This window comes from Benincasa hispida, chromosome 6 (genome assembly GCF_009727055.1).
Source record: "Benincasa hispida cultivar B227 chromosome 6, ASM972705v1, whole genome shotgun sequence".
NCBI lineage: Eukaryota > Viridiplantae > Streptophyta > Magnoliopsida > Cucurbitales > Cucurbitaceae > Benincasa > Benincasa hispida.
Window position 1 is genome coordinate 38,075,015 of NC_052354.1, and position 72,089 is coordinate 38,147,103.

Genomic DNA, 72,089 nt, shown 5'->3' on the forward strand with positions numbered 1-72,089 from the left:
AAAAATTAAATGCCAAATCTCATAAAACCATATTAGTTCACCATTTTCATATATCTCATGAAAAAAACATCCAACACACCAAAATTAAACCAAATTGAATACTTAAAAGATGTTCTGATACCAATTGAAGGAATATATCAGCATACAGCAGAAGCAACAAGGATTAATAAGCATTCTAATTCATTACTTTTTGCTATAAATAAAGCATGTTTATACAATAATAAGAGGGTTTCGTGTCATACCTCTGTAGAACCTTTTGAATCATGAATTCAGCTGCAAATCTTCTTCAATTTTTCATGGGAACCACCTCAAGATATTCCCTACTATTCTCTTGGAGCTTTAGATTGAGTTGTGGGACTCAAAATAAGTATAAAGAAAATTTGGAAAAGAACACCACTGATGCAATTTGAAGAACACTTCTTCAACCTACTTCAGCAAATTCTAATAGTTTGCATGCCCGATTTCTACTTCCATCTTCTCTATTTATTACAGGACATTCATGCAAAGAAGAAGGCTGCATGAGATGCAGCTCATACTTGGTGAATTAAAGCAAGAGCAAGTGGGTTTTTAGTGAGCTGCTTGGTGGAGAAATCCCATATTTCTCTTTTCTTGTGTTTTTCCAATTTTGATAAAATGATTTCTAAAACCAATTTTATTTTTGAAAACTGAAAACATTTATTAATTTTACAAAGTTAATTTCATTATTTAATTTTATAATAAAATTAATAATTAATAATTAATTAAACAATTTAATTAATTCTAATTAATTTAATATTAAATATTAAATTTATTTTACACAAATTTCACCTTTATGAATCCCTATTGATGAATTTAATATTTAAATCATATTTAATCATTAATTCTCCAATTCCATTTAATTCTAATTTGAACGTTTCAAATTAACTTATCACGCTACTCTAAAGTTAATCCATTTACGAGCTAGTAGGGGGACCTCGCGGATCTACAAATCATGGGCTCTAACGATCCTAGATTAATTGGCTAAACTCTTACACCAAATTAATCCCCATTCCTTAACTAATGGATCACTCCACTAAAGCCTATAGTTGCGCTCCCCTCACTGTAGATATATTTGTCCACGTGATTTAACCATAGTTAGTAAGTCGACCCTTCACAGGTTGTTCTTAATAACGACTGGGTCAAATGTCTGTTTTACCCCCGAGATTACATCTTATTCCTTAAGTTCCTACTGATCCTCTAATGAACAATTGGTTTGTGATCCAGTCACTAAACCAGATCCCTCTCAGCCCAGTGAGAGGTTGGGGCCCCTTGTTCAAGACCTAGATTCAATACTTAAAAGAATAACTTTTCTTCTATCCCTAAATCGGGTAGGCGAGAATTTCGTCTTACACCATATGTCCCCAGTTATCTACCTGGTCTTACCCCTGAAATGGGAGGCTTATTGAGCTGGCACTATTGAGCCAACCCTCACCTATGTAAATCTAAGGATAATCTCGAATAAATAGAAGTTCATAGTTAGCTCTGGATTAAGATGAGTTACCTAGGTCATCTAAGTGAAATAGTCAATCTTATACAGTAAACAGTGTTATAAAGTAAGAGTGAATTATTTCTTGGTCTGATCTCATGCAAACTCATTGCATAGGATGCCCCCATTCCTCATGTTAATACATGAACGAATCTGGATCACTTCGTTTGTAGTATCTTTACAACAACTTGTAACAGCTACAGAGTAGGCCGCATCTAATAGTATTACTAGAATAAGGTACCCAACCTTAATCATGTACTATAGACCGTTTTGGCTATTTACTCGAACTTGATCCATCTCTATGTCTCTACATAAAGTTCAAGTATTCATATAATAGTCACAGATCTTGGTTTATTGGATTTAAGCTTTTACGTATGCAATTTATAAAATCAATAATAAGTTTATTGACTATAGAATATGTTTATCTTTTACAAACTGTGAGTTTTAGGACATAAAACCCAACAAAAGAGTTATACCCATGTGGAGGGAGATTGTTGGGGTTGATGCCCTAAATCTCGTAGGTTCCTGTAGTTTCTAAACCTTGTACGAACAAATATTTTCAGTGATTAATAATGTATGATATTTTATTCTATCTTTGAAATATATGATATTTTAGTTACATTAACCACAAACTGATGAACTAAGATCCATAGTTATCATTGTAACTTAAACATGTATGTGGAGACATAGAAGTAGATCATGTTTAAATGATAATCTAAATGGTCTGTAGTATATGGATAAGGCTGGGTACCTTATTCTGGTGACACTATGAGTATGGCCCGCTTTGTAGGTGTTATAAGTGTTGTAAAGTGCTACAAATGATTTGATCCTGATCATTCATGTATTAGACATGTGAGCAGAGATATTCTACACAAAGGAGTTTGTATAAGACTGGACCACAAAATGTTTAGTCTTGTTATATAACGTCGTTCATAATTGAGACTTTCATTTCACTAGGATAACCATAAGTAACATGACCTTAATCCTGAGTGAGTTGTGAACTCCTGCATATGAGAGCGGTCCTTTGGTTTGCATGGGTGAGAGTGGCCAGATCGCCGACTCAACAAGCCTACCATTTTGGGGATTCGTCTGATTAGGAAGCTAGGAACTCAGCTACACAAAAAAGAATTCACTCCTTCCCCGAAGTAGGGGTAAGTAAATAAATTTCTCCCTTAAGGACTGATTTCGGGTCTTGTACAATGTGGCATCACACCCTCTCTTGGCCCAAGAGGGGTCTAGTCATAGTGAGACTATTATCTATTGTTCATTAGAAGGATCGGTGGTACTTAAGAAGTTAGATGTAACTATAAGGGCAAAACGGTAATTTGGTCCAACTGTACTTACGAGCAATTTGTGAAGGTTCATCATACTATTGATTGGTTATATCTAATGGACACAGAAATATATCTGTAATACGAAGAGTGCAACTGTCGGTCTTTTTGGAGTGTCTGGTTAACGAATGGTAGATAATGTGATTAAAGAGTTTAATCAGTTATTCACGTACCAACGAAGTTTCAAGCTACAAGTCCATGAGGTCCCCTTGGTAGCTCAATGGATTTAAGTTGAGAATCAGTTTTTGGGTTAATTTGAAATGTTCAAATTAATAAGAGCGAATTTGATTATATATGATATAATTCAATTAATTCAATTATATATGATATAATTGATATAATGTATTTGATACATTATTGTTTGATTGGATGAACTAATATTTGAATATGATTCAAATATATTTTCTATGAATAAGTTTCATAGTTATTAAATTTAATATAAATATGATTATATTAAATGCCATCAAATAGAGAAAAAGAACTATGGTTTATATATTGTATATGATGCAATATTAAAACTATAGATTATAAATATAGTATGATAAGCTAGTTATCATATTTATTTATAATTTATTAGTTATTGATAATTAACCCTTTTTCTCTCTAACCACCCCTTAGTGGGAAAGTTATATATTTTTTGTGGCACAAACGGATAAATAAAATTTGATTCTAGAATTCCAAAGATAGATGAACAATACACGATCGAGTAACTACACGATTGGAGTTGAGACCCTATGCGATAGTCTCATTTTCTCTAAACGACAAAGTGTTTTTACTATATGATAGCCTTGTGCCTACTCGATCATCTTCCTCCTCTAAACTCCAAACTTCCCTTTCTTGGCCAAAATTAGCCAGAGCCCACAAGTTCTAGATTCTCACACCGAGCATATCAAGGTCACCAAGTGGTAGTGTCCCTATTGGTTCGAGGATCGAGTTTTTGCTTGTTGCTTGTTCGAAGGAGTTCGTCGACGTGTTCGTGAATGAGTTCATTCGAGGGATTAACTTGAAGAACGGTTCTTCAAAGATATAATCTCTAAACTTTGTTTTTAATCCAAAAGCATGCTGTAATTTAGTTTCTGATGCATAATATGTTCTGTATCACTGTAAATGTATGCGTCAATAACAATGGAATTTGAACGATCTGCTTCCGCTCAAAGGTTCTCTGTAAATAAAGTTCCTTCATGTGGATGATATTCTACTCATTGGGAATGATATAGGTTTTCTAACCAAAATTAAGGAATGGTTAGTTGTTTAGTTCCAAATGAAATATTTTGGTGAAGCTCGGTATGTTTTAGGGATCATAAGGGATCATAAGAACAAAATGCTAGCTTGTCTCAGGCATCGTATATTAACAAAATTATTGTCAAGTATTTAATGCAGAATTCAAAGAAAGGTTTACTACCTTTTAGGTATAGAATTGTTCTTTCTAAGGAATAGTGTCCTAAGACACCTCAAGAGGTTGAGGAGATGAGATAGATTCCTTATGCATATGCAATAGGTAGCCTTATGTATGTCATGCTGTGTACTAGGCTCGATATCTGCCATGCAGTAGGAGTGATCAATAAATATCAGTCCAATATAGGATTTGATTATTGGGCAGTGGTCAAAGCCATTCTCAAGTATCTTAGGAGAACGAGAAATTATATGCTTCTGTATGGTGTTAAGGATTTGATTCTTACAGGATACACTAACTCTAATATTCAGACTGATAAGGATTCCAGGAAATTTATATCAGGATCAATGTTCAATCCAAATGGAGAAGCTATAGTATGGTGGAGCATCAAGCAAGGATGCATTGCAAATTCCACAATGGAGGCAGAATATGTAGTTGCTTGTGAAGCTACTAAGGAAGTTGTGTGACTCAAAAACTTTCTGGCAGATTTGGAAGTTGTTCCAAGCATGACTTTGCCCGTGACCCTTTATTGTGATAACAGTGGTGTAGTGGCAAACTCCAAGGAGTCTTGTAATGACAAACATGGAAGCATATAGATCACAAGTATCATCTCATTAGGGAGATTGTGCAATGAGGAGATGTGATTGTCACACGGATTGCCTTGGAGCACAACGTTGCTGATCTATTTACAAAGGCTCTCACGACTAAAGTTTTTTAGGGTCACCTGGAGAGCATGGGTCTACGAGATATGAGTCACTTAATCTAGGGAAAGTGGGAGATATTGTTGGGTATATTTTTATGCCCTAGTTTATTGTATTATATTTGATACTATACATCCCATTTTTGGTTTTTGATACTTTATACTTCACTAATTCATTGTATTGTATTTGATATGGTACATCCCACTCATTTTAGGACAAGTGGGAGACTGTTGGAGTTAGTGTTCTGAATCGAGTGTATCTTTTAGTTTGTAAAGAAAAATTATATATCTAATAAAATAAGAGGTATTTTATTAATGTTTAGACTGCATTAATTCAATCCAATAAACTAAGATCCAAGGTTATCTTATGAAACTTAAAAATGTATGTAGAGACATACAGGTGGCCTGTTTAAGTAATAACCTAAAGGTCTGTAGTAGATGAATAAGGTTGGGTACCTTATCCTAGTGACACTATGAATACAGCCTGTTTTGTAGATGTTCAATTATTATAAAGTGCTACAAATTATCTTATTCTGATCGTTCATGTGGAAACATGCGAGCGAGGGTATTCTATACAAAGAGTTTGTTTAAGACTGGACCACTAAATGAATAGTAATTCTATACACTATTGCTAGTAGATACTTACATTTTACTAAGATGACCATAAGTGACTTGACCTTAATCCTGAGTGAGTTGTGAATTCTTGTCTACGAGGGAAATCCTTTGATTTGTATGGGTGAAAGTGATCTTATTAGGGGACTCAACAAATCTACCAATTTGAGGACTTGTCCGAGTAGGAAATTGGGAACACAATTACAGAAAATGGAATTCACTCCTTTCCTGACCTTAGGAAAAGTAGATAAATTATTCCCTTAATAGTGTCTTGAACATTGAGGCTTCAACCTCTACTGGTCCGAGAGGTGTTTGTTTATAGTTGGACTATAAATTGTTAGTTCATTAGAGAGATCAATAGTATTTAAAGAGTTGAATGTAACTACAGGGGTAAAATGGTATTTTGGCCTAGCTATAGTTATGAGCAATTTGTGAAAGGTTGACTCGTTGTTGATTGGTTATATCCATGAACACAGAAATAAATCTACAGTGTGAAGAGTGCAGCTATCAGTCTTTAGTGGAGTGACTGGTAATTAATGAAAATTGGTTAATTTAACTAAAGAGTTTAATTAATTAATCTTATATCATTGGAGCTTCTAATTTATAGGTTTATAAGGTCCCCTTGTTAGCTCACTAAAGGATATATAAGAGGAATGGTTTGAATTATTCAAATCAATTGCATATTAATGAGATTGATATAATATAGTTAATTATAGATGTGATCTAAAATTAAGAGAGAAATTTTAATAATGTTCAAATATTAAAGATGTATACATATAGATTTGGATAATTATATGTTAATTAATTCTATATTAAATATGATTTAATATAGTTGTTTAATTGATTAATTAATGGTTAATTAATTAACTAATTAATTTTTGAGAAGTGGAGATAGATGAACATGTGATGTTTATTTATTAATTGATTAATTGTATATTTTAAATTGGATTTAATATATATGGTTGTTTAATTATTGAACTAATTAATAAATAAAAGTTATTAAATTAGAACTAGAGTAGAAATAGAAAAGACTAGGAGAAATGGGACTAGTCATTTGTCTTATACAAACTCCTTTGCATATAACACCCCAGCTCACATGTCCCTACATGAATGATCAAGATCAAATCATTTATAGCATTTTACAACAATTGTAACATCTATAAAGCGGGTCGTATTCGTAGTGTCACCAGGATAAGGTGTTCAACCTTATCCATCTGCTACAGACCATTTAGATTATCACTTAAACATGATCCACCTGTATATCTCTACATACATATTTAAGCTACAGATGATAGCCTTGAATGTTAGTTTATTGGTTTGGAGGTTTAATACTACTAAATATCAAATAAAACATCTCATATTTTATTAAATAAATAAAATGTTTGTACAATACAATTACAAACTACAGGACCCTACGAGATTTAGGGCATTACCCCAACACAAATAAATCTATGTGTAGTAGTTGTAGGGGTCTAGTGGTAGAGTTCACATTGTTAGATTTGAAAGATTTAGTTTGCTTTTCCATTTGACAAGCATCACAAATTTTATCTTTTTCAAATTTAAATTTAGGAAGATGTCTAACCAAAGAATTCTTGGAAATATTTGAAATTAAGTGCATGCTAGCATGTCCTAGTCTTCTATGTCACAACCAAGAATCATTATGCAATATGGAAAGATATTTATCAATAATAGGAAAATCACTCAAATCAAGGGTATACACATTTTCATCCATATTTCCAACAAACATGACTTTTCTATCACAAACATTTTCAATGATGCAATTCTTTTTATCAAACACAATTCTAAATCCTTTATCACACAATTGACCAATACTAAGTAAATCATGCCTTAAACCATCAACTAAAGGCACATTTTCAATCAAAATAGAAGATTCATTACATATATTACCCTTGTCAATAATTTTACCTTTCTTGTTGTCACCAAAAGTTACCATACCTCCATCTTTTTTGAAGAAATAAATAAACTTTGATCGGTCTCCAGTCATGTGCCTTGAACAACCACTATCCAAGTGACACTTATTTTTCTTGGAGACTTACAAATAAACCTACAAACAAAAAACTCAAATTTGATTCTTTGGTACCGACACTTGTTTGGGTTCAATTATGTTAGCATTTACAAACTTAGGAATTCATTTTATTTTTGCATTAGCATTAAAAGTATTGGAATTAGACAAGTAACAAGAATAAGTTGTATGTCCAAACTTGCCACATGAGAAACAAACAACATTATACAAGGATTTATCTTTAACAACAAATTTATGCACTTTACTCTTCTTAGAGAAATTCTTTCTTGGAGCACTGTAAAACTTTGCTCTTTGAGAAAAGTTTCTTCTTGAAGCAGTGTGACCATACTTCAATTTAAAGCACTTAGGTCTAATATGACCTTTAACACCACAATTATGACATATACGTACAAAACTAGATTTAGCATTATTAGACACCATATTAGGCATATTAGGCACAATAGAAAATTCTTCAACAAATATAGTTTTAGAACTTGGAGGAGTAGAACATTCATCAATACAGCTTAAACCTCTCTTATCACCAAAAGACTTGCCTACTTCAATTATTTTGTCCAATCTTTGAGCACCTATTATCAACTTTTTAATAGACTCCTTAGCTTTATCAAGTTCTTGCGAAACATTTAATTTTTTTTCTTTGAGTGATTTAATCAAATTATCATTTTCACAACCATCATGCTCAAGAAATCTAACTTTATCAAGCAATGTATTTTTCTCATCACAATTACAAACATACTTATCACAAGAGACATTTATTCCATCAATTTGCACAACATGCTTATTCTTTTTAAAGCAAGTAATTTCATCATGTAAAGACTTATTTTCACTAATCAAAGTGTTTTATTTCTTTTTAAGCACAACATACTTAGAACTAAGTTTTTCTAAATCATTTTGCATATTTTCAAAAGCTTCAAACAATTCATCATAAGAAGGGGGTTCTAGAGTTATCTCACCGTCAAGTTCATCATCTTTTTCACTATGAACCATAAGACCAAGGCGTGCCACTTCTTCACCATCACTTCCACTTTGACTTTCACTACTATCATCCCAGGTAGCCTTCATTGCCTTCTTCTTGGATTTCTTAGATGATTTGGGGAGTAGACAATTTGTTCTTATATGACCCAACTTTTTATACTCATAACAAATCACTTCATCCTTTTTGTTCTTCTCACATTTTGACTCTCTTTGGGTTGATAGGTGTTTCTTGAATTACTTATTCCTCTTGATGAATTTTTTGTACTTACGTGAAAAATAGACAATAATGCTTCATCAAGGATATCCTCATCTTCGAAGTCAATTTCCAAGGAGATGGTATTTAATGCAATACTCTTTTTCTTTTTGGACTCATCCTCCAAGTGCTCTTTTATAATGGTCTCATGGGTCATGAGTGAAGCAATGAGTTCCTCCAATGGAAGTTTGGTGAGATCTTTTGCTTCTTGGATTGTCGTCACCTTTTCTTCCCAAGTCTTAGGTAGAGACCTAAGAATTTTTCTAATATTTTTTTGATGTTGTATAGACTTTATCAAGTCCTTTCAAAGCATTGATAATGTTAGTAAATCTAGTAAACATATCCGTTTTAGACTTATTAGCATCCATCTTAAATCATTCATAATTATGAACAAGCATGCTAATTTTAAACTCTTTAACTTGATTTGTTTCTTCATGAGTAATTTCAAGAGTATTCCAAATTTCTTGAGCAGAAGAATACATGGATATTCTATTAAATTCATCTTTGCTCAGAGCACCATACAAACAATTAATAGCTTTAGCATTAAAAGAACACTTTTTCATTTCATTTTCATCATACTCTTCTTCTATAGGCTTATTAGCATTATCAACCTTTTTCATGGGTACATAAGGACCTTTAGCAACAATAACCACAAATTATAGTCACTAGATTCTAAATAAATTTTCATTCTAGCTTTCCAATGTGCATAATTTGAATCATCAAAATAAGGAGGTCTAGAAATAGATTGGTCTTCAACAATTCCATTTGCTACTAGGTTTTTCATAATGCTCTAACAATAAAGTTTATTAAGAAAATTGAATTTCAAGAGAGCAACCTTGCTCTGATACCAATTGTTAGACTGATATGACAAATCTATAGGGGGTGAATATGTGTTTAATTAAACATCTTCTTAATGTATGCTCAATTTGATCTAATTAGATAATTTTTAAATTAAATTCAAAACCCTATTGATACTAAATAACAATATTGATTAAAAAAATATGTAATAATCTATTCAATCAATATCAACCAACAAGAGCAAGCAATTAAAATTAAATGCAATAATATCTATGAAAGGGTTAGGAAGAAGACACCGTGATTTTTATAGTGGTTTGGTCAAATATGACCTACCTCCACTTTCCCAAACGCCTTTTGGGACTTCCATTAAAAAATCTTCTTTGACTCTTTCTACGGATGATAGTCGAACTACTACCTTGCTCTTTTTACAAGAGCAAATTCGATCATTTCCACGGATTAGGATCCAACCGTTCCAATATTTTTTTAAAGCTTTAACTCACACAATAAAACTCTCCAAAAAGAGTGGGTTACAAGCTAGAGCTTACACACTTTAATCTTCACAATACAATAAAAATTTCTCTCAAGAATAAGATTAAAATAAAGAAAATTAGAAACTTGTAAAGGGAGTAACAATGGTGGCTTTTTCGTTAATTTTGAGGATTGTAAAAATATGAATAAATTGAAATAATTTTAGAGAAGATGAAGTATAAAAATAGAGGGAAGTGGGGTAAAAAGTAGATTTTACTTTGAGTCATTGGATTGTTAAAAAAGTTAAATTGAATGATTGAAATTTAAACTCAATTAGTCGTTAGACATAAAAAAATATATAATATAATAATATAGGGGCAATTGCAACTTTAATAAAAATAAATTTGAAAACTGGACGCGTGTCCCTAAGTTTTGCTTTTTTGCAAACATGTCAAAAAAACTTCCGCCTGAAAATTTGATTGCTATCTTATTTCTATGTGATTATTATGTGATTGTTATGTGATTGTCACACTTATAGTTACAAAAAAGTTGAAGTCATGACTTTGGTTTCTTGAAATATATTTGTCATACAATGCAATTTTTCTATAATAATATATATCTTTTAAAATCATTTCTTTTAAAATATAATAAAAATCAAGAGTCCACCATTTTGTCAAAAACTAGCCGTTAGACACAAACATGAAATAATGTTAAATTCATTTAAAAAAATCATTTTCCTTTTTTTAAATTTAACAAATTCTTTTTTTTTTTTTTTACAAAATTAATTTCTTTTAATTCTCTTTTCTTTATATAAAAAGGGAATTGGAGTGTATGGCGGAATTTGAGGTTTCATTCTGAAAAATGCAAAACGCCAGTAATAAGAATTATGGCAACTCATGTTGATGAAACTACAAATACTTGGTAATTGTTGATATTTGTCAAAGACAACTGTCATCCTTTTGCCCATGTAGTTAACATAATCTCTATATTTTATTATTATTTTAGATTCTATTTAACCACCTTTCGAATTTATCTCACATTAATAAAATATCCAGATTTTTTTTATCAAATTTATATTTGCAATATCCATATATTATTAAAACTTTTATTATCCATATATTTTATGCAAATCTCTATATTGTTTTTCATAATTATATACATACATTTTTTGAATTAGCTGTATATTTCTCACATTTTTAATAAATTAGTTGTATATGCTATTATTTATATTATTTTAACGTTTTGGAAAAAGAAATCTCACTTCCTGAAAAATGGTCATGCATTGTTGGCAAAAGAATCAGTATTGTTACTTCATACATTGTCATAACTTTTGTTATTTACACAAAGGTTTCATCAATTTAGGTTTTCTTGTAGTTTCTTTAACAAGCTATTGTTTTTGCTATAACTTTACAATTAGGATTTGATTTAAAATAAACCAATCTCTTCCTCATTTTTCTCTCTTTTGAAATTTAAATTTATTTTTAATATAGAAATTAGATTTTGATAACTACTTCATGAATTAATTTAAAATAAACCAATCTCTTCCTCATTTTTCTCCCCTAATTGATTCAAATTAGCCATTTTTTTATTTGATTTAACACTTTTCGAAAATATTCAGAATTAATCAATATTTAATTTGTTCCCCTTAACTACTCAAGATAGTCAGTTAATTCCTAATCACCATTTAGATTTTAATTTATAATACATCTTTAGATTTTATATTATTTTATTCATTTTTTATTATTCTAAATTCGGATTAATTTTTTTTATTTTAATTAGGATTTTATAGAATATTTTATACATATTATCATCTAATAAACTATATATTTCATTTAAATTAGATCATTTTTTGTATTTTTAATTGCTTTTTATTCATTGTCATCTTATTATATTATTATATCATTAATTTGTCTTTTTGACAAACAAATAAGTATTCACTTTTGCAATCTTGTTGTTTTTGCTATGCCTCTACAACGACTTTTTCATAGGTTTTTGTGGTTGATGAAGTTATAAATACATTGTAATTGTTGAAGCTTATGAAAATTGAATTATGAATACAGTGTAATTAACGAACTCCCTTTATATTTGAATTTATATTTTATTATCAGATTAGATTTTATCTAACTACGATTTTTTTAATCAGAATAAACAAAAACTTACCCTTTTTTCTCTCTAATTTATATTTGAATTTATTTTTTATTATCAAATTTGATTTTATCTAACTAACTTTTGATTTGTTTATATGTTTGTTACAAATTCAATTGTATCTAAATATTATTTTATTATTTTATACATATTGTTATCAAATTATTTTGATTTTTTTTATATATATATTTTCGATGTTTTAAATTTTCATATACATGTAAAAATGGCGTGTTGAACTTAAAAAGAAACATATAAATGGGAATTAAATTTTAAATGTTTGAAACATGTGGATGTGTATATATATATTTTTTAGTTTATTATTATTATTAATATTAATATTAATAATATTATTATTAGTATTCTTATTCTTATTCTTATTCTTATTATTATTATTATCATCATTATTATTATTTATTAAAAGAAGATAACAAAAAACTCTAAATCTCATCTTCTTCCTCTTCTCTATTTAGCCACCCCCAACGTCTCATTTTCTCCTTTGCAATCTCATGTCTTCGATTGTTGGTTATACAACTCTTTCTTGAATTCCATCATCTTGGCTAGCTTTTAACGACCACCCTCACCAGGTTGTTGACATTTTTTCACTTGCACACATGTTTTCGGTTTTTGTTTCTACTTTGAACATCATTTTCAAGAATAACGTTTTGGGATTGATAGTGTTTAAAGTGAAGTTAGCTTTCAAGATCCAACGAGCAAAATGGAGATGATGAGACTCCCTACAACTGGTTTGGTGTCAAACGCAATCATGCTTACAATGGTCAAATTGTCATGAAGTTGCAATTCCTTCCCATATTCATTTGCCAACAACAACTTTCCTAGTAAAAAATCAACTTTGCTCTTTCTCACCTTGGAAGAAGTCCATTGTTGTATACATCCATTGACCCCCCATCGACGGCTCGTCATCTTCCCTTGCATAAAGGACCATATTGAGTGATTTTTAATTTTGCTTCTGGAATGTTTAGATACTATGTATTTGTGGTTCAAGAATGTCTAGGTAGAGTGTATTTGTGGTATTCGTGTTGTTTTTGAAGCAGTGTACCTCTGCATTTTCTTTTGTACTTAATTTTGTTGTTTTAGGATAGTTTTTTCATTTACTAATTAGTATTTTTTTATTATATAGATTTGTTTTGCTATTTTTATAATTTTGAAACTTTTTTGCCATTTTTCCAAACGAAACTTTAAAATTTGTTGTTTCTCTTGTCAGCCCAAAACTAAAATCCACCGATTGCAATCTTAAGCCTCGTGTGTCACCCACCCTATAGTTCTAAGTGGGACTCTCTAACTTATCCAATTTGGTGATTAATTTGCCATGTCACCATCTCAAGTATTTTTTTTTTTGTTATGCTTGTTTTTGCTATATCATTTTCATCCGAACTCCGATTTGGGTGATTCAAGATGCGTAAAAATTGTTGTTCCGAGCTCTATGCTATGAACTATTCAAAATGATAAAATGATTAATAAACAAAATCAGGTTTGTTATCATCAAAATATTAATTAATTAATCAATTAAAATTAATTAATTTGAAACTAAGATTTAAAAATTCAATATTTTAATCAACTGAATTATGTAAAAATTAAGAATTAATTTGCTAGCTAATGTGGTTGACGGCAAATTATAATATCTACGGTCTCACTATTTGAATTATAATATATATATATATATATGAAGAAAACATAAGTTCGAACTAAAACAATTTGTACCTCCAACAAAAATTATTACTATAATCAAACATTCCAAATATATACTATTATAATAATATAATTCAAAGATGATAATAACCCATTCAGCATGGTGACCCTAAGGTTATTTATTGTTGTCATTTTCTAGATTTTATTCCTTTGAAGAAGCAAAGCAAGTGCGAGGAAGAAATTTATGTTTGCCTTTCTTTTTCATTTAATTAAATTTGATGTTATTTATAAGTTTGACTAAATTTTCTTAAACCACCCATTTAAGGGGTTGTGTCAAGCTCTTTCACATATTACACTTGACTTGACTCTAACCCTCATTTATTTTCTCTATGACGTAGAATGATTTTTTATTTTTGAAAATTAAGTATATCTCCTTTCCAATTTTTATAATGATTTGCATCTTTCTTAAGTGCAATGGTTGAATGCTTAACCAAATTTGAAAAACAAAACTAAATTTTTAAAAGCTACTCTTTTTAATTTTCAAATTTTGGCTTTAGTTTTTTAAACCATTGGTAAAAATAACAAATGAAGAAATTTGAAAGTGAAAGTAGTGTTTATAAGCTTAAGTTTCAAAAATAAAAACAAAAAACCAAATGATTACCAAACGGGGTCCAAATAGTTACCAAACAAGACCTAAACCTTTGAAAATTCAAAAGTAATTTTGAAATAAAGTACAAAGTTTAAAAGTGTTTTCTATCAAATTTAGCAACATCTGTAAGTTTGACAACATAAGAGTGAATCATTTTTAGTACACATAAGAAGGTGAACCGATGCCATCATATCATGAAAAATTGAAGAAATATAGAAAAAAAATCCCTAATTGAACACTAAATTAGTAATATGAAATTTTAACTTATTAAAAATTTGTATAGGCTTATGTTTTAATAAATTGGGCTTTTTTTTTTTAACCATTTCGTTTTTTATTTTTAGTTTTTGAAAATTAAACATATTTTCTATCAATTCTTACCATGATTTTTTCATCTTTTTTAATAAAAAAATTGAATTCTTAGTCAAATTTTAAAATTAAAACAAAATCTTAAAAACTATTTTTTTTTAGTTTTTAAAATTTAGCTTGATATTTGAAAATATTGGTCAAAGAAATAGGTAACAAAGCAAGAAATTTAGATTTAAAATAAGTGGTTATAAGCTTAATTTTTAAAAACTAAAAACAAAAAACTAGATCTCATTTGGTAACTATTTAGTTTTTTGTTTTCGTTTTCAAAAATTAAGCCTATAAACACTAGTTCAACCTCCAAATTTCTTTCTATGTTATTTACTTTTCATCAATAGTTTAAAAAACCAAGTCAAATTTTGAAAACGAAAAAAAGTAGACCTTATTTGTTAACCATTTCGTCTTTTGTTTTTTGTTTTTCAAAATTAAACCTATTTCCTCCCATTTTCTTATCATGACTTGCATCTTTCTCAAACATAGGAATAGAATTCTTAGCCAAATTCTAAAAACAAAAAATACTTTTTAAAATATATTTTTTTAGTTTTCAAATTTTAGTTTGGTTTAAAAAGTGTAGGTCGAAAGTAGATAATAAAGCAAGAACTTTAGAGGTGCAAGAGGTGTTTATAGGCTTAATTTTCAAAAATCAAAAACCAAAAACCAAATGGTTACCAAACGAGGCCGTAGCTTTTCAAAAGTTGTTTTTATTTTTGGAATTTGGTTAAGAATTCAACAATTGTACTTAAAAAAAATGTAAATCATTTTAAAATTGAGATAAAATAGATTTAATTTTTTTAAAAAAATGAAATAGTTACATACGGGACCTAAAAGGTTAAAGAAACCATTTCTAATTAAGTTTTTTTTTTTAGTTTTGACTAATTTTAAGGAAATATCTTTTTTGCATCATCATTTTATCAATACTTCCATGAACATTCTCGTAAAATCGAAACGTCAACATTTTTTATCGACATCAATCATTTTTTTTCTTGTAATAATATATAGATTGAACATTCAAATATATAAAAATAAAATGCCTTTACCATTTGATGTTCAACCTTTAAAATATGTTGCCTTGCCGGCTGGATTAAATCGAATGTTTGGCTTTAATAAGTACCACCGTTTTTCTTATTGTTATTGTTATTCTTTACATTATTGTATTTTGTCTCTTGAATTTTTCTATTGCAAACTCCAAAAGTTGGTTCTAGAGAAAGAAATTATATGAGCAAGTTTGTGGGTGTGGGCGTATTCTTATAAATTGTTTTAGTTTTTAATTATGGTTATGAAAAGTCAATTTTTGAATTTATATAAATATTTTTAACCTAATCTATGACAATAGAGTGTTCAAATGGCCTACAACACAAACAACTCGAACTATCCAACCCAAATTGTTGGAGAGAAAATTATTTGACTTTATATCATTTTTTAATATATATTTGCCTATATAAAACTCTTTTAGTATTAGAGAGAGAAAGTGTATTTATTACGAAAAGAGAAAATGCATTTAATATGATTTTTTTTCTCTTTTCCACAAAAAAGAGAAAATACATTTAATATGATTTTATTTTTTATTAATGCATTTTACATATCAAACAATTTGTTTTCTAGCATATTCATGTTATTTTTAATATACTTTGAACATTGACAAATGTTCTAACCGATATATAAAATATATTGGTAAATATATTTGATATGTACTCAAATAAAACTGGTTTCATGGCAACTTATTAGTTTTTCTAGTGGATTCATGGCTATTTTTAAATATACCTTAGAACATTATAATATATGTTTGCAAATATTCTAACTAGTATATGAAATATAAATGTACTCAAATAAATGGTTGTACCATTCAAAAGTTTCGATTCTTAATGTTCAATATAAATCACATTATTTATTATAAATTTCATTTATACTGCAGTGTATATAATAAATTCAAAGCAGTCAAATATAAACAAAAATATCTTCCACAATATATAAATCACAATTGGACTAAATTTTCAACATAAATCATAGTATATACTCTAAAATTTTCAACGTAAATCATTGTATATATCATATATAACAATATACATCATACATAGGGTTAAAAAAATAAAATCCACTAATTCCAAATCTACTCACTCGAGTATGCCATTCATCGTCCAGATTTGCTTGCTATCCATCATCTAGCCGAGTTCGTCGTGTTGGACATGTCCTAAAACTCGTAGTTTATAAACATTAAACATATTATATTCACAATAAAGGTATTATTGAGACATCTTTCAATAAAGGTATTATTAAATTGCATCCATTCCTAAATCTAATAAACTAACTCATGGCTATAACATGAATACTTAAACTTTATGTAGAGACATAATAGAGGATCAAGTTTTAGCATATAGCCAAAAAAAAGTCTATAAATATATGGATAGGGTTGGGTAACTTATCCTGGAGACACTATGGATGCGGCCTGCTTTGTATATTGATACAATCAATGTGATCCCAAAGTCGTTTATGTGGAGACATGTGAGTGGGAGCATCCTATGCAAAAGATGTTTGCATACGACCGGATCACGAAATAGTCACTTTTCTTTATAACGACCGTTTACTGATTAAACTGGCTATTTCAAATTGATGACCTAAGCTAACTTGATCTTAATTTTGAGCTAACTATGAACTGTTTATTCGGGGTTATCCTTAAATCTGCATAGGTGAGAGTGGTCCAACATCACCACTCAATAAGCCTCCCATTTTAGGGGTAAGACCAGATAGATAGTTGGGGACATAATCTTGCAAGATGGAATTCACTCCTACCCATTTTAAGGTCAACAGATAGGTTGTTCCCTTAAGTACTAATTCTTAGTTTTGAACAAAGGGGCCTCGCCCTATCGTGGCTGAAAGAGATTCGGTTTATTGGTAGGACCATAAACCAATTGTTTATTAAAAGATTAGTGGAGACTTAAAGAGCAAGATATATTACAGGGGTAAAACAGTATTTTTGACCTAGCTGTAAATACGAACGACATATGATGGATCGACTATAAATCAATTGGATAGAAATATATCTACAGTGAGGAGAGTGCAATTACTGAACTATAGTGGTGTGTCTTAGTAGTTAACGAATATTGATTAATTCGGTCTAAAGAGTTTACCTAATTAATCTCAAATTGTTGGAGCTCATGATCTGTAGGTCCGTTAGGTCACTCTACTAACTTGTAAAAGGATTAAACTTTAGAATAGTATGTTGAGAGAATTTGAAATATTCATACTCGGTTTAGGGTTTGAATTATTATATTTGATATAATTGATATTTAATTGTTGAAATAACCGTTACGGTTTTCGATAGTTGACAATATTTAAATATGATTTAAATATTTAATGAGGTGATATATTAATTTAATATTTGATATTAAGTTAAATTAATTAAATTAGTGTAACTAATTTTCCAATTTAATATTATTAATTTTTGAATTTATGTAATTCAAAATTATGAAATTGGTTAATTGAATTTTGGATTTATGAAATTCATAATTACAAAATTAATTTAATTTAAATTCAATTTAAAATTCAATTTTTAAAATAAGTTTTATATATATTAGATAATTCAATTTCTTGAATTAAAAATTAGAAATTAATGGAAGTGGGATAATCCCATTTTTTTCATTAAAAACCCACCTCATGCCACTAAATTTTAATGGAAAATTGAGTGGCTACATCTCTTTCAATCTGATCTGCATGGTTGAAAGCTATATATTGAGTATTAAAGATCAAATTGAGGTTGGGTGCAACCTAAAATCTGAGATTAAGAGTGAGAAAAATCATATTTTTCTTCCCTTCTTCAAACTCCCAAATTCCATATCAAATTCCTCTTAATTTGAAGGCCACACTTCAATATAAGGTATAAGATTAGTAGAAAAGACCTTTGTGGTGGTCTATTGCAAAGATAGAAGAAGAATTATGTGATATTTTCAAGCAATTGGAAGAATTCATCAAAGTATGCTTCTGAAACCCTAATATGTTGAAAACTGAGAATATGCATGCTAATTGCCTAAAATTGATGTAGTAGAGTGCTTAGGTCCTTAATTGCTTTCGTATGTTGAATGTCAACTCCATCACGTCGTTCGTCCAATAGATTTGCTCGTCGTCCCCTCGTCCAATCATCCTCCACACACTACGTTCGTCGTTCCAGTCATCGGTGAGGATATGAGAAGATGCCATCATTCATTTGTCGTCCAAGAAGTTATCATTCATCATCATCCTTCTCTTGTGTTTTGTCGTTTATCGTTAATCTGTCACTCGATGTTCGTTTGCACCATCTTGTTCATCGTCCTACACATACCTTTTACCACATACCTTCATGAGTCGCCAAGCCAATGCTCGCATGCTAACTCGTGGAACTGTTAATTACATCACATCCTCTATCATGGTAAAGTGGACAAACCATAAGAATGAATTCATCTTCTCTAGAGGAAGTAACCATATTCCTTACGAGAAAGACAACATTAGTATTCGATCTAGAGCACTTTGTCAAACATGCATTGTTTTTCATGTGCTCAGATTGTCTGCATTCTCAATTGCCCTATCTTTTGCCTCAAAACTTTTTGCTTTGAACCTTTACTATTATTACCCTTGGACTCCACTAGACCACTATCACCACTTAACTCTTTATAAATACCATGCTCAGTCTTCCTTTCAAACACTTGTGTAATCAAGATCGTATCAACACATCTTTGACATGCATTTACCACAAGTAGAAGTTGATCATTCCATCTAATTTCTCCACATTAAACTTTACTAGACTCGTAAAGCTTGTCACACCTACTCCATTCAGAGCAAATTAGTAAATAATGAATAACCCACACTATTCACAATACTGTAGCATATTTCAAGAACTATTTTTTGATGTGGAAGTTTATATAATGTTGCAACCACAAAGCTTATTTAGAAATTTGAGAAACCAAAAACCTAAAACTATGATACCACTTATTGGGAAAAGTCTCCCAATTCTATTGCAAGAATAAGCACATAATCGAGACATTAAGAGAAAACCAAAAGACTATAAACTATATAAGAAGTTACGTGGGAAAACCCAAACTCAAACAAAAACCACAACTCACTAAAAAGAAATCCACTATTCAACTCTCTCAATACTTTTGTATCGATTATACCCTTTTCCACAACCATCAAGAGAATACAAATTAAAAAGGACCTTAACTAAAGTTAGCACACTCACGTTTAAAATGTTTCTAACTAGGACCATTTGAAACCAAAGTCATATGGTTCTTTTATAGTGCTTGAAGCCCATCACTTTTTTGAATCCTTCTAATATGAGACAACTGCTCATCTAATATTTTGTCAAAATCCAACAAGCCTAACCTTACATGAAAGAATTCACACTAGTGTATATTACTGCATCCAACATACTTTGATGCTTAAGACAATGATTAGTTCGAAGTAGTAGTGTAGAACTGAGCTAGCATGTTCTTTACATACCTCACTCATTAGTAGGATAAGTCCCTTCTATGTATACTTTTCTTATCTATTTTTTTGTGTCTGGGTCATAACACAATGCATCAGCATGGAGAGGAGTGACACGTACTTCGACTCGATTACGACCTAGTTTGATAGGTTGGATCGTTCTTTGGTGGTTGATCTTTCTTGCTCAACCTTAGTCTAGAGTCAATATGAAAAATGCTCACACACATTCTTAAAATATCAATTTTAGGATGATTTCATTTTAATTACACAAATATACCAAAAGTATTCATAAGAAGATATAAGATTACAAACATGTCTATTTCTTTTCTTTTCTTTTTTTAAAGAAAAAGAAAGATATAAAAATCGGTGAGTGATGAGCTACTGCATAACAATGTTTTTTTTTTCTTAATAAAGCAAAATATCAATTTTCGGCGAGGATGGTTTGACTATAAATACATGGATTTGTAGGAGTATAACTGGGAAGAAAACTTTTCACTCTCTTCTCTTAAAATCATGCTAAATTAACCTATTTGTGTATTTTTCATCAACCATTATTATATTATTATTATTATTATTTTGCCACAAATTTTCACAAATCTATCCTATATAAATTTAACTTCTGTCTAATAAGATTCCAAATTTTCACTTTCGTTCAGTAGATATATGAATTTTTTTTAAAAGAAATATGAAATATGTCAAAAGCTTATTTAACACTTTTAAAGTTCATAAATCAATTAGAAACATTTTAAGAATTCAATTACTTATTAGATTCAAATTTAAATATTGACTAACTAAAATGGTAGTTTATCCCCTTTTTTAATTAAATTATTATAAATTTAGCCTGAGAACTTTTCAGGTTTGTGTTAAGAGACGCTTGAACCTTCAAAAAGTGTCTAATGGGTGATTAAAATTGATAATATGTCCAAACATAAAATAAAAATTTGCTTGACATTCAATTTTGTGTCCAATCACTTTGAAAATTTTAGAAAATGTTAAACATCACAAAATTTTAAGCTTAGTTCCCGTTTGGTAATCTTTTTATTTTTTTATTTTTTAAAATCAAGCTTATTTTCTTCCCATTTTTCTTATAATGATTTGCATATTTGTTAAGTACAATGTTTGAATTCTTAGCCAAATTTCAAAAACAAAAATAAGTTTTTAAAAAATATTTTTTTTTAGTTTTTAACATTTGACTTGATTTTTTAAATCATTGGTAAAAAATATATAACAAAATGAATAAATGAGGTAGAATTAGTGTCTATAAGCTTAATTTTCAAAAATAAAAATCCAAAAACGAAATAGTTATCAGACAAAGCCTTACTCATTTATTATACACAAAATTGAAATTTCGAAAACCTATCCAACACACATTTTAAAGTAAAAAAATTTAATAGACACCTTTTAGATTTCAAAGACCTATAAGAATATTTTTTAAAAATTCACGTGGCTTATTTAACATAAATACAGAAATTAAAAAAAAAAAAAACCATGTCGATCCTTTTTTCCAATAATCGATAGGGGTGTTCAAAAAACCCGATGACTCAAAAAAACCGATCAACCCAACCAACCCATGCGATTTGGGTTGGGTTATCAACTCATTTGGGTTGGGTTGGGTTCAAATAAATGAAAATTTATGGGTTGGGTTGGTTCATGGGTTTGCCTAATATAACTCAAACCAACTCCAATTTATTACTAACTTTATAAAATATATTTTTTATAACTTATAACACAATTATTTATACATATATTGATTTTAATTTTATTTAATTCAAATATTTTTTGAATAATTTATTCTTCAACAACTCTTAAAAACAGTTTTTTTTGCACTTTATAAAGAAAATTTTCACTATATAAATTGAAATTAAGTTGTTAATCTTAATTCATTATATGAAAATAATTAAATTAGATTTTTACATATTTACCTTTTGCTTCTTTTTAGAAAAAAATTTTAAATTCATGACCTAATTAACCCGAACCAACCCAACTAAAATATTTAATGGTTGAGTTGGGTTGGGTTTATTTTTTAATAAGTATTATTTAGATTGAAAAAATTTACAACCCCAACAATTAGATTAAATTTAAAAAGTCAATTGAATTAAATTTAAAAAGTTTTCAATCCAACTCAACAATAAGACCCTATAATGGATGTGATGATTCAATATTCTAATCTTGTCAATGTCGTAAAGAATAGAATAAGGTCGGAATTTTCCTTTTGCCATAATAGAAAACGCTGTCGTTCAGACAAGCACGCGCTGTTTGCCTTAGCAGCCCGCAATATGATTCGTTGCACGTGGCATTGGTGGGCCCATTTTAACAACCCACAGTGTTCTTGTGGGCCCTCCAAAACTGGCGGAGTCAACGATTTAAACGCCCAATTTTTTTCTTTTCTAACGAATTACCAATTCTACCCTTTCCATCAAGGGGCTAATATTTTTCTTCCTTCTGCCGACTCTTTTTTTCGGTAAAAGTTCTAAGAAAGGACTATAAACTACAAATTGGGAAAATGGCAAATTGGCATATTTGGTCATTCCACTTTTTATTTATTTATTTTTCAAAGATTCATTAAATTCGAGAATTTTAATGGTCAATTCGAATTCTGAAGTACTTATTGAGTTCATCTATGTGTTAGTTTATTAGAGGAAATGATTGAAACTATAAGGAGATAATTTTTATTTTCCGTTTTTGCCCCTTTCTTTCTCTCCACATTTTCTTTATTTTCTATAAAAGTATTTTGTATTTAATTTTAGCATTTTCCTTTCATTCATTTTGTTTCGTCAATTGAATATTAGTGTAAAAAAAAAAAATGAGAGTATTTATATATGTGTTTTAATTCTATCATTTTGAGAGTATATAAATTGTATGTTTTTTTTTTTAATTTTAATTTTGTTGCATTTTCTCTTTGATTTTCTAGAAAACAAAGATATAATTTTTTTTTCTCCTCAAACCACAGTTTACTTGGAGAGGTTTTCTCTTTGATGTATATCATTTATAATACCCTATACCCAAGGATTCAAAATCTTGATTTGATACTTGATGACCACAATATTCTTGTACTTCTATAATGATCTTAACAATGTTATCTTTACTTGTCTTAATCTACTTTTAAGAGTGAAGACCATCCTTACAAACTAACAACAATTCTTTCAGAATACTTTGTCCTCACTTACATGCTTTCTAGAAAAATTCTCAAGAGGTCATCCAACATGAATTTGCTCCAAGCAAAACACATATAAACTTTGTAATTTCTATGATTGAGCCACTGAAAAAGAAAGGTACATCTTATTGGTATAGATTATAGTAATCATTAGTTTGTTTTTTTATAGGATGTCTCATTGGGATGTGGTCTTAATTCGTTCATGCACCTCTCCTCTACCTTAGACGTTATATTAGATATAGTAGTTGACAAAAACATTATGATCTTAATTTTATAGTAATATCCATGAAAATATTGAAACAATGTTAATGTTCATGGAGAAAATCGAATGTCTAGACAATTGAGCCTTGAGTTGACTATTCAGTATACTTGAAAATTGCTAAACCAATGATTATCTAGAATGAAAATGTTGTATTTAGATAAAATTGAGATTGTGCCATATTTGTCGATATCAATATTTTAAACATGATTAATTTGAGAACCAATTTCAACCATTAACTAACACTTATCAATATGCAAAGATCGATGATATATTTAGTAGGGTTAGATTAACAATAATTGATCCCTAGCTAGAAAATGCCCCTTTTAAATTGACATGCTTGACCCAAACTTTGTGGTATTAATAAAGCCTTAAAGTGTATTTATTGAATAAACGTGTGACGTAGAAGATCATCTTACTTGAAAAACCAACCAAAGTTTGAAGAAATGATGATTTAAGTTTCTCTTTAGTGTATACAAAGTTAGAAAGCGACTAGAGAAGAATAATCAATTCATATTAAATGTAACACACATTACATTATATCGTAGATAAAACGATTAGTATAATTATTTGTACTACTAGTTGTTCAGTTAGTTAATAAGTTAAAAATGTTTTGTTTGTTATTACTTTGTTAGTTATTTAGGTAAGTTATCGTTAGTTATTTTGTAATTGGATTTAACATTATTAATTAACTTGCAACTTAGTTAATACTTATATTCTTTGACTAATTAGTTAAGAATTGAATTCCTATCCCAAAATTTTGTTGAATAAAAAGAAAAAAAAAAGTTTAAATTTTGATGGACAATACAAAAGGATTCAAGATTTGGGTACATTATACTACATACCAATGAGATAGGTCAATCAAATTCAAACCCACAATCCTCAAATGATCTCTTATGCCATATTATTTGTGTTTGCTATTATCATATCCCCTTGATGCTCTCTAATGGGCCCTAAGTGAGCACAATTTCGAAGGAAAAAAATAATTAAGATGTGTGATCATAAGACATTATTGTTGTGGTAGGAAAAAAAATCATGATAAGTAAGAATAAGGGAGAAATTATACAAACAAAAATCAACTACTAGCCCAAGTGGGAAACAAGATTAATTAAAAAAGTTGCAATATCTGTAAAAAGAATATTGGAATTATTTACAAATCTAACCACAAATTTTTAGATGGCTAAATATGGCAATATTTTAAACTTGATTTTAATTTCTAATCGTATCAATTTTATCTTTATTGGTATATCAGTAATATATCTTATATACTTTTTATATCGTCAATCATATAACAATAATAGTTATATTTATATATCAATAATAGATTAGATATACTTTATATTATGTATATATGTGAATTGATACATCTATTACTATTTTAATACTCATTCAAAATTTATTTCAAGTATGACACTGATGTATCATTACTAGTTTATATTTGAAATTATATTCTATGTTTAACAATTATATTGGAGGTAATAAAGTACCATCAACATTTTCAATTTTCTAATGAGAATGGTTATGAATAGGACGAATTGAACCATTATAAGTTGACAACAATATACTATAATTAAATTATACTTTAGAACATAGAATTCAAATTTAAGTTCATGAATACACAAGTGCGTAAGTATAACTTGACGAATAAATTTGGTATATTAATATTATGTTTTAATCTATTAATTATATAATTGATATACTACTAATATATTATTGATATATCAAATTTTGAAACAAAAAGCAGAAGTTAGATTTAAATTTTATTTTATATTTGAAAATTTCAAAAAACCATCGCTAGATTTACAAATATAATAATGTGTTTTTTTTTATTGCTATTCTTGGATTTGCCTCATTAATTTAATAAACATTAGATCTATTTTTTTTTTTTTCTTAATTCAATATATGTTGGTTGAGGCAATCTTGAGCATCATTCCAACTAATTAAGGTATTAAAGTTAGAGGTTCAAATTCTCTTACATCATCGGTTATTAAAATAATAATAATAATGATTACAAATTGAGGACTAAACTATCTTCGACCTATGAATACATAAAAGTTGTCTTATATTCACTGAGCTATGTTTGAATAGATAATTTAATTATCGATTGACTATTTTTCTTAAGCTCTTACATTATTGTTATTATTATTTTTTATATAATATGTGGAGTAGGTGATCAAACTTCAAACTTTAAAGTTTATAGTACATGCACTATATCAATTAAGATATGCTTATTTTGCTTTATTACAATATAACTTACTAAGCCTTAAAAGAGTAATATAATGTTCTTTTAACTTATTATAGATAGGGACAATTAAATATAACCTAGAATTTATGAACATGACCTAGATCATTTGACTTAGTCATTCTTCCTAATATATTTATAAAACAAAACAAATAAATTTCTGAGTAGAAGTAATTTTGAAGAACAAAAGGCCAAAAATCAATTCATATTCAAATCCAATTGATAATTATTTGTTTTTTTAATTTTTTTTAAATAAAATTTAAGTCTATAAATACTAATTCTACACCTAAATTTCTCCATTTGTTGTATACTTTTTACCAATGTCTTAAACCAAATCAAATTTTGGAAATTAAGAAAAAGTAGTTTTTGTATATATGTTAACTAAGTATATAGATATATTTTTTTTGTATATCAGATATATCATTTAATATATTTGCTAGGAATTCAACGGAAATGAAAGCCATTGTTCCAAATTGGGAAATAAATAAATTTAATTTTAGAAAACAAAAAGATGGAGCTTAGAGGAGTCCTAATTTTTTAAAAAATATTATTAAAAAAAACTAAATAGTAATAATATTTATAAACTTAATTTCAAAAATAAAAATGTGAATATACGAAATGAATTCATAGTTATTGAAAGAAATTCCCACGTCGATTTAAAAAATAAAAATTCTAAAACAAAAAAAACGAAAAAGAGCTGAAAGAAGAATCAAAAGCCGCGTCTAGAACACGTCCAAGAGGACGCTACGAGGACGTAAATGTAAATAACTGAATTGTAGAAGGGTATAACTGTCTGCAGGTCTCCGTCGACGGACTTTTGAAGAAGAAAATTGCAAAACCCGCCGGAGACTCCGCCGTCAATGGTTATTATTAATTAAAATATTCCACCAATCAAATTCCCAATCATCTCTTTTCAATTTCCCTTTCCTCTCTCTCTCTCTCTCTCATCCCTCTCTTTCCAACTCCTCTGACTTCGCCGGAATGTTTATGATTTGATTTCTTCACTCGATCGCCCAGTTCTCCACCATATATATCTTCCCGGAAAAAACCCGACTCCAATCCGGCACTTGAAGATTCTGTGGAAGTAATGAACTCGCCATCGTCGAGAGGCGAAGGCGATTCAACAACTCGAATCGCGGCTCGATCTTCCATGATCGAGTCATTCAAGGGATGTGGATTGACAGGGTTGCGAATTGACAAGGAGGAGCTAAGGAAGAAGCTCCGGATGCCGCAATACCTTCGGTTTGCTATGAGAGATTCCATCCGGCTACAGGATCCCAGCGCTGGAGAGAGCCGTTTGCCTGGTGCTAATTCTATCTCCGGCTCAGCTTTTGTTCCCGAGAATGACGATGGCCCTCCGGCGTCACCGATGGTGGTGTTCATTAATCCAAGGAGTGGTGGTCGCCATGGCCGCTTGCTCAAGGAGAGACTCCAGATGTTAATTAGCGAAGAACAGGTTTTATTCAACTGCAATACTTTCTTATCCTTTTCGTGTTTGTTAATTATACACGATTAATTATTAATATGCAGTCATAATTGCTGTTAACTTGCTGTTAACTTGTGTAAATAGGTGTGCATTATCATGCTAAGTATTGGTTTTGGATTCAGGGAGTTGAATGCATTGTTCTTTAGGAGAAAAATAGTATATGTATATGTATAGCTCCTTCTAACCGATGGTAAAAATTTTGTGCAGATTTTTGACTTAACAGATGTGAAGCCTCATGAATTTGTTAAGTATGGATTGAGATGCCTTGAGTTATTGGCTGGGCTTGGTGATGCTTGCGCTAAAGATGTTCGAGAGAAGATGAGGGTCATGGTATGATCAAAGTGAAAATAAAGTATACAATAGATGTGTAGCTATATGAATTTTGTTTATGGTGGAAACTAAGTGATTTTCCGATGGATAATTGAGCAGGTTGCTGGAGGTGATGGTACTGTTGGTTGGGTTCTTGGTTGTCTTTTAGAACTTGAGAAAAAGGAGCGGCTGCCTGTTCCACCAGTAGGAGTAATTCCTCTTGGTACTGGCAATGACTTATCCAGAACCTTTGGCTGGGTGAGTTCTTACTCATGAAAGTTTCGATCATATGTATATATATCTCTCATAATTTCTTGAGCCGTAGGATCGAATGCTTTTTTCAGGGTGGTTCTTTTCCTTTTGCTTGGAAGTCGGCCATCAAAAGATCCCTAGACCGGGCAACCACCGGTCAAATTCGTAAGTTGGATAGGTAATCATTCACTAGTGGGAAAATTTGGTACTGTTTTCTTAGTTTTAAGGGTGCTTCTGCTTCTATTTTCAAAATTATTAACATGACGTGCTGTTGATTGTGTGTTAGGTTTGCATACGAGAATACTTTGATTGTGCACTTTTCTGTATATGTAATGGCCATGAGTGCGTCATGTGTCTAGATAGTGCAAGCATCAATAAACCGTTTATTGCTCCTCATAAGTCTGAGTATTCTGATGCAGTTGGCATGTTATTCTCTCTACACCATCTGGAGAAAATGTGGAATTACCCCATTGCATGAAACCTACAGAAGAGCATGCTCTTGATGAGGTTTGTGCATTTTATTACTTAGCTTTTAGTGCTTTCATAGTCTAGCTGAAAACATTTTGGATCTGCTCTGTTATCTTACCAATAACCTTGCCCTTTAATATATCTCATCTTTCTTTTTGTTATCCGTTGTGCATTTAGAGGTACAAGCAAAATATCAGTGTTAAATCTTTAAAATTCTTGCCTCTTCTTTTCCAAATAATCTTGTGACAACAAGGATTTGTATCTCAGTGGTAGAAGTTTTTCTTTGTGGCTGCAGAGCTTGGAAATCGAGGAGGCATTATCAGAGAAAGCAAGCTGCCACGAAGGAGTATTTTATAATTACTTCAGCATAGGTATAATAGGCATTTAACTATTTAAGCCTTGTGCATACACTAAGGGACGTATACATTATGACTTGAGTCAATGACACTCTCATCAATGATAAATCTTGGAGAAACATTGTGCACTTTTACATAAAAATTTGAAGGGTGATGCATTTATTCTTCCATTCATGTAATTGTCAATATAAAAGACTTAGTACGCAGAAATTGATTTCAGTGTCGAAGTTAAAGAGGATTGTATGAAGAAATTGATTTTATGTCAATATTAAAGAGGTTTGTAGGCAGAAACTAATTTTTAAGTAGTTGTAGTAAAGTTCTTTCTGAGCCTGACAAGTGGAGGATTTCGTATCTGTTATTATTCTACTTTTTATATTAAGCCTATTGATAGTCCGGACCATTTTAGTACACATGTTTAGTCTTCACACTTCTTGTGTATTGTTAATTGTCTGCATGTTTTATAGTCGAAAGGTTTTACAGAGGAATTGATGCTTAAGTAATGGTACAGTTACTTCTTGTGTTCTAAAGTTGTATAGTAATAAAGTTGTCCTTGTTTCCATATTTTTTTTGGCGAACACGTGGCATTCTACTAAACTATCTATTATACTATCACTGAAGTCTCATGTCTAGAATTGGCTCGTGCAAGAATTACTACCTTTCTAGCATTTAAGAATTGTAACTCAATGCTTTTTAAAGGATAATATATGCCTTGAAAAATTTGGTTGGTATCAAAATGCATTTTTGTACTAGTGTGGTCTGCAAATTAAAATAAAATGCACCTACCAATTTAATTGACTAATTGTATAGAGAATGCCACTTGTGGATCTCTCACACTCTTAGTTAGGGAGCTAGCTTCATACTAGATATATATAATTTTCTCGGATGATGGAGTTACTCCCTTGCTTAAAGAGAGGCGGAATTAACACGCGGACATCGCATGTGCATTTTGTTAATTTCTCATTTCGCATGGTTACAAGAATGCAATTTTATTGAATAACTTTTGTTTGGTTATTTGGTCACTTGTGTATATGTAGGTTTATTTATTTATTTTGATCATGCAGGAATGGATGCTCAGGTTGCTTATGGCTTCCACCATCTACGTAATGAAAAGCCTTACCTTGCACAAGGTCCAATTGCAAACAAGGTTGGGTTAGTTAATAATTTTGTTCCTTTATTTCTTACTATTACATGTTTCTATTACCGTCAGCATTAGTCTTATTTTTTCTAGTACAAATTGGAGATAGGGGAATTTGAATCACAGACCTCTTGGTTCTTAGCATACACTAATGCCAGTTGAGCTAAGCTCTTTTTGTTGTCTGTATTAGTCTTATTCTTCCTCACCTTTGACCTCCAAAGTAGAGATGTTGAGTGGAGGTGGAGTCCCTTATAGAAATTGGGAGGGATGTTGATCCTTCATTCCTTTGGGATGAAAGTAAAGTCAGGGTGGATGAGATGGTAAAGGGAGGTTATTCTTTATCTTTACAAAAAATCTATGAAAGTTTTGGTGAATGATGAAGCACCAGGGCTTGATGGATTTATAGTTGAGTTTCTTAAAAGATTCTGGGACATTTTTGAATTTGATATCTTAAATGTTCTAATGATTTCTTTATAGAAATGTAAGGATGCGCTTAACTGATTTCAATCTCTTCTTGCAGCTGATTTATTCTGGCTATAGTTGTGGTCAGGGCTGGTTCTTCACGCCTTGCTCTAGTGATCCGAGGTTAAGGTTAGATATTCTCGTGGAAAGTCTTGTTTTTGTTTAGTTGGACAGTTTCTGGAGAAATATTTTGTTTGATTTAGATAATTCTCTCTTTTTTCTCCCATAAAAAAGTTACCATAAGCCTGAAAAATGATTTTAGAATTGTTGCTTTGTGATTTAAATATGAGTTTTAAAAATATAGAAAACAAGAACACTCGGATTTAAATTTGCAATTAGGATTTTCTAAGAAACTTTTCTGGTTGTAGGGGCCTTAAAAACATTCTAAGGATGCATGTCAAAAAGGTCAATTGTTCAGATTGGGAGCAGATTTTAATCCCCTCGAGGTATCATGCGTTCTTTTCCTGGCTTAACTTGTATTTTCAATGGTGTTTTTGCGTTCATCGTCATATATGATATTGATTAAATAAACAATATTTTGTTAATTAACTGTTTATTTGAAGGGAATAAGGTAGTGATTAACTTGGTAGCTAGCTGCTAGATGGCAACCTAATGGTTGCAACAGCAGATGTTATGACATCTAACTATCAAACTAAAACCAACAGCCCAAAAAAGTCGAACCTTTAGCAGCTATTACAAGTATCCCTACAATTTTTCTGTGTTTTTATCTCGTTATGAGGGAAGGGGGATTTTCAAGAGGCGAGTTAGAACCATTCATGCAATGGTTTGAAGCGTTTTCCAGTATTAGGCATCATGTTGCCACTAGCTAGCACCCCATATGTTGCGAGTGAAGTCTGATTAAGTTGTTTGAAATTGAGGGGAGACGATTTTTGCTTTGTAACTTTAGGCATTTACCTTATTGTGTGAATCATTTCCTGCAGTGTAAGATCTCTGGTTGCTTTGAATCTCAACAACTATGGTAGTGGCAGGCATCCATGGGGAAATCTGACACCAGAGTACATGGAAAAGGTACATAGTTCCATTTTTTTCCCTTTACAGAGCACACCATAGTTTTCTAGTTTTTCCAGTTAGATTATACTTTCTAGCCCAATTCCACTTGAACTCTAAACAAGATATAATTTCCGTTTATTGCACTAATTTTGGCAATTTGCTTATGATTTGGCCCTTCTTATTGTAACCCCTAAGAAATAGGAGATAACCTGGAATTTCATTTTGGAATCACATTCCCTGTTGAGATTGCTTTGTAAGAAAGTAGAGTGAAAAAAAGTTTTAGCAGTTCCAACTGTGTATGGAATTGTAATATCCCATCATAACCTGCCATATTCTTTCTACCTCTAAATTCCTAATAAATTATACTTACTACTTCCAGGGAAGGGATACTTACCTTTCACATTTTTCATTTTATTTTTAGAGAGGGTTTGTAGAGGCACAAGTTGATGATGGTCTTCTAGAAGTTTTTGGTCTAAAACAAGGATGGCATGCATCACTTGTAATGGGAGAACTCATCTCTGCTAAACATATAGTTCAGGTAAATCAAATAATGTTGATGACTGCTACATGTCATTCTTGAATCATTATTTGAATTCAAGTTTAAAGAAAGGAATGAATGCAAATTGAAAAATATTGGTAAACTATTTTTTCAGGCTGCAGCAATTCGATTTGAACTTCGAGGTGGAGAATGGAAAGATGCATTTTTGCAGATGGATGGAGAGCCATGGAAGCAACCAATGAGCGACGAGTTTTCGACTTTTGTTGAAATCAAGAAGGTACCTTCTCACTCACTAATGATCAGTGGAGAATAACTTGAGAGCTACACATTGTTCATGATGCTGGTAATTTCTTACTGTTAGGATTAACCATTAATGTAAAGTAAACGGGTTGGTTGGTCGTTGGTCATCCTTCCGAAAGAATGTAAATTTTTTTATATTGTGCAAGTAATTTTTTTTTAGTTGTGGGGAGAGTTTGATGTTTCAGATTCATTTGAAGGGAAGAACATCTGGTTCTTGTTAGGACAGGATGACTAAACAGCAAATGAGTCGTGAGAGTGGCCAAAGCCTCGAAACTTATTTATTGTTTGTATTGTGTGACATTAATTCATTTAGCAATTCATGAAGCTCCCAATCTTCTGAAGATATTTCTTTTAAAATGCAACTGATTACAGTATGGGGCATTCTTATTAATCATCATCTTACCTTAAACCATGTGTTTTTGGTTCTTGTATTTTCAACTTTAGTTCATTTTTGTTACTGAACTTTTAAATGTTTCATTTTAGTTCTTGTAATTTCAATTTTAGTTCATTTTGGTCTCGCTACTTTCAAAATATCTATTTTGATCTATATACTTCTAAAAAGTGACCGTTTGGTCATTTCGTTTTCATTTCATTTCTAAGAGATCAAAATGATAACTTTTTAGAAGTATATGGACTAAATTGATCCAAAGTTGAAAGTATAAGAACTGAAATGTACATTTAAAAGTATATGGACCTAAATAAACAAAAGTTAAAAATACGGAGGCCAAAATGAACATTTTATTTTGCAAGTACACATATCAAAATGAACCAAAATATATGTTTTTGGGTAAATTGCAAAACCCACCATTGAAGTATGGTAATAATTACAATTATACCTTCAAACTTTCAATTGTAAAAATTGGGCTCCTAAACTTTTAGAAGTGTTAAAATTGGACTCTCAAGTTTACTATAATCGTAGAAATTGAACTCACAAATATGATAAAATTGGACTCTCAAGTTTACAATAACTCTAAACTTTTAAAGTTTCATTCGGAAAAATGGCAAAAAAGTTTCAAAATTATAAAAATAGAAAAATGAATTTATATAATAAAAAATACTAATTAGTAAAGGATAAAACTACCCTAAAAAAAAAAAAATTATAAATGAAAATGCAGAGATACACTCTTTCAAAAACAACATGAATATCACAAATACACTCTATCTAGACATTATAGAACCACAAATACATAGTATTAAACATTCCAAAAGCAAAATTTAAAATAAGTTGTTGACAAGTGAATATGTGAAGGAATTGCAACTTCATGATGATGTGACCATTGGAAGTATGATTGTGTTTGATATTAAACCAGTTGTAGAGTCTCATCATCCTCATTTCACGTGACTATTTTACTCACTGGATCTTGAAAGTCAGCTTTAAATACTATCAATCCCAGAACATCATGGTTGAAACTGATGTTTAAAGTAGAAACAAAAGCAGGATACATGTGTTGTGTGCAAGCGAAAAAAAGGTCGGCAACTTGGTGAGGGTGGTCGTTAAAAGCTAGCCAAGATGATGAAATTCAAGAAAAAGTTATTGAACCAAGCGGCATCATGGTATAAACTGATGTTCAAAGTAGAATAAAGAATACATGTGTGCAAGCGAAAAAAAGGTCGGCAACTTGGTGAGGGTGGTCGTTAAAAGCTAGCCAAGATGATGAAATTCAGAAAAAGTGATCAACGAGTCAGGTAGAAAACTGATGTTCAAAGTAGAAAAAAAGTAGGATACATGTGTGCAAGCGAAAAAAGGTCGGCAACTTGGTGAGGGTGTGTCGTTAAAAGCAGCCAAGATGATGAAATTCAAGAAAAGTTATTGAACCAACGAGTCATGGTTAAAACTGATGTTCAAAGTAGAAATAAAGTAGGATACATGTGTGCAAGCGAAAAAAAGGTCGGCAACTTGGTGAGGGTGGTCGTTAAAAGCTAGCCAAGATGATGAAATTCAAGAAAAAGTTGTTGAACCAATGATCGAAGACATGGGATTGCAAAGGAGAAAATGAGATTTTGGGGCAGCTAAGTGAAGAAATGAAGAATATGAAATTTAGGGTTTTTTGTTATCTTTTTTTTTTTATAAATAATGATGATGATGATGATGATTGCAACTAAAGTAGATTGAGAATAATAATAATGAAGAAGAAAAAGAGAGAGAATAACACAATGATTTACGTGAAAAACCCTTAAACAAATTAGGACAAAAACCACAAGCAAGGATAGAAGAATTCTACTATATATAATAGAGTTACATTTTTTTTTTCTTATAGAGGAATACAAACTTTCTTACAAGAAGAAACTATCTTTATTTTATCTCACTCACTTGTAGATTTTTGGGATGATTTGGTAACCATGGGTCCCCACCTATTTATAGCCCAAATAAACTTGGGCATCAAGCAGATTCAATGGTTCTAAATTGTCCTTTATAGATGTGAAAGATCTAATGACCATGAATTGATCTTGGACAAAGTGTAAGTTCCAATGACCCAAAATTGTCTTCAAAAAACTTCTTGAATAGTAAATAATCTTATTGAAAAATCTTGATAATTATCCAACGATCTCCCACTTGGAGATTTGATTGATAATCAATCACGTCTCCACACTATTCTTTCTACCTTGCCATCTTCATGTTGCTTAAGTTTCTGCTAGGCCATTTAAGGATCGACACTAAATGAACTTGTTAGCATTGACTGTCTTTGTCAAGTAATCTACTAAGTTCTTTTTTTTTTTTTTTTTTTTAAATAATAAATTTTATGCATATTCACTGTACCTTCCTCCACTTTCTCACAAACGAAGTGGTATTGTACTGGAATATATTTGGACTTAGCATGGAAAGTTGGATTCCTTCCAAGATACAAGGTGCTCTGATTGTCACAAGACATAATTTTTTTTCATGTTCATGCCCAACTCCTCCAATAGCATTGTTAACCATACCGCTTATTTATAGTTTGTGTAGCTGCAATGTATTCTACTTCTATTGTTGATGTAGCCACCATTGACTGCAGCTTAGATACCCAACTAACTACTCTGCTAGCAAGTGTGAAAACATATCTGGTGGTGGATTTGCTTTTATGAAGATCATATGCAAAATTTGAGTCAACATATCATATGACCGTAAAGTTTGATCCTCCATAACAAAATGTAACATCTATGAACCCTTTAATGTATCTAAGGATCCTTATAACAACATTCCAATGCTCTTGACCAGAATTTTCCATATACCGACAAACAACTCCCACTGCATATGCAATGTCCGATCTGGTAAAAAACATGGCGAACATTAAACTTTCCATTATTGATGCATACGATACTCGAGACATCTCCATCCTCTCTGCTTCATTATTAGGGCTCATACTGGAGGATATCTTGAAATTAACAAGAAAAGGGGGAGAAATTGGCTTACAATCTTGCATGTTGAAGCGTCACAAGACCTTTTTCAGATAATTTTTCTGAGATAGCCAAATCTTCCTATTATTTCTGTTTTGGTGAATTTGCATCTCCAGAATCTTGTTTGTTGGTCCAAAATCTTTCATTTCAAATTCCATAGCCAATTGAGCCTTCAATTCTTCGATATGATCTTTGTTGGGGCCTGCTACCAACATGTCGTCTACGTACAATAGTAAGACAATGAAGTTTTTTTCTCCAAATCTCTTAAAATATGCATAAGGGTATGCATTAAGTCTGTTATATCCAAAGCTCACAATGAAGGAATTAAATCTTTTGTACCAACACCTTAGCGTCTGTTTGAGACCGTACAGAGATTTGTTTAACCTGCAAACCAAGTTCTCTTTCCTTTTACTTCAAAAGCTTCCTAGTTAGAGCATATACATTTCTTCTTCAAAATCTCCATGGAGAAATGTAGTTTTAATATCTAATTGCTCTAAGTATAAGTGAAATATAGAACATATTGATGGGACTATTCTAACCATAGTAAGTCGAACTATTGGAGAAAAAATCTCATTGAAGTCAATACCTTCTTTCTGACTATATCCCTTTACTACCAATCTTGCATGATATCGCTCCACTTGGTTGTCATTTTTGCACTCAATCTTGTGCACCCATTTGTTGTCAATGGGCCTTATCCCTTGTGGTAGTGTTACAAGTTCTCAAGTCTTGTTCTTATGAAGAGTTTTTATTTCTTCTTGCATTGCTATTATCCACTAAGTAACATTTGAACTAGTCATTGCCTCTTGGAGAGTTAATGGCTCTCCATCCTCGGTTAGAAGATAATATGCAACATTTCTCTTCATAATATACTCAGATTGCCAACCTGTTGATTTTTTTATCTGATTGAATCGATGAATTTTTGGTATTTGTGACTCAACGGGTTCTTGGATCTTGTACAATTATTTAGATTCAAAAGAGTCCTTTACAAATTCTTTCTCCACATGTACTGTTGCAGTCTCTGAGCTTTATTTACAGTGCTATCATCTGCTATTTTTTTCTTATCTTCCATAAATACCACATCCCTACTGATGATAACCTTGTGGGTAATGGAATCCCACAGGAGATACCCCTTCACACCATCAACATACCCCAAGAATAAACATCTCCTGGGTTTTGGTTCTAGCTTTATTGTTTCTTGGGCCTTGTACATTACGTACACTAGGTTTCCAAATATATGAAGGTTCGAATAATCAGTTGGCTTGCCAATCCACATATGTATTGGTGTCTTCAACTCAATTGTAGTTGATGGAGCACGATTCACTACATAATAGTTGGTATCAACTACTTTTACCCAAAAAGTTTTGTCTAAGCTTGCAACTCCTAATATTGCTTTTGTTCTCTCTATCAAGGTTCTGTTTATCCACTCTGCCACTCCATTTTGCTGAAGAGTATAAGTAGTAGTGAACTGCCTTTTAATGCCTCCATAATTACAAAATTTCGCAAACTTGTTGCTTATATATTCTCGTCCTTTATATGTCCGCAGGTTAACTTCTCAATTCAGATGAGGGATAACTGACCTCCCTTCGGCAGCTTTTGTCCTAAACATTTAAAGCGTCATTGCGAAACTAAATGTCATACGGGGTTCATGTTAGTTTTGCTAAAACCTTATTGGATGTTGTTTTGTTTTACAACGGGTATTTGCTTAAAACCTAACGTAGGTCAATGTATTTTTCTTTTTAGCAACTCGTTTGTATTTCTATTTAAAGCTTTTAAAATGATCGATTATTTACAATGGAAAGAATTGTGTGATACGAATTTCGTGGCAAACGACCTCCATCCCACCACTCTCCAAAAGTGGAGACAAGACAGTAAATATGATTTATTGGTATTGGAGACATGTCTGGTAGAGAATGATGATTCTGCTTGATCCTTGATTCAGGTGCTATCAATCATGTCAGTTCCTCTTTCCAAGGATTCAATTCTTAGAAAACATTGCCATAGAGAGAGATAACTCTTTGAGTCGGTACTGGTGAGGTTGTTTCAGCTGTTGCTGTAGGCAGGCTGAAGTTATTTGTTGACAAGAAATGTTATCTATTACTGGATAATGTTTTTGTAGTTCCTCATATTAAGAGGAACTACAAAAACATTATCCAGTAACAGATAAGGAACTTAATCTCAGTTTATTGTCTCATTGAACAAGGCTACACTGTCTCCTTTTCTGAGAATAAAGTGTTTATTTTCAAGAATGGAATGGAGATTGATTATGATTCAATGGAAAATAACTTATATGTACTAAGGCCGTTAGTCATAAAAGCCTTATTTAATACTGAAGTGTTCAGTACAGCAACAATAGCTAAAAGACCAAAGGTTTCTCCAAAGGAAAACGCCTATCTTTGACATCTTAGGTTAGGTCACATCAACCTCAATAGGATTGAGAAGTTGGTGAAGAGTGGACTTCTAAAGAGTTTAGAAGAAAACTCCTTGCCGGTATGTGAATCATGCCTCGAAGGCAAGATGACCAAATGACCTTTTACTGAAAAAGGTTACAGAGCCAGGGAAGCCTTAGAGCTTGTACATTCAGATCTCTGTGGTCCGATGAATGTTAGAGCTTGAGGTAGGTATGAATATTTCATCTCTTTCATAGATAATTATTCAAGGTTTGGATATTTCTTCTTAATGCAATGTAAGTCTGAAGCCCTTGACAAGTTCAAGGAGTATAAGACTGAAGTTGAAAACTTGTTAGGTAAGAAGATAAAAACACTACGATCTGATTGTGGTGGAGAGTATATGGACCTTCAATTCTAGAACTATATGATAGAACATGGGATTGCATTGCAACTCTTGGCCCCTAATACACCTCAGCAGAATAGTGTATCAGAAAAGAGAAACATGACCTTGTTAGACATAGTTCGGTCTATGATAAGTTATGCTCATCTTCCAGACTCGTTTTGGGGTTATGCAATGCAGACTGCATGTTATATCCTAAACAACATTCCCTCGAAAAGTATTTCTGAAATACCTTTTGAGTTATGGAGAGGCCGTAAAGGTAGTTTACACCACTTCAGGATTTGGGGCTGTCCGGCACATGTGCTAGCGACTAATCCAAAGAAGTTGGAACCGCGTTCGAAGGTTTGCCTCTTTGTAGGCTACCCCAAGGAAACGAGAGGAGGATACTTCTATGATCCGAGTGAGAACAAAGTGTTTGTTTCCACTAATACTATCTTCTTGGAAGAAGATTACATGAGGGATCATAAACCACGAAGTAAGCTCGTTTTACGTGAGATCTCAAGTGAGACTGAGACTGCTGAGGGTTCAACAAGAGTTGTTGAACTGACCGATAAATCAACAAGAGTTGTTGAGGTCGGAACGTCTAGTCAACTAGCTCAAGAGTTGAGACTGCCTCGACGTAGTGGGAGGGTTATGAACCCACCGAATCGCTACATGGGTTTGATTGAAGTCCAAAACGTCATTACGAATGATGGGGTCGAGGATCCATTGTCTTTTAAGAAAACAATGGAGGATGTTGACAAAGATGAATGGGTTAAGGCCATGAACCAGGAAATGGAGACAATGTACTTCAATAATATCTGGGAGCTTGTTGATTCACCTGATGGGGTAAGACCTATTGGGTGTAAGTGGATCTTTAAACGAAAGAGAGGAGTAGATAGAAATGTACAAACCTTTAAGGCTAGACTCGTGGCAAAGGGTTATACCTAGGTTTAGGGTGTTGACCATGAGAAAACTTTCTCACCTGTTGTCATGCTGAAATCTATCAAGATTCTCCTGTCCATAGCCAAATTTTATGATTATGAAATATGGTAAATGGATGTCAAGACTGCCTTTCTTAATGGTAATCTTGAGGAGACCATCTATATGAATCAACCAGAGAGGTTCATAGTTCCAGATCAAGAGCAAAGGGTATGCAAGCTTAATAGGTCCATTTATGGGATGAATCAAACATCTAAATCTTGGAACATCATATTTGACATTGTTGTCAAGTCGTTTGGCTTTGACCAGAACGTTGATGAGCCTTGTGTTTACAAGAAGATCATCAACAACTCAGTAGCTTTCCTGGTACTGTATGTGGATGATATCCTACTAATTAGGAATGATGTAGGGTATCTGACTGACATTAAGAGTTGGCTAGCTGCCCAGTTCCAAATGAAAGATTTGGGTGAGACACAGTATGTTCTCGGGATTCAGATTATTCGGGATCGTAAGAACAAACGGTTAGTCCTGTCTCAGGCATCGTACATTGATCAAAGTTGATCAGGTATAGAATGAAGGATTCCAAGAGGGGTTTGTTACCCTTCAGGCATAAAATTGTTTTATCCAAGGATCAATGTCCTAATACCCTCAAGAAGTTGAGGAGATGAGACAGATTCCCTATGCTTCTGCTGCAGGAAGCTTGATGTATGCAATGTTGTGTACTCGACCCGACATTTGCTATGCAATACGGATTTTTAGTTGGTATCAGTCTAATCCAGGATTTGATCATTGGACGACGGTCAAGACAATCCTCAAGTATCTTCGGAGAACAAGGGATTACATGCTTGTGTATGGAGATAAGGATATGATCATTATAGGATACACGGACTCTGACTTTCAGACCAATCGAGATTCTCGCAAATCGACATCGGGGTCAGTGTTTACTCTGAATGGAGGGGCTGTAGTCTGGCGAAACATCAAGTAAGGATGCATCGTGGACTCCACTATGGAAGCCGAATACGTAGCGGCTTGTGAAGCAGCTAAATAGACTGTTTAGCTGAGGAAGTTCCTATCAGATTTGGAAGTTGTTCCAAATATGGATTTGTCGATCACACTGTATTGTGATAACAGCAGGGTTGTGGCAAATTCGAAGGAACCTCGGAGTCATCGTTGGGGTAAACACATAGAACAGAAATATCACCTGATCAGGGAGATTGTGCATCGCGATGATGTGTTAGTCACGAAGATCGTATCGAAACACAACGTTGATGATCCCTTTACAAAGGCCTTCATGGTTAAAGTGTTTAAGGGTCACCTGGAGAGTCTGGGTCTTCGAGACATGCGACATCTTATCTAGGACAAGTGGGAGATGATACTGGGAGCCCTTGTATATTGTATTGTACATTAATCTCCCGAGTCATTAGGACAAGTAGGAGATTGTTGGGATTGGTATCCTAATTCTCTTGGAGTCTCGTTGTTTTGTAAAGATGCACATTGTTCAATGAATAAAATAAGTGTTATTTAATTCTGGCATTTACTCATATCCAATAAACAAAACTCCTTGGTTATCTTATGTGAACTTAAGCATGTATATGTGATATACAAGTGGATCATGGCCTTAAGTGAATAAAACCTAAAATAGGGTTCTACAGTATAAGGATTAAGGTGGGATACCTGAATCCTGGTGACACTACGGATACGATCCGCTTTTGTAGAGGTTTGCAAGTGTTGTAAACTACTACAGATGGTAAATCCCTGACCATTCATTGGGGACGTGGAGCGGGGTGTCCCTAAAAAAGTTTGTATAAGACCTAGACCACGAGATGACTAGACTTTGTATATAACGTCGTTAATATTAGAGACTTACATCTCACCTAAATAACCATAGGTGACACGACTCAATCTTGAGTGTTTTGGGAACTCTTGCCTTTGAGGGCGGTCCTTTGATTAGTATGGGTGAGAATGGCCAGATTTTTTAACTCAACATGCCTACCTTTTGGGGACTTGTCCTGATTTGGGAGCTGGGAACTCAATCACAAGATAGAATTCACTCCTTTCCTGAAGCAGGGATAAGTAGAGAGATTGCTTCCTTAAGGGCTGATTTCGGGGCTTTGAACATAGTGGCCACAGCTTCTCTTTGGAAGAGAAAACCCAGTCATAGTAGGACTATGATGACTTATGTTCATTAGAGGGATGCAGTGGTACTTAAGGAGACAGATGTAACTACAGGGGCATAACAGTTATTGGCCCAGCTGTACTTATGAGCGATCTGTGAAGATTTGTGCACTACTGATTGGTTTAAGATGGACATATAATATATCTATGGTAAGGAGAGTTCAGTGTCGGTCTTTAGTGGAATGCCTGGCAGTTAACGGATGGTGGATCCCGTGACTAAAGAGTTTAGTCAGTTATTCACGTACTGTTGGAGCTTCGAGCTACAGGTCCATGAGGTCCCCTTGGTAGCTTAATGGATTCAGTTGAGGATCAGTTCTTGTGTTAATTTGAAATGTTCAAATTGAAAAGAGATATTTTGATTATATATGATATAATCGGTTTTATGTATGAGATACATCTAGTGGAGGATTGATGTAAATGAGATTTACATTAAGTATCATGGAATAAAAAAGAAAACTATGGTTTATATGTTTCATGAGATGAAATATTAAAACTATAGGTTATAAATATAATATGATAAGTTAGTTATCATTTATATTTATAATAATATTAATTATTAGATAATTAATTCTTTTTCTTTTAAATAACCAAAGTAGTGGGTGGTTATTGAATCATGGTAACCGTGAGTTTAAAAGAAAAATGGTTTTCTTATTTTGAAAAGAAGTTTTTTTTACAAAAGATTGACAAAGTTTTGAGTTTTCTCTCCGCGCAAAAGAAATTCACGTAGTCATCAAGTAAATACAGATTTACTAAACGACGGCTGGACGAGCTAAACGATCGTGCAGAGTAGAGGCTAAACGATCGTGCAATATTACTAAACGATCGCATAGTTTTGCTAGATGATCGCTGGCCCAAAGTAAACAATTGTGTAGAGTCTGTAGGCGACAGACCGAGCTAAACGATGAGCTAAATGATCGTTTAGCTTTATCTAAACGATTAGGCATCAACCTATACAATAGGTCTCCGCCATCTCCTTGTGTACGCGATTGGAGTTTACTCCTCGTCTGCCTCATACCAAGTCTGAATAGAGCCCACCTTTTTGGATTCTCACTCCGAGAATACCAAGGTAGCTTGTTGGTGGTGTCATACTCAATTCGACACCGTCGAGGTTTTCTACAGGCCGTTCATGGTGCTATGGAGGTCGTTCGTGTTGTGGGGAGTTCGTGATCGAGGAGATCGTTGAGGACGAGTGCGAAGTGTTCATGCTGTGTTGCGGTTGTGTAGATCGAGCGTTCGAGGTTGCTGATTGTTCGAGCGGTTCGCGCAACGAAACGTGGAGACGCATCTTCATAAGCGAGAGAGTGCTTTCTGTGTAGTGTAATTTTTCATGCTATAATTTCTCTGTATGAATTGTATAACCGCTTGTTTGAAGTCGACTGTAAATATATGTTCATTCATGATTGTAATTTAGAATCGTCTTGTTCCATTGCTCATGAAAATCTCGCTTTCGATTTCCTTCTCCCAACACCTTGTGAAGTAATCACTTTACTTCTAGAATTTGATATATAACCTTTAATTTGTGTTGCTTACTTGTAAAATAATGCTCATAAAAGGGTAGAGACACCTTAGTGAGCTTTATGAGTAGATTCTACTCTTCAAGAACTTTTAATCCTTGTTTAGACATGTGTCCAAGTTTTTGAAGTCATATCATCGTGAGATTTTCATTTGGACTACTTGAAGCAATTGATGCTTCTCTTTGTTGAAAAGTTTCTCCCTCCAACATGGACAAGTTTGCATCTACCTTTCTTCCCTTCATAAGTACTAGCGCACCTTGAATCACCTTCATAATTCCCTTCTCAACTACAACTTTACAATCAAGGTCATTAAGTTGACCTAATGAGAGCAAGTTCTTTTTTAGGCCTTCTACATGTCACACTTATTGAATTACGTGAACTGTATTATCATGGAACTTCAACTTGATAGTCCAATATCAACAATCTTCAAGGCATGATAATTATAGCTAGACACAAATCCTCTAGAGGTAGGTTCAGAATGATGGAACTATTCTCAATGAGAGGTCGTGTGATAAGTGGCTCTTGATGAAGAACCATACATCAGCCGTTCTTTTCCTGCCTTCCATAGTTGGCATTGCTTCACAAGACAAGGCACCACCTTTATCTAAGGTGCTTACTACATTTCTCAGGATTGGAATCTTTCTTGTTTAGATTCCAACGATCCTTTTTCAAATGCCACTCCTTTCTACAATTTTAGCACTTCATGTTCTTGTTACTTCGTGATTTAGACCTTCCTTGATTTTTGCTCCCACTTGAACCACGTTTCGGTGATCTATCTCTTGTCATTGCCAAGGCTTCTAACCAAGAATTGCTCGAAGCTAAGTATGGTTAACTTTGAAGTTTCTATGATTAAGCCATCGAAAAGGAAGCTGCACCTAGGTGGTATTGGTAGTAACTTTCAATTCTTTTAAGCCTTTCTTAACCATACTTTCATATCCTCAAGTTCCCTCTCATTTGGATATGATATTGGTTCATTCATGTTCCCATCCTAAACTCAGGATGTTACATGTGTGACTCTAAAAAATAAGGAAAAAAATTAATTAATGATATTAATGTAAAATTACATTATATAATCCTACAACCACTAGCGAAATGGGTAAAAAGGGAAATAAAAAATTTCTCTCCCATTTCCCATATTAGATAGTATAGATAATAAGTTTCAGCTTGACAGAAAAGGTTGGTCAACCTGCGACACGAATGAATGAGAAATAGGTAGATAGAGGATCTTCCCAAGACTATTTAACATTAAGGACTACATTAATTAAGAAAATACTGTTATATGTTAAAAATAGCGTTAAGAAAATAATATTATTGGTTAAAGATAACTTTTTAACAAACGTTTTGATATGTTAAAGTGAGCTTAAGTCTCGCTTCAGATTGAAGGTTTAAATTTCCATATTCCTACTTGTACACATAAAAAAAAAATCTTATGAAATGCTTTCATAGCAATGCATATACGTTATATCGTCATACTCTATTATAGCAATAAAAGGTCTATACTAGCGCTTTTTGTATGCTATTGCATATGATATTTATTGTATACGTAGTAGAATTGAACGTAAAAAAATTTGGTTAAATTATACAAAATACTCATGAACTTTGGATTAAGTTTCAATTATGGTATTTATACTTCAAAAATTTTATTTTTATTCTTGAACTTTGAAATTTGATTCAGAAAATATTGTTAGAGAGCTTTTTATAGTTAAAATAACATGAAGTTCGACTCAATGACCGAGGTGTAAAAAGTAGAAGACATAGGTGTAAATTAAAGTAAAAATTAGTGTATAAAAATTGATTATGTAAATGATTTTAATTTAATTATACCATTTGAAATAAAATTAATGATATTAATCTTTTATATAATTGTAAAATAATTTCATATATGTATTCTATAAAAGTTGTTTCTTGGAACAAGTTCAAAATTCTAAAGTATATATATATATTATTCAAAATTTAAAGATAAAAATGGAAATTTTCAAAATGACATCATTGAAACCTACCCAAAATTGAAGGGCATCTTAACCTACTTTAGATGTAACTCAATTGTGATATTTGGCTTCCCTATGTCTAGGAAAATGAACATATATTACCTTAATTTAAAGTTTAAATAAAACATACAACTTTTATGTCAAAGACAAAATTGGACTGTCAATACTTTCAATTTACATCTACATCTTGAAGGCACTAATTTCTTTAAGAGACCCATGACAAATATATATATATATATATATATATATTTTTTTTTCTAAATTGTTTGAAACTAACTTGTTGTACCTAATTTTTTTTAAAAAAATATTTTAGTTTGCTAACTTAATCCATCATTTATACCACCCCAAAAACAAGTCCTATATGTTGTCAATATCTTTCTAACAATAAGGATACAACACAAAAACACTCATTTGGAAAGATCCAATGCACATATAATTTCCTTGAACTAAATAATCCCCACCAAATTACATACTTTGTTAACTTATTGTACTTATCTCTATTCCTTTATTCATTTGTTTGTTATCTAAGACAAATATATACCATCTCTAGAAACCCATGGCTTCATGCACCACATGCAGCCATTCCTCTGCCTGATGTTTGTTTATTTCCTCCATAATTAGACCCCACATTGTCCACCACATTTTCTCTCACACATGTTGATATATATTAGAGATTTACCAAACCCGAACATAACTCAACTTTCATAAATTATGTACCTTCAATCAAGAAGATTAGAGATTTAAATTCTCTATCCTATATTTTGTTGAACTATCCATATACGAAATCTATTAAAGAATTTTTAGGTTTACATTTATTCAATTTTTGAACTTAAAATGTTTAATTGAATTTTGAAATTCTTAATTTATGTCTAATAGGTTAATGAATTTAAAAAAAGGTGTTAAACAAGTTCTTAAATTTTCAATTTTGTACCGGATCCTCAAAATTTAATTTTAGATTTTAGGACAAATATCAATTTGTACTCCTAAATTTTTGAAGTTGTAACAATTAAAATCTTGAACTAATAATTGTATTAATTTTAACCCTAAACTTTCTTAAGTGTATGTATCAGTTTACATTCTCCTCCAAATTTATAATTTAAGTCAACTAGACTCCTTCCTTAATTTTCATAAGTCAATCAAATTAGAATCTCCATTACAGTTACATTTAAAAATCATCAATGTATTAATTCTTAAACATGTGTAGATTTCTTCAAATGTCGGTTTTATAAAATGGACGATTAGAGTAAATACATGGACGAAAAAATTTTGTCTAAGAACTTTTTTGATTTATTTATGAAAGTTTGCGGGTTTAATTGATAAAATTATTAGTTTCAGACGAGGTTTTTCCAGGCGAAACATAATAGAGGGTATAAATTTATACTCATACAAAATCTCATGATTTATATTAAATTGATACAACTCTTAAAGTTTAAGGTATAAATTAATATTTTCCCTTAATTTTATGTATAGTATGTCATTAATATTTTCAATATTTTAAAATTTAACTGACATAGAAGGAAAAATTGAAAGTTTTAAGATTGTATTAGAAACAATATTAATTTTATATCTAATAATCATATAACTTTCAAAATTGTAAAATATCGGGTATCCACGGGTTGGGTTGGGTTAGGTTGAGGGACTTTTTAGACCCAACCAAATTGTTTGAATTGTAAATTTATTCCACCAAAATAATATTTATTAAAAAATGAACCTAACCCAACTCAACTATGAAACGTTTGGGTTGGATTGGTTAAAGTTACACCGATCATTTGTTTAAATTTTGTTCTAAAAAGAAGTAAAATGTTAACATATAAAAATTTGATTTAATTATTTTCATATATTGAATTAAGATTAACAACTCAATTTTAATTTATATTATGTAAAATCTTTTTCTAAAGTGTTAAAAAGAACTATTTTGAGTTGTTGGAGAATAAATTATCCAAAAAACTAATGAAATTAAATAAAACTAAAATAAATATATGTATATCTAATTTTATTATAAGTAAAAGAAAAATACATTTAAAAATTTATAATATGTTCAAGTTTATTTAGGTTTTTTAAGGTCAACTCATGGACCAACCCAACTTATAAAATTTTCATTTATTTGAATCCAACTCAACCTAAACCACGCGGGTTGGGTTGAGCTGATCGATTTTTTCAGATCACCGATTTCTTTTAATACGTGAATCTCAAGAACTTACTAAATACAAAATTGAAATTTTAGATCTCGTTCGACAACAATTTTGTTTTTAATGATTTTTATTTAAAAATGTTGGTTTCTTCCTAATTCCTCAAATATGAGTTTAACATCTTTTAAATGAGCATTCAGCTAGATTCTAAAACAAAAAACAAGATTTTTTTTTCTAAACTTAATTTTTTTTAATTTTTGAAATTTGGTTTAGTATTTAATAACACTCTGAAAAGGTAGATAACATAACAAAGGAATTTCATAGCTAGAAATAGGAAAATTATTTCAAATGATGAAACTTTTAAAAATATTTACAAAATATAACAAAATTTTAGAATTATCAATGATAGACGTTGATAGACATAGATAAACTTCTATCAGTAGTCATATTTTGGTCTATCATTGATAGTTTTAAAATTTTGCTATATCTGGTAAATATTTTGGTTTATTTTTCTATATTTAAAAACAACCCCTAGAAAGAATATGCATAAGCTTAATTTAATAAATAAAAATATAAAAATAAAATAATTATCAAACAAGACTTAAATATTTTTAAATGTGAGTACTTGACAAACAATTCTTTTTTTTTTTTAAGCCAACAACGATCAATGATCCACGACAAACAAAACAAAGCCCACTATCCTTAAATCTCATCGATATGAATGAAAGGGGAGAATACCATCCTAAATAAAATCTTTCCATATCAAAGGAAAACCTTAAGAGGGTGTTGAAGCTGTTAGAGCACGAACAAATTTAATCACATCTCTAGGGATGCGATGAAAGAGGGCTACATTTATAGAGCTATCAACAAAATGAATATCCTCGATGAAAATCCCAATATCAGATAGAGAAGACTTGAACAAGACACAAAATCAAAAGTTGTGAGGGTGGGTAAATTTGTCATTTAAAAAAATAAAAATATATAAATATATGTAGACACACACTTTTTCATATATTTCATTTTCATTTCCATCTTTCCAAAAAGCTCTTAATACAAAACAACAAACTCACATACCAGAGAATTGATAATAGCCCTTGCTGCAGCCACCAGAGAATCTCTTATCAGCATGGAGGCAGCTGCACCAGCCACTCCATGGCATTCTCCATTGCCATACTTATTCGGTGCCCTCGCCGTCATATCAATTCTTATCTCCTTTTCTTTATTGATCCTTGGCTGCTCTTATTGCCGGAAGGTTTCTGTATCTGTATTGAACGGTGACAACGGTGCTGCTCGAGCTGCTGACATGGAGTCCGATCCACGAAAAGGCGATGATGGTCAGAATCCGGTGCCATCCGCCATGTTTGATGACAAGGTCTTGGTAATAATGGCCGGAGAAGTTAACCCAAGTTTTATAGCTACTCCTATGTCGTTGAGTTTAAATTGTGGTAAAATTATGGGTTGCCGTGAAAATGCAGCTGCGACGGCGACGGTGGCGGCGGAGCATGGTGATGGGGATCGATTGTAGATAGGTTCCTAATTAATTAGTCTATGTTTTTCTTTTCCTTCTTTTAATTTGAATATTGATCTTCTAAAATGTCTCAATTTCATTGTTTTACTTTTAGGTGTGGATTTTTCTTTTCCATTTAGTCCTTACAATAATACATGTTAAAATAATAACTATATAAAAATCTATAGTATTATAAAGTTCATGATCGTGTTTAGGTCCGAGGTTCAAATTTCCATTTCCTATTTGTACTAAACAGTATGGAATTGGTAATTTTTTCTTTTTTTAAATTTTATAGTTGAGTGATATGTCTATTTGATCCAATTTTGATTCTTTTCTTTTAAATTTTTAGTTCATCAAATGATAAGGTTGTGCAATGAAATCAGAGAAGTAAGTCATGTTTTTTCGATTAACTTTAATGTCTTGTGCTAATAAAGATTCTATATACAAAAGATAAAATCAAAATTATTGAAAGATAAACAAACAAATCTAAAATGTTTGAGCCAAAACGATCCTAACTTAATTGACGTCAAGTATGTACTATCAACCTCAACGTTAGAGTTCAATCCCCCACCATACATATTAAAAGAAAATCTAAAATCTTTCGGACTAAATTTTATATTAATTAGAATTTCTTTTTTAGTGCATTAGACAAATTTAAAACATATTATTTAAAAATTTAACACAAAAAATATCATATAGTTGTAGACAGGTAAAGTATCTATACCTTTCTTAGTTCAAGCTAAGGTTCAAACCTTTGCTGCCTAATAGCAATGCACTTAATAAGAAAGAGAAAAAAAAAAAACCCTCTTGGCTTTCAACAAAAGAATAATGTCCTCGCCTCTATCTCCCTCTCAAAATATCTCCCTTGAAAGAGAAGGCACAACATAGGGAAAAAAAATAAGAAATTAAATTTGGTAATGTACGCTTCTTATTTGATAATCATTTTATTTTTTATGGTTTGTTTCTAAAGTTAAGTAGATAAATCACTATTTCTAATGATAGTTTTTTTGCTTATCTACTTTTTAGATGTGTTAAAAAAAAATAAAAAAATTGAATTTTGTTTTTAAAATTTAGCTAAGAAATGTTTCTAAAGGATGTAAGAAACTTACAAAAACATGTAAATAACATTCTTTTCTTAAAAACAAATAGTTATAAATGGGCCGTAGTAATAAAAGGAATGGATATGGTTAGAATTTAATATGTATTAAACTTCTTTTTTTTGACAATATGCACTATGAGGGTACGTGGGAAGAGGGATCAAGCCTCAGACCTTGAAATTGATAGTTCTTATCAATTGAATTATACTCATGTTGACATATATAAACTTGGCTGGAAGGAAAACGAAGGAGACTGAATCAAACAGTGAAGTATGTTTAGGCAACCAAACTTAACAGAAAGAGAGAGATAGAGAATTAATGACTTACGATTATTCCATACAAAGAGAAGCATGAGAAACGAAGAAAAGAGGGAACAAAAAAGAAAAGAAAGTGTTTAAAGTTAAAGCTTATGTAGGAAGAAATAGAAGATATAGCCCTATCTGGTAATGTGTCTTTTTGACGTTTTCTACGTAGAAGAGCAAAGTTTCCCAATACATGAAAGATGGGATGGAGACGAATAAGGGTGAAAATTAAATATTATAGCATTGGAAATCGAAATTCTAGTTTTGTAACTACTATGTTTTTGGTTAAAATATCAATTTTATCTTTGTTTTTGTTCTTTCAAATTTCACATTTTAGTATGACCTATTTGGTAGATAATTCGGATTTTGTTTTATGATTTATATTAATTGAATTTAGCGAATATGCATTTAATGAATTTGGATTTTGTGATTCAAATAGTGAATGTTCGTGAAACAATATTTTTATATTTTTAATGTATTCAGATTGTGATTTTGAAGTATTAAAATGTTGAATTATATTAAACAGATAGAATCAATCACTACAAGAATTTTGGGCCTTAATGTTGGTTGGAAAAAGTGAAACTATATGTATAATGCCATTTTTTTTTATAAAAAAAGCGGATCTTTAATGTCAATTTTAAACCGACATTGAAGATAGGCTACAATGTCGGTTTAAAACCGACATAAAGATCCCCATTTATTTTTTTTAACTTAAGTAAAAAATCTCCCTCTTTCATTTTCTTTTCTCTCATTTCTCACTTCTCTCTTACAAATCCTCTATTCTCCTTGAAAACCCTTTTTTCTCTTTCATTTCAAATCCGACGTTTGCGAGTTCTTTTTCCTCGTAAAAACGGCGCTCTACTTCCTTTGGAACCAAACGCCATCGATAGGAGTTCGACGACAGTCGCACCGTAGTCTACATTTTTCGTGAACCCTCTGTCGTATTTCGTCCTCCTCCTCATCCTCATCGTCTCCATCTTCCTCGGTGCTTCTTGGTGGCTCTCCTATGAGTCCGCCGTTGAGGCTGCCGAGGATCATATCAATTGGATTCTCTTCGCGACGCCGGTTCTCCTCATCGTTCTTGTTTGAGTCCTCTCCTCTGTTGATTCGAGCTTCTTTTCTTCCTCGCCTTGGGACCGTCACCACCACATGTATCACCTCTCGGCCGAAGGAAGCTTGCCGTGGGGCGTGGTTGCATTGATCATCCTGCTACTCATTCCCGTGTAGTTCTAGTCTTCATTCCATGAGAGCTGATCCATTTGATGGAGGTTTAAGGTGTATAGATATGGTGAACTCTGTAGTTGGAGAGCGATAGAAGTATAATTTCTATTGTTTTTTTGGTTTTGAAAAAGGAAATCAGTGTTGTTTATATATAGTGAATGTCTCTGGTGTACTACTTGAAGAAAATCTTATTAGTTTGTTTTGATTTTAGGGCTTGAATGATCAACGAAGATGAACTTGTTTTTGTTTATCAAATAAATATAAATACTATGTGTGACTGTAGACTTCTACCGACCAACATTGCCTTTTTTGTCGACATTTTTCGTGGAGTGAGCTCCGTGTGTTTGATTCTAGTGTGAGTTCGTAGTAATTTCTGATGAGGATTTTAGCTTGAGCTGTAGAATCGTCTGCGATTTGATTTTGGCGGTTTTACGATTCAGAAACTGAATGGGAAGTAGTAGAATGTTTACCGAAGGACTCGATAAAAGTACCCTTCGATGGGTTCGCGAGGTTTTGTTCTATTGCAATCCCTATTATTTCTATTTTTATTTTTTGAAATCTTTTTTTGTGATTTTTCTTGCTTGTTTTCTTAATTTTGAGTTTTGGGTGTGGAAATTTTTGCAATAAGTTGATTTCTTTAGTTAAAATTTTGAGTTTATATTTATATTTTTGGTTTAATTTGATAGAAGGACGACACAATTGACATATCTATTGACTCTAAAAAGTTTATGGGGTTAGATATTCTTTAGATTCATCTCCCCAACACAACAAAGTTTATAAAATAGCTATTTATGTACAATGAATCGTGGGTAGTGTCTTTAAACAAAGTAACTTTACCTTGCCTCAGAAAGCAACACCATTGTCTTACTTTCAATTGGATTTTAGGAAATTAGATGGATACCTCGCCACATTGTGGCTAAGGATGAATCAAAGAATTTTTTTGTTGTTCCCTTTCTTCTTAAAAGGTTAGATTTGCCTCTCTATTTGTTTATCTTTTCTTGATTGATTCTCTATTTTTATACTATATTTTTTTGGAATGTAAATGTTTTCAGTTTTGGAAATATGAATTTTTCAATTTTCGAAGTCTGAATTTTTGGAATGTAAATGTTTAACTTGTGCCTATTTATCACTCCTTATCAAAGTATTGCTCATCTTTCTTGTTGTAATATTCACACATGGATCACTTGTAGGTTATTAATGCATTATGGGTTAGTTTTGTAGTTTATTAAGTTCTTGAATATAGACAATACATAGAGAAACATGTTTTCCATCCATGTTGAGAAGTTTGTTCCTTTATTGGACATAGCCTTCCATGTTTAGAGAGAGCTTGTATCATATTGAAAGGTGACAAAATTAAAAAAAGAAGAAAAAGGTTATCATTGATTAATTGAAATGGTTTTTCAAATCTTTCTCATTCATTTCAGTTGTTTTGTGCTAGATATTGGACATATAGCTACTCTTTTGGGCTAACATGGCGCTTAGGACAATTCATAGAGATTATGTTGATTGAACAAATGGGCATAGTTACATTGGAAAATAACTCAAAATAGCAGCAAAAATATGAAAAAAATAGTAAAGGATTGTCGGTCAACGCAAGTATTTTCTGCATCCTTTCCACAATGTAAATTTTTTTATAAAGATATGTTTTTGAGTGTTTTGATTTGATCATTGATTAAAAGTATGTTTTGGATGTTTGAAAGTATTTTTTAAATCATTTGTAATTGATTGAACTCATGTCTTTGAGTGTTGTAAGTTTAGTTGATTTTGTTAATTGTCGATCTGAAAAACTTCTTGATATGGATTTGAAAGTTCTCTATCATATTGCCACCTTACAATTATGTACACAAATACAAAGTAGAAGGAAAGTAGAGTAGGGATAGAGGAAAAGGAGGAAAGAGGAAAAGATGAGAGAAGTTTACATTGACTATAATCCTTCAGTTTAATGTGCTTTTATATGTTATAACGTATGCACTCATTTGTAGGAAAAGGGTTTTTCGTTGGAACTAGAAAAGTAGAGCTTACTCATTTGTTATTTGGTTTTCATGCTAAAATAATATGTATTAAGATTGTCTTACAATTATATCTTAATCACGATCTTTACTCTTAATCATTTCTAGAATCAAAGTATAAGCATTCTCCAAGGATTGGAATTTGTGTTGTAGGGTCTAACCCTTTTTCCGCAATCTTTTTGTTTTGGTGAGTTTTAGTTGTTAAAAACTCTTTTTAGACCATTTCAGATTAGATTTAGGTTCTATAAATTAGTCATTAACTCATGGATATGCTTTAACTATAGTTTAGACTTGGTTCGAGATGTATGTATTGAGGTTTGAAATTGTTTTGGGTAAGATTACCCATTCCGAATACTTCTTGAGTCTTTGAATTAACTACCGAACTAAGTTCTAACATTGGGATTTTGGTTTCTTACTTCAAGAGCCTTTCGATTCTTTTAATCTTTGGAGTCATTAACTCAAGAACTCTTTTCTCTTTTGTTTAATCTTTAACTCTAACACTAGTAAATAAATAAAACATTTTGAAGTAAATCCTCAGTGTGTGATAGGATGAAAGCCTCATTAGTTAAGGCTTTGTAGCTATATTTTCTAGTTACTAAAATGCAGATACATTTTTTTCTTGCAGTTAGTACAACCCTCTACAATTTTTCATGTAATGTTTAATGTCTTGGAGTGTTCTGTTTGCAGGTTAAGCTTGAAAAATGTCTTGTAAAGAATATAATTATTGATATTTTCTTCAATCAATTGGGATGACTTTGCATATGTGCTTCCTTGAGAAAGTATTATTTTTTATTAAAGTACATGTATATGTTTAAATTAAGTTATATGTTTTTCTTTAGTAAAATGTCTAGTAAAGGATATGTTTGTTTGATTCTACAAACCCTTCTTTTTAATAAAATACCTAGTAAAAGATATTTATTGATATGTTTGTATAGCTATTCTTTTGAGATTTTCTTTTTTATGTTTTGTAGGTGGTTGGGGTAATTCATTTGGTTGTTTCTCTTGGAATTATTCTTGTGACTGAAAGCTTTTGAAACGAGTTTTTGTGGTTGCCGCAGTTAGGTTTTCTAGTGCATTGTTTGGGATCTTTTCTATTTTTTCTATCTTATTGTTTTGTATGTTTTGTAATCCTATAAGCTATATTTTTTATGTCTTTTCTCTTAGTTATAAGATATATTAATTATGTCAAATTTGATTAGGTAGTTGGTTTGAGTATTAGTGTTCTGGAAACTCTGGTAGTTCTATTGAGAGAAGATTGTTGTTCGAATATTGTTGGAAGTGCATTTCTTTGAACAGGTGTTAAAATAATTTTTTTTTTGTATTGTTGTGTTAGTGCTGTCATGTTGCTGAATTTTTTCTAAAATACCTGAGTTGTAAAGTTAGTTGAAGGTTAAAATATGGTAATGTTCCTTAGTTTAGCATTAAAATTTGGGATCATTACAATGACTATTGTGCAACTATGGTAGTTGTTTATGGGTTGAGTTCATTTGTTTCGTTATTTATAAATTGCTTACATTAACGCAACTTATATATGTTTGTTTATATACTCTCATTGACATCAGTCGGACGAGGACAAAGAGGTTCTAGATAGAGGGCATAACAAACTCATCCATAGAACAGAGAAAATAATAGAAAGTTTTGCATTCATTCCTTTTGGTAAGTTTGTATAAATATAGTTTCCATACTTCATGTAATTTCTTTTAGCATGATTAATTTATTTTAAACTTATTCTTGCTTTTATATACTTAAACAAGCATGTCTTCTTTGCAGATTTTTTGTAGACAACCAGCTCTCTCAATCTTTAGTTAATTTTTTGTATATATTGAAAGTTAAGTTGTATATACAAAAGCAATTAAGATTTTATTTTGGGATTTTTTTATACGAAAGCAGCCAACTACTACCTCGTAAGTATAAATTTTGTTATTCTCTTTGGGAGCTAACTATTATTCATACTTTGTGAGCAAGGCTTATGTTTAAATTTTTGTGTTTGTTGTGATCTTAATATATAAAAACAATTCTTGTTTATAACTTTTTGATCGATATTAAAAATAGATTGGACAATGGCATTTAAAAAAACGAACAATAATTGAAAAAAGCGGACAATAATTTTGGGCTTTAATGTCGATTTAAAATTGATATTAAAAGGCTTTAATGTCGGTTGATAACTGACATTGAAGATTGTATTATAAAAGGTCTTTAATGTTAGTTATCTTTAATGTCGGTTTTAAACCGACATTGAAGATGGTATACAATGTCGATTTAAAACTGACATTAAAGACCTTTTATAATACGATCTTCAATGTCGGTTGCCTTTTAATATCATTTTAAACTGACATTAAAGCCTAGAATTCTTGTAGTGTAATAATAAATATAGTGTTTCATATTATAAACTCAATTCATTAACATGAATCCAACTTGATCTACAAGATAAAGACTTCAGATTTTGCTGATGGTTATTAGTGAACTTCTATTGGAGGAAAAAAAAAACTAGGGAGTGAAGGACATACTTAACAGAAGGGTTGTAGTAACTAACAATTGGATGAAGAAGAAATACTTCATACAGAAGAAACACCATTGAGAATGCAAACAACATGGATACATAAAAAAGGAGTCCTAACATAACGAGTTCATCAAAGGGCTTTGGATAAGATATTGCCAAAGTTATGTGTCCTCGTTAGGGGAGATGGTGATTGGTTTTCTTTGAAGAAAGACATATATAATTCATCCTTAATCAGTAGAGGATGTCACATTATATTATAGGCAATAATATTTTGTACGAGCCGATCTTTGAGCCCATACCTTGTGCATTTGAGGTTTTGCAAAGCCACTTCATGGAGTCAGCAACGTGTCCACTAAAATAAAGGAGACTTTAGATTTTACTTAGTGTAAGGCCAAATGTAGATCGTTGTAGTTGTGCCATGGAAGAACTACTGTCTTGAAAGAAAAATACGATGTGACCTCAGTATTAAATCACTGTAAGCCGATTGTTCCATAAGTTTAACAGAACACCCTACCTTTGATGTGCACTCATCAAAGAAGAGTTGAATCATATGAAAAAGTGCTCAGAAACGATAGTACAAAATAAGAGAGAGAATGAGGAAGAAGAAGAATGTTTCTTGTATTCTATGTTTTCCAAAATAAAAGAACAGAGCTATACTAAAGAAGGAATGAACGATTTTATATTTGAGAATAAATTTCAGTTTTAAAAACTCAGTTTGATAATAAAATGTTTTGATAAATTTGGTTTGAAAACGTTAATAAAATATTTCTGTAATGTTAATAAACAGTACCCACCAGCTGACCGGACACGACATAGGTGTGGGAAAGTTTCTACTTCCACCACAACCACAGTTTGGAAGCTCCCATGCAAGTATTTGTATATAAACCCACTTAGCAAAGCAAATCAAAATCTTCTAATGTAGGACAACATACTACTTTTTCCCTCAAAATGTGTTTTGCTTTTGCTATAGGCTAAAAGCCCAAGTCATTCCCAACAATGCTCCATGAATGGATAGTATAATGAACAAATTAAAAAAACATTTTAAAAGACTATTTCTAAGCAATGAAAGGAGAATAAACTTAAGCATCATTATGGTTTGAATTGATGCATAGTGAAATAGGGCTACAACTTGATTAGAGAAAGTATACCTCTTGAACTTTCAATAACTATGGTTGAAACCACTATAATATACTTCTTATATTTTTTCTTGATTTGATGATACAATATGTGCTTTTTAAGGCCATGCACATAGAATCTCGAGTCACCCTAAAAGTTCTAAGAACAGGCCCTTAAACTTTTTCATAGAAGTAAATCACACTTTCACAATCATTAATTGCTCCATCAAGTTTATCAAAGACAAACCACTCAAAAACTGAGCTATGAATAGTTCACATCTAGTTCGTACTAAGACCAACTTTATCAAGTTTGTGATCGACAAAATGTGTATGAGTGATAAAAATGGGAGTCAGAACAACTCAATGGACATTTTCACCTATACAAATCAAAGGACATCCCCTCGTAAACAGAAGTTCATAATACACTCTGGATTAAGACTAAATTGTCTAGGTCATCCAATTGAACACTACTACAAAAATTGGATTACTTGACGTTTTTCCAATGTCAAGTAAAGGGTATACTTGACGCTTATAAAAGCGTTGAGTATTTGACTGTCAAGTATAGTGTGATAACTTGACGCCCAAAAAACGTCAAGACAAATGTTTCTTGATACAATTTTTGTGTCAAGAAACACTTGACATTGGCGGTATGTCAAGTTTATTGATTCTTGACATTGATTATGTATCATATATGATAACTCTTGACGTTTTTTATATGTCAAGTATATGTCTTTTTTTTTTTCAAATTAAATGTCACAATTGATATTCCAATATACAATTAACTAAATAAACATTATACATTTAAGATCTATCAACTCAATATATTCACTAAAATTTCCATATGTTCAACTATGATCTTTCATATGAACACTCCTCACAAATTACAACAATATTTCTCTTTCACATGTACATGAACAAAATAAAATCTCAACTATTTCTTTTGTATACAAAACACAATTTTCAACAAACACAAAAGTGACAAATTGTTTAATAAGTAACCTCTCAACAAAGTACATTATTTAATCTATACATTGAGCTTTGAAATCTAAAGATCGAGAATTAAGGGTCAAGCAAGCCATGTTTAAGCAAGTCAACCTGCAAAATAGAATAAAGGGTGATAACATCAAATTTCAAAATATAGAAATAAGTGTTAAGATACAACAATGACAAAAAGTCACACACAAGGAAAAATATACATGATTTACTTACTTGATGCAATGAAAAAACAATCATACTTGAAACTTAAAAAATATCTACAACTTAAAGTTAGGGACTTACTGGGATTTCATTCATTCTCTTTTGACCATATCTAGCCTCCGGAGGAACAATTACTTTTCGCTGCAAAACAAAGGAAGATGGGAGAGATTTGAGAAAATATAATAAAGAGGAAGAAGATTATCAACAAATCAAGCATATGCTAAAATTTAAAATAAAATAATGCACATACCTGTCCCCCAACTTTCACAACTTTCACAAAAAATAAAGAATAAGGAAGCCCAATCTTATCTACAAGCAATAAAAAATTTCTTCAAATTTTCATTCACTAAAATAACACATTAACTCTAAATAAATTACCCAAAGTGTGCCTTGATTCAAATGCCATTTCAAAACTACAACAAAGTAATCCAATCTATGAAAAGTTCAATAATAATGGTTACAAAAACACAAATTCCAGCAACTATGTAACAATTCCAAAAGAGTTTCAAGACCTCAATACCTATCAAAATGTCCAAACATCATTAAATTTGTTGGACAGTGGCTTCAATCCCTTGAAATCTTTGAATTGAACATCAAAAATTAAAAATAACTCAATTATTAGACCAACACTAATTAATTTTATTGTTTTTTACATTTTAAATTTCCATGTCAACATTAAAGTATAATAAAATTTTATTTTGTTACTATAGCAAACAAAATATCTAACCCAAAGACGTTTTAAACCTATTTTCAAAACTTAGTAATAAAAAAGTATGTTTAGAAAATTTATTGACCAAATACACTTATTATTAGTGAGAACTTAGGGACCGAAAAGGTTTTTTCCCAAACTTCTACATCTATTAGTCAACAAAAAACTAATAATTATAAAATATGTGCAATATAAAACACAGTTTTCATTTGCAAATGGCTTATCGAAATGTCACAGGCGAAAAATAACAAATTCTTTTGACGATTCGCCGAAGATCTAAGAAGACAGTGTTCAGGCTTTCAAAGATGAGGAAGGATGTAAGAGATAGAAATTCAGGATGTTAACATCTCCCAACTACATTAAACAAATAAGAGTTTTGATATCTATTTCAATCACCTGAAGCAGAATTAAACTATGTGCACACAGAACTTTGTTTTTATTGGCAAAATGCTTGTACATCTCAAGCTCACATTTACATTATAGCTTCTAATAGTTCAAAGACAAGGTGAAAGTTTCTTTTATTCCATATGCCAAGTTTCCATCAAGCCAGCCAAAAAACTTTACACCAATGACCAAGATATTGAGGACAAATTGACCAACTTCCTATTGGAAAGGAAAAAAGAGTACGTACTTGCAAGAGTTTGATGGTAGGCTTGAATAAATGCCCTTGTAAGTATCCCAGAGCCCACAACAATTAAATTGGTAAGAATTTTTGCAGCCTACCCAAATACATATAAGCAAAGAGGCTCTATTGTAGGAAGTTCTCAAACTAAATAAGACAAATCTAAAAAATGCTGGCCATTTCGATTACCCCGGCATGAAACTATGAATTAAACTCATAATCTATAATCAATATGGAAACAAACTACCCAAAAGAGGAGACAAAAACATAATAATTCAGATAAAATTAACATCAGTCAAGATTATATATATGCACTCATGATTCCATATTCATTTGTCATTATCTTAGAAATCGATCCACCATCAAGTCAAGAGGAGAAGAGAAAGAAAGAAGAGAGATACCATGATTAATTGGGTGACGTTGATAACAGGGCCAAAATCGTTATAGTCGTTAGAGCTGGAAAATCAATCAGAGAAGCTATTCACCCAACCACGCAAGAAAACTTGGGGTTTGAATAGTGATAGAGAAGAGATGGGGAAACAGGATTGTAAAGAATAAAAGATGAATTTTATTGTATAACTTGGACAAACCTTGAGATGAAGTTAATAAATATGGATTGAGATGGAGTTATCTTTGAATTAAACGGAGGTCTGGTGCGAGACTGGGCGTCTGTACGGTAGAGGACTGACCGGTGTGTCTGCGATCTAGTGTGAACAGAGGTCTGGTGCGAGGTTGGATATCTGGGCGTCTGTACAGTGGAGGATTGACCGGTGCGGCTGCGATCTAACGTGAACGGAGGTCTGGCACGAGGCTGGGCGTTAGGGTGTCTGTACGATAGAGGTTGGGTGTGGATCCGGTGGTGTATCGAAGAGAGGGTTTCGGGGGGGGGGAGGGAGGCGGGGAAGGAGGGGTTGCGAAGAGAGAAAACGAAGAAGGGGGGAAGGGGGGAGGGTTTATCTAGGGCGTCTGGGGTTTTTTTTTTTTTACTAGGGGGAAGTTAATTATTTTTTATACTTTATTTGATAATTTTGGTAGGAGAGAAACCGAACTTGAGAGGGAAATGAAAATGGGGGAGTGAGAGAAACAATAAATAAAGAATAAAAAAAATATTTTTTTTTTATATTTTACTTGACACGTAAAATATGTCAAGTAAGAGCTTCTTATACTTGATACGAAAAAAGTGTCAAGCAAGACCTTATATTACTTGACACGAAAAACGTGTCAATTAATGCTTTGTGTGAAATTATCCAAAACATTCTGTCAATCTCCGCTTTTTTAACCCTTTTACTTGACATTTCCTTTAATAAAAGGTCATTACTTGACTTTTTTCCAAAGAAACGTCAAGTAATTCAAAATTACATGTGTCAAGTAATGTAGATTTTGTAGTAGTGGAAATAGGAATCTAACAATTTAATGACGTTACATCTAGTGGTTACTATTTTGCGGTCCGGTCTTATGGAAACTCATTGTATAGGATACTCTCACTCACATGTCACCTACACGAATATGTTGGATCATTGCGTTTCTATGAAATACAAAGTGGGTCACATCCATAGTGTCACAAGGATAAGGTACCAAGCCTTATCCTTATATTATAAACCCTCTAGGTTGTATCTTGAACATTGATCCCTATATATCTCCATATATAGTTCAAGACTCATAAGGTAGCCTTGGATGTTAGTTTATTGGGTTTAGGATTATTAAGACAAAATAAAATATAACACAATCAATAACATTTGTTGAATTACCATCGATAACTCTTTATTGATGACAATCAATTAATAACATTTATTATCTACGAGTTTTAAGGCATAAAACTCAAACTCCCATTTGAACTAAAATTCTTACCAGTGGGTTGTACATAATATCAGAATCCAAAATAGGGGGATTATGGTAAATAAATACAATAAACTAGGGCATCTATATACCCATTACACATCTTCCACTTGCCCTAGATTATACAATGTACAAGTCTCGCAGATCTAGATTTTCTAGATGATCCTTGAACATTTTAGCCGAGAGAGTCATTGTAAAAAAATCAACAATGTTATGATCCAAAGCGATCTTTGTGATGATCATATCTCCTCGCTGCACAATCTCCCATATCAGGTGATACTTCCTCTCAATATGCTTTCCTGGTTTGTGACTGCGAAGTTCTTTAGAGTTGGCCATTGCCCCACTATTATCATAATATAAGGTGATGGGCAAGTCCATATTTGAAACCACTTCCAAATCGCTTAGGAACTTCCTGAGCCAAACAACTTCCTTTGTTGCTTCGGAAGTAGCTACATATTTAGCCTTCATAGTGAAATATGCATTGCATCTTTTCTTGACACTATGCCATATTACGGCTCCCCCGTTTTAGGGTAAACACTAATTCTAACATGGATTTCCTAGAATCCTTGTTAGTTTGAAAAATAGAGTCGGTGTATCCTGTAAGGATTAAATCCTTAACTCCATACACTAGCTTGTAGTTCCTCTTTCTCCTAAGATACTCGAGGATGTTCTTAATCGCAATCAAGTTGTCTAACCCTAAATTAGACTGGTACCAACTGACTATTCCCATTCCATTACAAATTTCTTGCCTAGTGGAGAGTATAACATACATTAAGCTGCCCACAGCTGAGGCATAGAGAATCGTCCAGTCCAATTTAGGGTTAGACAACTTGACTGCGATTGAGAACATCTTCAAGTATCTTAGGAGAAAAAGGGACTACAAGCTGGTGTATGGAGCTAAAGATTTAATCCTTATAGGATACACCGACTCTATTTTCCAAACTAATAAGGATTCTAAGAAATCCACGTCAGGATCAGGGTTTACCCTAAATGAGGAAGCTGTAATATGGCATAGTGTCAAGCAAAGATGCAATGCAGATTCCACTATGGAGGCTAAATATGTAGCTACTTATGAAGCAGAAAAGGAAGCAGTTTGGCTCAGGAAGTTCCTAAGTGATTTGGAAGTGGTTCCAAATATGGACTTGCCTATCACCTTATACAATGACAATAATGGGGCAATAGCCAACTCTAAAGAACCTCGTAGCCACAAACGAGGAAAGCATATTGAGAGGAAGTTTCATCTGATACGAGAGATTGTGCAGCAAGGAGATATGATCGTCACAAAGATCGCCTTGGAGCATAACATTGTTGATCTATTTACAAAGACTCTCTCGACTAAAATGTTCGAGGATCATCTAGAAAATCTAGATCTGTGAGACTTGTACATTGTATAATCTAGAGTAGGTGGAAGGTGTGTAATGGGTATATAGATGCCCTAGTTTATTGTATTTATTTACCATAATCCCCCTATTTTGGATTCTGATATTATGTACAACCCACTGACAAGAATTTTAGTTCAAGTGGGAGTTTGTATTTTATGTCCTAAAACTCATAGACAATAAATGTTATTAATTGACCGTCATCAATAAAGAGTTATCTGTGTTAATTAAATAAATGTTATTGATTGTGTTGTATTTTATTCCGTCTTAATAACCCTAAACCTAATAAACTAACATCCAAGACTACCTTATGAGTTTTGAACTATATGTGGTGATATATAGGGATCAATGTTCAAGATACAACCTATAGATTTTATAGTATAGGGATAAGGCTTGGTACCTTATCCTTATGACACTATGTATATGGCCCACTTTGTATTTCATAGAAACGCAATGATCCAACACATTCGTGTAGGTGACACGTGAGTGAGGGTATCCTATGCAATGAGTTTCCATAAGACCGGACCGCGAAATAGTAACCACTAGATGTAACGTCGTTAGATAGTTAGATTCCTATTTCAATTGGATGACCTAGACAACTTAGTCTTAATCTTGAGTGTATTATGAACTCCTGTTCATGAGGGAATATTCTTTGATTTATATAGGTAAGAGTGGCCAGTTTGCATGAATACTTTAAAGTGGTTTTTCTAGGTATTGAGAGTGGCAACTGGAGGCCGGGGAAATGACGATGCGTGTTGGAACTGGACACATCATCTCAACTAGGACAGTGGGAGGACTTCGGCTGACTTTATAGAAAAGTTATATTTTATTGGACAATGTATATGTAGTACCTGATTTAAAGAGGAACTTAATTTTTGTAAAGTGTTTATTTGAACAAAATTATTTTGTACATTTTTCAGTAAATAAAGTGTTTATTTACAAAAATGGTATCAAGCTTTGTTTTGCTAAGTTGGAAGATAATCTTTATGTGCTAAGACCATTAACAACTAAAGCTGTTCTTAATACTGAGCTGTTTAAAATTGTGGTGACTCAAAATAAAAGACTTAAAATTTCTCCTAAGGAAAATGTCCATCTTTGACATCTAAGATTAGGACACATAAATCTCAATAGGATTGAAAGATTGGTCAAGAGTGGACTTCTAAGTGGGTTAGAAGAAAATTCTTTACCTGTATGTGAGTCATGCCTTAAAGGTAAAATAACTAAAAGATCTTTTACTGGAAAAGGTCACAGGACCAAAGAACCCTTAGAAGTTGTATATTCAGACCTCTATGGTCCGATAAATGTTAAGAAAAGATGAGGATGAATATTTCATCACATTTACTGATGATTATTCTTCGTATAGGTATATTTATTTAATGCAACATAAGTCTGAAACCCTTGAATAGTTCAATGAGTACTAGGCTGAGGTTGAAAATGCATTAAATAAAACAATTAAAACATTTCGATCTAGTTGAGGTGGAGAGTATTTAGCTTTAAAATTTCAAGACTATTTGATAGTTCGTGAAATTGTATCCCAACCCTAAGCATCTGGTACACCTCAGCAGAATGGTGTATTAGAAAGGAGAAATTAGACCTTGTTAGACATGGTTCGGTCCATGATGAGTTATGCTTCCTTACCTGACTCATTTTGGGGTTATGCAGTACATACTGCAGCTTATATTTTGAACTACGTTCCTTCCAAAAGTGTTACTAGAATACCTTTGGAATTATGGAATGGTCGTAAAGGTAGTTTATGCCATTTCAGGATCTTGACAAAGATGAATAATGCGTTCATGAGAATGCGTTCGTTTAAAACAATTCAAAACTCTACGATTACTTATTAGAATGTGGCGTTGAACCTAGTTACGCTCTTCGTTTTGGCTTACCCCCACGTGTGTCATGTGGGCATCCAACTTCGGTTGCGTTCCATATTCAACTTAACTCTTGTCTTGCTTAATTGGGTTTGCGCCCGACAGAGGAGTTGCGCTTATGCGTTGATCCTAGTGACATACCTTCATTTTGGCTTGCCCTCACGTGTGTCATGCGGACATCTAACTATGGGTAAGTGCCTTTCCCAACTTAACTCTTATCAACATGGGTTTCCCCATTGTGTTGACAGTGGAGTTTTTATTCTTAATTTTTTTTGGAATGATTGCAATGTAATGAATGCAATTCTCTGGGATCGCTGCCACCCCCAAACTTAGAGGTTGGCAGCGCTTTCACCGCAAAGTTAAAAACAAACTCAACAGGAATACGGTAATAAATGTTTGAGCAAAGGTTTGCGAACAATAAAATTTAAGACTTTCAAAATTTGAAGAAGCTAGTAAAAGAAAGAAGAGCCTTTCTATGCTTAGTTAGCGGATGCGGTGAATTATATGTACCATCATAGATACATCGCAAAGGAACACAATCAGACAAGGAAAATTTCAAAAGGATAATACATAAAAGATAACAAGAAAAGGACCTTAGGCAGAATAACGCCTGCGATCATGCATTGGAATTCATGCGATCGAAGCCATGTCTTGAAGGATGGAGGGAATTCTTCCGTTGCAACTGCGCACTGAGGAGAATTATTATTGCACCTACAAGGAGCAAATACACCACAACCAAGGAAGCAACCACATATCCAAAATAACAATAAAAATAAAAATAAACTAAACTAAGAAAGTAAGGTAAAGATAGAGTAGAAGACGTCCCTGGAGAGATTGGAGTGATGTCACCACAAGGAGTCTCCCATGTAGAAGATTGCTCTCAACTGTTTAAGTCAAGGAGCTTGCCCTGACCATTGGAACTTCTGGCAATTGTTGGGCGCATGTTGGCCACCATGTGCTTAGAATTACCTTCAGCTCATGCGATTGATTGCCCTTCTATTCTGGGGTCAATACTGGCTTTCGGCGCATCGCCTACATTTCAATATTTGTTGCAACTTGGTTGCAACAGCTGCAATACTCCCAAGATAAAAGGGCTGCCTGCAGAGACACAAAACTTAACAAACAATTAGCTGCCAAATCCCCGACAACGGCACCAAAAACTTGGTGACGAAAGTTAGTGAGCAATATGCAATGCATGTCTTAAGCTATGTATTAATTCTCATGCGTCGTGGTCATGCGTTGGAATGAAAATATGGGTTACTCTTATATGCGATGACCATGTATTCCTGTCACAAGTTTTCTTGCGCTCACGCCAAGTACAACGTGAATGCTAGTTTCTCAGGTGATCCGAGGTCGAACTCAGAGACTTGTAGCTAAACGTATGTGGTAATGTGTATGCGACGGATGAATAAAAGAATGATGAGGGGTATAAGCTAATAACTACTTCTACTCCTAACTAACAAATAAAGCATTGGAAGTATGAATGAGAGGTAGAGACACGACAACTGTTGGTGCGTAGTAAATGCATGAAAAAATAGATAAAATGTGAAGATATCATCATTGCAACCCTAGGCTTGACCGCAAGGGCAACCTCAGCCAACGTAAGCTATGCGATCATGTTACACACACTTGCGCCTAACTCTAGGACGCATGTGATGTATATGCGAAGTGTCGAGAGGCCTTATTCCTAAGTCTCTATTCGTGCTCATGTGCTCCCACACATAAACAAGATGACTGCATACCACTGTATCCTACTTCTTGGACGCATGCAATATCCTCTCCGTAGGGTGCATACGCCGTGTAATAGCAAACGAAGCTTATTCCTAAGTTCCCCATTCTTGCTTATGCATTCCAATCCGCTCTCTCGAGTCTTAGATTTGGTTTTTAGACTACTCACTCAAGTATGCCTAAATGATGAATGATGCGCTCATAAGACAAGGTAACCGCATAAACTTGGCTGGCATAAGATTATTCCTATCTCTAGTAAACACTTACTTACATTGCTTAATGCGACCGACCACTTACCTTCCCAGGTAGTTAGTTATTGCTGACTTTACTCATAGACAAGCGTTGCATCTGCCTATAGATAGGCGTTGCTACAGCTTCACACTAAGTAAATAAGATTTTCTCACAACACTCACTCAATACATACCTCTCGGTGGTTTGCTACATGCTTCATATTCTTATGCCGCATGATTAGGTATGCAATACTCTAGTAATCTCACTAAGTGATGCAATGAATGTTAAAGATTCTAAGTAAAGAAAGATGAAGATGGAATCGAAGGAAACATAGAAATGCATTAATCATAAAATGTATTAATTTCTTAAGCCAAAATATAATACAATACAATATAAGAAAAGAAGAGAAAATGAAAGGACCAGCTGGAAGCAATGTCTTGCTTCCAGCGGATATGTGTCAAGGCTTCCGATGGTGCCATGGAAGGGTGGTGGAGCTGACTCTCTTGAGATCTAACTCCGGCGAAGGCTCCGGTCGTCACTTGGAATGGATGAAGGAGATGAAGAACTTTCAAGCTTTCTTCTAACGCGTTCGTCTGGATCACAAGGATCCACCTGAAGGCCGAAAGTTGGATGATCTAAAGTTATGCTCAGCGGCTTCTATTTATAGAGCATGATCACTGACAGCATTAATGGACCTGCTCTGATTTTGACATTCGCGGCGTGATGGTCCTTTTCTGAATCTCTACTACTAACGGCGTGGTAGGTGAAATGTCAACGTCATCTTTTGATTTTCTCGAGATATGCGTTGATGCTTCCATTCCCCCAACCTTGCGTTCATCCCACTATTATGGTTATCATTGTGTAGCCGAAATCTTGCAATGATCGCATTCGCTTGATTACTGCAACTTCTACACGATGACCGCAATCGCTTGCAAGCGATCACAACTCCTATGCGATGGACGAATGCGGTTGATTACCGCAAAACCCATGCATTGAACGTGTGCTTTCGCATTTGCGTTGGAGAATTTTTTCGCATGCGATCGTCTATGTGATAGCCTGGCTTCCGCGTCTGCATCCACTTTTTGCGTTAACTACAAAGATAGACAATTTAATGCATAATAACGCATAATAATGGGTTAGCCGAGATTCTTAATGCTGAACGACACAAACTCATTTTCTCGTGAATTCCTAACATAATTGCTGCATATTCTGCTTAACATCCCTCATAATTCTAAATAAAAGGCCTAAGATGACGTGCATTTCTATCCGTCATCACACCCCCAAACTTAGAATCATGCTTGTCCTCACGTATGCGTCATACTCAAGAAATTCTTAACTCACCTTCTTGCTTTCCTTTACGATGACCAGCCTCTCAGAATATAATTACTCATACCGATGACCATGGCCACAACGCTTTTCTCAACTTCGGTTGCTTCTTCAAAAAGCTATTTTCTAACTTTAAATCTGGCAAGCCTTTGCTAAAAAACTTTTTATTAATTCATCGCAACTTTGCGTTTAGCTTATGAGAATGCGTTCGTTCAAAACAATTCAAAACTCTGCGATTACTTATTAGAATGTGGCATTGAACCTGGTTACGCTCTTCGTTTTGGCTTACCCCTACGTGTGTCATGCGGGCATCCAACTTCGGTTGCGTTTCTTTTGTCTTGCTTAATTTGGCTTGCGCCCGATAGAGGAGTTGCACTTATGCGTTAATCCTGGCGACTTACCTTCGTTTTGGCTTGCCCCCACGTATATGATGTGGACATCCAACTACGGGTAAGTGCCTTTCACAACTTAACTCTTATCAACATGGGCTTCCCCATTGCGTTGACAGTGGAGTTGTTATTCTCAATTTTTTTTTCTCTTGGAATGATCACAATGTAATGAACGCAATTCTCCGGGATCGCTGCCACCACCAAACTTAGAGGTTGGCAGTGCTTTCACCACAAAGCTAAGAACAAACTCAACAGGAATGCGGTAATAAATGTTTGAGCAAAGGTTTACGCGCAATAAAACTTAAGACTTTCAAAATTTGAAGAAGCTATTAAAAGTAAGAAGAGCCTTGCTATGCTTAGTTAGCGGATGTGGTGAATTATACGTACCATTATAGATGCATCGCAAACGCAATCAGACAAGGAGAATTTCAAAAGGATAATGCATAAAAGATAACAAGAAAAGGACCTTAGGTGGAATAACGCATGCGATCATGCATTGGAATTCACGCGATCGAATCCATGTGTTGAAGGATGGAGGGAATTCTTCCGTTGCAACTGCGCACCGAGTAGAATTATTATTGCACCTACAAGGAGCAAACAAACCACAACCAAGGAAGCAGCCGCATATCTAAAATAAAAATAAAAATAAAAATAAACTAAACTAAGAAAGCAAGGTAAAGATACAGTAGAAGACGTCCCTTAAGAGATTGGAGTGATGTCACCGCAAAGAGTCTCCCAAGGAGATTGCTCTCAACTGCTTAGGTCAAGGAGCTCGCCTTGACCACTGGAACTTCCAGCATATGGTTGGAACATGTTGACCACCATGTGTTTAGAATTACCTTCAGCTCATGCGACTGATTGCCCTTCTATCCTGTGGTCAATACTGACTTTCGACGTATCACCTACACTTCAATATTGGTTGTAACTTGATCATACAAGCTGCAATACTTCCAAGATAAAAAGGTTGCCTGCAGAGACACAAAACTTAACAAAAAATTAGCTGCCAAGTCCCCAGCAACGGAGCCAAGGACACAAAACTTAACAAAAAATTAGCTGCCAAGTCCCCGGCAACGGAGCCAAAAACTTGGTGACGAAAGTTAGTGATCGCAATATGCGATGTATGTATTAAGCCATGCATTAATTCTCATGCGTCGGTGGTCATGCGTTGGAATGAAAATATGCATTACTCTTATATGCGATGACCATGTGTTCCTGTCACAATTTTTCTTACACTCAAGCCAAGTATAATGCAAACGCAAGTTTCTCGGGTGATTCGAGGTTGAACTCAGGGACTTGTAGCTAAACGTATGCGGTAATGTATATGCGGCGGATGAATAAAAGAATGATGGGGGGTATAAGCTAATAACTACTCCTACTCCTAACTAACAGATAAAGCATTGGAAGTATGAATCAGAGGTAGAGACACGACAACTGTTGACGCATAGTAAATGCATGGAAAAATAGATAAAATGTGAAGATGTCTTCATCGCAACCGTAGGCTTGATCGAAAGGGCAATTTCAGCCAATGCAAGCTATGCGATCATGCTACACACACTTGCGCCTAACTCTACGAAGCATCCTATGTATATGTGAAGTATTGAGAGGCCTTATCTAAGTCTCTATTCCTGCTCATGTGCTCCGACACATAAACAAGGTGACTGCATACCACCGTATGCTACTTCTTGGACGCATGCAATATCCTCTCCGTAGGGTGCATACACTGTGTAATAGCAAACGGAGCTTATTCCTAAGTTCCCCATTCTTGCTTATGCATTCCAATTCGCTCTCTCGAATCTTAGATTTGGTCTTTAGACTACTCACTCAAGTATGCCTAAATGATGAATGATGCGCTCATAAGACAAGGTAACCGCATAAACTTGGCTAACGTAAGATTATTCCTATCTCTAGCGAACACTTGCTTACATTGCTTAATGCGACCGACCACTTACCCTCCCGGGCAGTTAGTTATTGCTGACTTTACTCATAGACAAGCATTGCGTTTGCCTATAGACAGGCGTTGCTATAACTTTACACTAAGCAAATAAGGTTTTCTCACAATACTCACGCAACGCACATGTCCCGGTGGTTTTCTACATGCTTCATATTCCTATGCCGCATGATTAAGTATGCAATACTCTAGTAATCTCACTAAGTGATGCAATGAATGTTAAAAATGCTAAGTAAAGGAAGATGGAGATGGAATAGAAGGAAACATAGAAATGCATTGATCACAAAATGTATTAATTTCTTAAGCCAAAATGTAATACAATACAATATAAAAAAAGAAGAGAAAATGAAAGGACCAGCTGGAAGCAATGTCTTGCTTCTAGTGGATATGTGTCAAGGCTTCCTGTGGTGCCATGGAAGGGCGGTGGAGCTGACTCTCTCGAGATCTAACTCCGGCGAAGGCTTCAGTCGTCACTCGGAATGAATGAAGGAGATGAAGAACTCTCAAGCTTTCTTCTATTGCGTTCGTCTAGATCACAAGGATTCGCTCGAAGGCCGAAAGTTGGATGATCTGAAGTTATGCTCAGCGGCTTCTATTTATAGAGCTTGATCACTGACAACATTAATGGACCTGCTCTGATTTTGACATTCGCGGCGTGATGGTTCTTTTCTGAATCTCTGCGGCTAACGGCGTGGTAGGTGAAATGTCAACATCATCTTTTGATTTTCCTGAGATATGCGTTGATGCTCCCATTCCACGAACCTTGCATTCATCCCACTATTATGGTTATCATCGTGTAGCCGCAATCTTGCAATGACCGCATTCGCTTGATTGCCGCAACTTCTACATGATGACCGCAATCGCTTGACGATCGCAACTCCTATGTGATGGACACATGCAGTTGATTATCGCACCACCCATGCGTTGAACGTGTGCGTTCACATTTACGATGGAGAATTTCTCCGCATGAGGTCATCTATGCAATAGCCCGACTTTAGTGTTTGTGTCCGCTTTTTGCATTAACTACAAAGATAAACAATTTGACGGATAATAACGCATAATAGTGGGTAAGCCGAGATTCTTAATGCTGAACTATGCAAACTCATTTTCTCATGAATTCCTAACATAATTGCCGCATATTCTACTTAACAACCCTTATAATTCTAAATAAAAGGCCTAAGATGACGTGCATTTTTACCCGTCAAGAGTTTTAGAGCCCACACTTCTATCCCTTGGGATCCAAGAGAATAATAAGGTAACTTTTACGGTGGTGTCCTTGTTCGTTGAAGAGGCATTCGTGAGAAAAGGGAGAGGAAATCATGAAGATCGGGATTCGACAAAGGTGAGATCCTTTTTCCCTTTACTTCTTCTTTAATAGTATGCTTAAAATTTGATGTTTATCCTCTATTTAGTGTAAATTATTTACATATTTTTGTTTCCTATAAAATCGACTTTGAAATTGCACCGCGATCACACACTTCAACGGGATTCGATTCCCTTTATTTCTGATGTATGATAACAGTTGTGGATCGATAAAATAACAATTAGAATGATTGGGCACGAATCTAGAAAATTAGGGTTTTTTATGCGGGCATATCATCCTGGGAGATGCAGATGCATGAAAACAGATTTCTACAAAATAGTTAAATTTTTTTTTTTGAGTAAATGCCCATAAAATTAGCCCAAAATAGCAAAAATACACTTTAGACAATTAAAGGATTTATACTTGTTCAATTTATCTAATTTAGGGCATCCCGAGATCCAAATATTACATAAATTATCTTTTTACTAGAGAAAAGTAGCGAAATAGATTGTAAACATGCACTTTTTGACATCTATCATTCATGCATACTATTAGAAGAAGATAAAAGGCATATATTTTATCACTATGGTATGTACTAGTTCACTTGTTAACTACTTTATTCATGGGAAATTTAGCATCTCCATATT

General features: G+C 32.7%; 2 protein-coding genes across 2 annotated transcripts; both read left to right on the forward strand.

Annotated features, from left to right (window-relative positions):
* The first annotated feature begins 26,853 nt into the window (after positions 1–26,853).
* Positions 26,854–32,606, forward strand: LOC120080383 (diacylglycerol kinase 7-like). Its single transcript, XM_039035029.1, has 12 exons — positions 26,854–27,441; positions 27,679–27,801; positions 27,901–28,038; positions 28,125–28,210; positions 28,452–28,539; positions 28,796–28,871; positions 29,918–30,000; positions 30,512–30,582; positions 30,822–30,899; positions 31,395–31,482; positions 31,886–32,002; positions 32,118–32,606. Exons 1-12 carry the CDS (start codon positions 27,073–27,075, stop codon positions 32,274–32,276), a joined length of 1,476 nt encoding a protein of 491 aa, XP_038890957.1. The 5' UTR covers positions 26,854–27,072; the 3' UTR covers positions 32,277–32,606.
* Positions 32,607–48,183: 15,577 nt separating this feature from the next.
* On the forward strand, positions 48,184–48,875 carry LOC120080461 (protein GLUTAMINE DUMPER 1-like). The gene has a single exon (XM_039035115.1). The coding sequence runs from the start codon at positions 48,279–48,281 to the stop codon at positions 48,675–48,677; it is 399 nt and encodes a 132-aa protein (XP_038891043.1). The 5' UTR covers positions 48,184–48,278; the 3' UTR covers positions 48,678–48,875.
* Positions 48,876–72,089: the final 23,214 nt, after the last annotated feature.

Coding starts and splice junctions, on each gene's coding strand:
- LOC120080461 (XM_039035115.1), top strand. CDS start 48,279: ATGGAGGCAGCTGCACCAGCCACTCCATGGCATTCTCCATTGCCATAC.
- LOC120080383 (XM_039035029.1), top strand. CDS start 27,073: ATGAACTCGCCATCGTCGAGAGGCGAAGGCGATTCAACAACTCGAATC. Junction 27,442..27,678: donor TGTTAATTAGCGAAGAACAG/GTTTTATTCAAC, acceptor AATTTTGTGCAG/ATTTTTGACTTAACAGATGT. Junction 28,540..28,795: donor AAGAGCATGCTCTTGATGAG/GTTTGTGCATTT, acceptor TTGTGGCTGCAG/AGCTTGGAAATCGAGGAGGC.